The sequence below is a fragment of the Lissotriton vulgaris genome, chromosome 1_1 (genome assembly GCF_964263255.1).
Source record: "Lissotriton vulgaris chromosome 1_1, aLisVul1.2, whole genome shotgun sequence".
Classification (NCBI taxonomy): Eukaryota; Metazoa; Chordata; class Amphibia; order Caudata; family Salamandridae; genus Lissotriton; species Lissotriton vulgaris.
Window position 1 is genome coordinate 15,352,068 of NC_141685.1, and position 72,089 is coordinate 15,424,156.

General features: G+C 47.1%; 1 pseudogene across 1 annotated transcript; it reads right to left on the reverse strand.

Moving 5' to 3' along the window:
* Nucleotides 1–16,876: 16,876 nt before the first annotated feature.
* Nucleotides 16,877–19,347, reverse strand: LOC147736970 (uncharacterized; annotated as a pseudogene). Its single transcript, XR_015308302.1, has one exon. The product of XR_015308302.1 is annotated as an uncharacterized LOC147736970 (transcript).
* Nucleotides 19,348–72,089: the final 52,742 nt, after the last annotated feature.

Here is a 72,089-nt window from a genome sequence, read left to right on the forward strand (position 1 = left end):
CTGGTCTTTTGTAGATCCTGTAAAACATTGCAATGTTCATCTACGTCAAAGGCCGCGGCCTGGGCCTGGCAGTCTGCACCATCGAGGTCAGGGACGTACATCTTGATACCAAAGAGCATTTCGTATGGGGTCCGCCCACCCAGAGACCTTCTAGGGAGATTATTAAGCGCACGCTGCACGCCATAGAGGTGGGTCAGCCAGTTTCTACCAGTGCCTATAACTCGGGCTGTCAAAGATTGCTTTACGTCGCGGTTCATTCGTTCTACTACACTATTGCCCTCAGGCCTGTAGGGACTTGAAAACTTGACTTGGACTCCCAACGAAACCATAGCATCCTTATACGCCTTAGAGGCGAAAGCCGGACCCTGGTCCGAATGGAAAGTACCACAGGCAAAGATTCCCACAAAGACACGCAAATCCTTAATGACAGTCCGCGAATCAGCGCTTCGATGCGGCCATACCCACACAAAGCGTGTGCATGAGTCAACTGCTACTAAGATGTATTTATACGCAGTATCAGAGGAAAAAGGACCGCAGTGATCCAAATAAACGCAACCAAGCGGTTTATTAGAGATGTACAACTGTGTTTGAGGCGGACGCGCAGCAGTAGAAGGCTTAATCTGCTGACAAATGTCACACATAAGGACATAATCGCGCGTCTATTTGTACAGTCCCCGCCACCAGAACCTTTGTTGTAGCTGAGTTACAGTGGCTGAGACGCCCGCATGCGCAGACGCCACACCTTCATGAGCCGCTGTAATCAGAGAAGCTCTGCGATCCGAGTTGGGAATTAGACGTTCACCAACTTCAGGAATTTTCACATAAGGAACCTTATCGGGACTTAAGTGGTATGTGTACTTCGAAGGGAACCCCGCAGGATATTTACCTCCCTTCTCCGTGGCAGCAACAGCCGCCAAGATGTCGTCATCTATTTTGCTTTTGGACCTCGTGACTGCTGCAACTAAGTATTTTGATACCGCAGACTTCGCTGCCTCATCAGCAAGCGAGTTACCAACAGCGTGGACCCCCACGCGCTGGTGGCCGAGAGTATGAATCACAAACACGAGCGGCAGCTTCTCTTTAAGTTCCGCCACTCGGACCCAGATCATTTTATGTTTTATTGTGCTACCTTTGGAATCACGAAAATCATTCTGAATCCAAAAGAACAAGTTCTCATTGTAAGACTGGACACAGTAGTAAGAATCACTTACGATTAAAGTCGTCACACAAGGATCAGCGTACTCCAATGCGAGCATAAGAGCACGAAGCTCTGCCAATTGTGCGGTGCAGTCCCCTAGTGTTTGCGTGTGCACGACACTGGACTTGAACTCATCGTTCACCATGGCACCGACCACAATGGCGCAAGCGGAAACGTAGGCATGTTTAGAGCCATGCGCAACCTGCGCCGAACCATCAGTGTAAATGATACAATGGAAATCCTCCAACGGCCGCATCGCTAAAGGAGCAGGATGAACAAATTCATACTGTAAATACTCCTGCGACCGTAAAGCGGCGTCAAAAATAAACGTGACATCCTGGGACGTCAAGGAAGTAGCCCACTGAATCCACCGAGGGTGCAAAGCTTTAGAATTTGGTACACTGGCTTTCGTGACCGCCTCCAAGGCAGGGCACGGGGTAACAACCAACATGGGCTTTCCCTGCGACAGGGCACGTTCTTTAAGAATTGCCATCTGCACAGCCGTTAAAACTTTCTCCACAGTGGAAAAACGCAGTTCAGCCGAAGTGTACAAGTGTGACTTGTAAGCAATAGGTACAGTATCCCCTTCATTAAAAGTCAGGTACGTGAAACCCACCGTCCCAGGGACAATTCTTATCACCAGGTTGGTCTGGTTATCACGAGTCTGTAAGTAGTCAGAAGCGAGCAAATCAGCCTGCAAAGACTGCAGAATGGCTGAATGCTCAGGCAGCCAGCATGATTTGGAAAAAGATGGTTGTATCAGCGCATACAAAGGCTTGATACGCTGGGCATATTCCGGAATGTATGTTCTACCGAAATTCAAAAAACCCAGTAAAGACTGTAATTTTTTTCAGCGTTGTCGGAGAGCGCAACTGCGCGCACTTCTCCAGGAAGTGAGGAGCCAACCCCTTTCCCTCGTGGTTAAGTTCATAACCCAGAAAAAACACTGTGTACTCCGCAATGTGTGATTTTGCAAAGTTAAACTTGTAACCCATGTCTGCAAAGTTACAAATTATGCTGTTTACTCGACACAGATGCTCCCAAAGTTCGTCATCTGTGAGATATATGTCATCCACATACGAACAAGCAACTGGATCGAAGCTCTCCAAAAGAGAGACTATGCGGGCGGAAAACACTCCAGGACTATTCTTATATCCCATTGGGAGTCGTTTAAACATTTTTTGTACGCCGCCGCACGTAAAACTGGTCCATTGGGAACTAAGACCATCTAATCTGTGTGCATAAAAACCATTGGAAATGTCAAGCGTGGTTTTGAACCGTTTACGCTCAAGACTATTCACTAGGGCAGAGCCGTGAGTATTCTGTACTGCACAGTTACGGCAATGCGAGTTCAAATGCCAGTAATCCAAAACCAGACGATATGAGCCGTCCGGCTTGTTAACAGTAAAAAGGGGATTATTCATAGGTGACACACACGTTTCAATTACACCTTGATATTCCAATTGTTCAAGGATAGCCGCGACTGAAGCTTTAGCTTCACGCCGTATGGGATACTGAGGTTGTGGCTGCGGCTGTGACCGTAAAGGAATCTCATGGCTAGGGGACAATTTATCCCAGCCACACTGATTTCGGTACACAGCCGGCGCAAGCACCAGAGCCCACTCTTCTGCAAAATGCAGCGCTTCCACTCTCGATACAGTGTGCGCGAAACTGGGGAGGATCACCTCCTCCCCTCGCGGAGCTGCGAGAACAAAAGGTGGGGGCCAGTCAGCCTCCGAAAGCAAAATGTCATACGTAGACGAAAGATTTTCCCAAAATACCCCTTTTACAGTTCGCTGCATGTCACCTTCAATTAACAGGACAATTTCAAAAAGTCGTTCAGGGGGAGCAACATGTGTATCAGCCGTTTCAATCACAACATAAGTGTCAGTCGCTGTCACCTTCAACAGTGGACGGAGGGCCTCTCTCACTTTGGTAATCTCCGCCGCGCTGTCCAGCAAGGTCAGAGCCCACGTCAGATTCCGAAGCCGCGTTCTCACTATCTGGGGCATATCGATGCGCCGTTAAGGCTGCGACCTTCTTCTTGGCAAACTGCGGTCTCTTGGGCGTAGAGTCGTCCCGCTGATCCCCTCCACTCCGCGTGCGGGGCTGACCACGTCCTTGCTGGCCACCCCGGCCCCTGCCGCCCCCTCCACCACCGGTTGACGGAGCCGATGAGTCCTGAAAGGAACGAGGAGAGCGTTGGTCAGAAGCCTGAAATCTATCAGGCGATTTAATCGTCGCGCGATCGCGCAAATCATAAACTCGATCTGACTGCGCAGGTTGTGAAGGCGCCGGACTAGAAACCTGTGTCTGCTGTTGTTGTTGCTTACCCTGATTCTGCTTTTTAGGCCAATTTTGTTTTTTGGACTTGGGTTGTCCACCCGTTTCCGAAGACTGTCCCTGGGGCTGCTTCTTCTCTTTTTCAGAAAAAGCCTTTACACCCTTAGAAGTGCGGCCAACCATTTTATAAGCCGCCACAATAATTCTTGCTAGCTGACGGGGTTTCTCGGCATTAATTAATTAATTAATTGCAGGTTTATATAGCGCTAGGATCGACTCCCGGAGGAGTATCTCCGTGCTTCGACCGCTGCGAAACCCTTCCTGGCTTCCCTGAGAGATGGTCCCTTAATGGGTATCTCCAGGGTGAGACCAGGCATCCCCGGCGGTCTGGTGGGGCCGTTAGTGAAGATGAGGCAAGCTAATGCCCAGAGTTGCCGAGTGTGATCGCTGATCAGAGTGGGCACCGAGGCGAGAGAATTATCGAGTCCGCTGACCCTGGTCCAGAAACCTGCCGCGTCGGGAATCGAACCCTGGTCCCGGGCCGTCCTCTGCTCTCGGGTCTGCCGCCTCTAACCAGTGAGCCACACTACTTCGGGAATTAACGCCAGAGCATTGGCCACCTGAAAGTTCACTGCATCCCCCTTGACATTTGCAAGGATAAGACCGCAAACTGTCTCAAACGAGCCGCTCAGGCGCATACCTAATTCAACCGCCGACTCCGGTCCGTGATCATCCTGAACACGTTTAAGGACCGCAGAAAGGTTTGACACAGACGGGGTGCCATAGCACCTCGAGTAAACCGCTGCAAAAGTCTTACCCCATGTTTCACAGTCAGCAAGTTCAGGGGCTAAATCTTTTGGTAAACTAAGCGTAAGAATCCGGTGTTTTTCACCTGGAGTCGTATTAGGAAACACAGCCTCCAGCTGGTCGAATTTCTCGGCAAGCCAGTAAGGAAAATCATCCTTATCCTGGGGCTTCTTGCCCATAACGGAATTCACCAAGACAGGACTGATTTTCAAACCAGCCTGTTCTGCTCGAAGCTGCGCACCTGCGGGGGCTGCGCCATGAACATTACGACCAATGTAATGAACAAGCGCCCTAATCACTCCAACCGCGACTTCATGAAGACGCCGCAGGTCAGCTACACTACAAGTAGCGCGATTAGGGTGAGGAGTAAATCCACCCAAAGCGGGCCAATTTGTGCCCGGAATGGACAAAGGACCTAACCTCGGAGCCGTTAAAGAATGGGGTAGGGTGCCACCAAACCAAACTCCATGCTGCCAAGCATCGATAGGTACTTCCAGTGCCCTGTACGGAGCATAAGCCGCCGGTACAGCTGAGGCCGTGTATGAATGGAAGACACCCGAATTAGCGTCCACTTCCGGAAATGTCACCCAGGAATAAAACAATTCGTACGGGTACGCATGTTCCGCACTCACCACTAGAACCACAGCCAAGCCTTCCACAGGGACATTATATGCCCGCAAGTGGTCGCGAACCGCGACGCGGCTATGCTGCAGTATGTCCACGGCCATGGTAGCACAGGAAGAGAAAAAAGACAAAGAACACTTTGTAGCACAACTGGGTAGTAATTCAAAGAAACCGTTTTTAGAAGAATTCAAGCTTGAAAAGACCTATTTAAAAAATAGGTAGGTTTTTCCGACACCACCGTTTACCGGAAACGGGAATGAAGGTGTCAAGGTTTGAATGATATACTACTCGAGTGTCATGATATAAGGCCAACAACGTACGGGAGCCATGTAGCAGGGTTTCCGTTCTCCCACAGAACTGTGCATAGAGATCTAGAACCTTAGTGAGTTAGGATGATCCAAAACTCATCTCAGTGTCAGAAATCCCCTTACCTAGCTAGCTACAGTGTCTCATGGATCATTATGAAATGATCCATGTCTTAGACAAACCAGAACATGATCTTTAGAATACCTCAGGAATCGTGGAACACATGAACACTCTTTCGTTATATAATCATTTCAAACCAAAACTGAGAGTCAAAGAACACAAGTGCAAGTTTGAAATATTTATTATTCAATGCAAAGTTCTCAAACGCAGTATCTTGTATAATACCAAAATGCAGATTATAAAAATCAGAGTCAGCAGCATAGTCACTAATCCATAGTAAGCAAAAGGTGATAGCATGTTACAATGCAAAATCTATAGAAATCTATATCACCTATATTTCGCGCACCCTATTTAGCATATTATTTTATATCTAAGAAGGTCTCATTCGGGCTTTAGCAGGGCGGCCCCATACCTCTAAATGTCAGTAGGAGTAGATCACATCAACAGCTACCAGCTCTCTTCATGCGCAGCACCAAGTGTCTACGTTCATTCCCTGTAACTCTATCTTAAACCCGCGTAGAGCCCAAAATGTTGGCATCAACATTATTTGTGTTATGTCTAATGTGGTGCGAGGATCAGGCCTCCCAGCAACCTTGTGTTAGGTTATTCTTAGAGTGTGCAGCTCTCAGTGTGCAGACAGTTGTACCAAGTGTACCAGGCAAAGCTGATAGCATAGTAATAACATATTATTCTCAAATAAATCACATCACCGCTTCTAGGGTGAAAGCGACAACAACAAGTAGGTGTCGTGTGCAAAACTGAAGCCGAAGGAAAAATGGCTGTTTAAACATGTAATACACTCATGCTAACTTAACGCAATATATGTAACGACGTATCCATGACACTACATAGAAAAAGCACTGCTGGCAATAGTATCCTCCATGCCAGCAGTGCACATCCACGACATGTAGTAGACAATATTCCCCTAGGCGAGCTACTCAGGATCAAAAGAATATGCAGTACTGAAAAAGATCTTGAAGACTGCACCATGGAAGCCCTGGATAGGTTCAGACAGAGGGGCTATCGTGAATCTGTTCTGAAATTGGCAGTGCAGAAAGCCAAAAGCAGAACCCGTGATTCCCTGCTTGACCTAACCCATAACAAAGAGTCAGTGAGTGTTCTTGATGATAATACCGAGGCACCGAGACTTATAACTGCCTATAGTAGACAAGCCAGACAAATCAGGTCCATTGTAACACGGAGATGGTTGGTTTTGAAAACAGATTTGGTGTTAAAACCAAGATTGCCCAACAGTGCTACTGTGACCTTTCGGAAGGGCCCTTCCCTTAATATCTGTCATGATTTCCCTGAACTTAGGAAAAAAGAGGAGTGGATGAAATCCCGGTTTGGGTTCAAACGCTGTACCTCCTGTAGGGCGTGCAAATTTGGTAAAACAACCACCCAATATTACACACCTTTTAGCCCTGACCCAGCTAACATCAAGGGTCAGTTCACTTGCAAGACTGAATTCGCTATCTATGTCCTGACATGCACATGTGGTCTTAGATATGTCGGAAGCACACGACAGCCGGTGCATGTCAGGATTCTGCAGCACCTTCGAGCCATCGTGAATAACGATTCTTCATATCCGGTGGCCAGGCATTTTAAAACCAATCACAACAAGCATTGGAAATGCAATAGGTCTCGCAGCATTAGAGTTAGTGCTTTTAGAATTGTTTATGGGTTTTTTTGTAAATCTTTAGCATTTTTGTTTCCTGTAGCCAATGCTAAAGAATAAAAATAAAAAAAAGCCATAAACATTTCTAAAAGCTCTAACTCAAATGCTCCGAGACCTATTGCACTGTGTGAGGGTGAGGGGTTGAGGGTGAGTGAGGGTGAGGGTGAGTGAGGGTGAGTGTGAGTTAGGGTGAGGGGTTGAGGGTGGGTGAGGGTGAGGGGTTGAGGGTGAGTGAGAGTGAGGGTGAGTGAGGGTGGGTGAGGGGTTGAGGTTGAGGTGTTGAGGGTGAGTGAGGGTGAGGGCGAGTGAGGTGTTGAGGGTGAGTGAGGGTGAGGGCGAGTGAGGTGTTGAGGGTGAGTGAGGGTGAGGGTGAGGGGTTGAGGGTGAGGGTAGGTGAGGGGTTGAGGGTGAGTGAGGGTGAGGGTGAGTGAGGGTGGGTGAGGGGTTGAGGTTGAGGTGTTGAGGGTGAGTGAGGGTGAGGGCGAGTGAGGTGTTGAGGGTGAGTGAGGGTGAGGGCGAGTGAGGTGTTGAGGGGGAGTGAGGGTGAGGGTGAGGGGTTGAGGGTGAGGGTAGGTGAGGGGTTGAGGGTGAGTGAGGGTGAGGGTGAGTGAGGGTGATGCTGAGGGGTTGAGGGTGAGTGAGGGTGAGAGAGTGAGGGTGAGTGAGGGTGAGAGAGTGAGGGTGAGTGAGGGGTTGAGGGTGAAGGGTTGAGGGTAAGTGAGGGTGAGGGTGAGTGAGGGTGAGGGGTTGAGGGTGAGTGAGGGTGAGGGGTTGAGGGTGAGTGAGGGTGAGGCGTTGAGGGTGAGTGAGGGTGAGTGAGGGTGAGGGTGAGTGAGGGTGAGTGAGGGTGAGTGAGGGTGAGTGTGGGTGAGGGTGAGGGTGAGTGAGAGTGAGGGTGAGTGAGAGTGAGGGTGCTGTATCTCTGGGGTAAAAATAAAGGTACACAAATAGATGTTGACAAATAAACAGTTGTCTGTTCCGCCCATCGTATTTTACTTTCGCTTTCTTCGTGGGGAAACTATTTCTAATTCGGGAACGTATTATGTTAAAAAAAAGCACAGCCGCGTCAGACCGGGAAGGCGGAGATGGATTAAAACAAACACAGTACGGCGATGAGTAAGAGCTTTAAAAAACAAATGTGCAGGAGAATACAAAAAATGCAATGTGCAAAGCAAGCAAGCAGTGAAGTTAAAGCATTTGAGACAGGACTGAGAGGCGAAGTCTGTAGCAAGCGGCAAAAGCAAAGAGGACAGGAGTGACACAAAATAAGACTGCAATACAGCGAGGCAGTTCACAGCACTTACAGTCCCATCATAACACACTTTACTAAACTTAATCTATGGGGAGATTAGTATAATGCACTTTGTCAAACGTCTAGAGCAGCCCATGTATTGAAAAATTTGCAATTGAGATTAGGCAATGTGCAATGATTGTATGGTGGGAAGTGACGTAGGCTTGCTGTGTCTCTGGGGTAAAAATAAAGGTACACAAATAGATGTTGACAAATAAACAGTTGTCTGTTCCGCCCATCGTATTGTACTTTCGCTTTCTTCGTGGGGAAACTATTTCTAATTCGGGAACGTATTATGTTAAAAAAAAGCACAGCCGCGTCAGACCGGGAAGGCGGAGATGGATTAAAACAAACACAGTACGGCGATGAGTAAGAGCTTTAAAAAACAAATGTGCAGGAGAATACAAAAAATGCAATGTGCAAAGCAAGCAAGCAGTGAAGTTAAAGCATTTGAGACAGGACTGAGAGGCGAAGTCTGTAGCAAGCGGCAAAAGCAAAGAGGACAGGAGTGACACAAAATAAGACTGCAATACAGCGAGGCAGTTCACAGCACTTACAGTCCCATCATAACACACTTTACTAAACTTAATCTATGGGGAGATTAGTATAATGCACTTTGTCAAACGTCTAGAGCAGCCCATGTATTGAAAAATTTGCAATTGAGATTAGGCAATGTGCAATGATTGTATGGTGGGAAGTGACGTAGGCTTGCTGTGTCTCTGGGGTAAAAATAAAGGTACACAAATAGATGTTGACAAATAAACAGTTGTCTGTTCCGCCCATCGTATTGTACTTTCGCTTTCTTCGTGGGGAAACTATTTCTAATTCGGGAACGTATTATGTTAAAAAAAAGCACAGCCGCGTCAGACCGGGGAGATTAGTATAATGCACTTTGTCAAACGTCTAGAGCAGCCCATGTATTGAAAAATTTGCAATTGAGATTAGGCAATGTGCAATGATTGTATGGTGGGAAGTGATATCTAGGGTCTAACAAAGGCTCGGGCACTATACACTTAAGTGGGATATTTCAGAATGCACATTATTACCAAAACACTCCAGTCACTTTCTGTTTACAGCGGAAACAGGGTGCTTACCCCAAAGTAAGTTGAGAGAAATGCGCTACAACTTAGGTGAATGAGTGACAACAGTAAAGCGCCTCAGTCGGTGGTAAAAGCGCCGACGGCCGCTGCCTGCACCCGGGCCCTCCAGGGCGGTGTCTGGAGACAACTGTCAACAAGAGGCAGGAGAGAAAGAAAACAAGACGGACGGACGGAAGAGAGGGGAGGGGAGGGGGGAGGAGAAATGCGACACGGCGGGAAGGGGAGGGGGCGGAGCGGGTACAATAAACAAGACGGAGGGAAGAGAGGGGAGGGGGGAGAAGTGCGACAGGAGAAATGCGACACGGCGGGAAGGGGAGGGGGCGGAGCGGGTAAACAAAGACGGACGTGCACGCGCTCGCGCTTTTAAGGTCAATGCGCATGCGCATAAGCTCAATGCGCATGCGCATTGACCTTAAAAGTCACGGGCACTGCAAGGAATCGCCACGATTCCTTGCAGTGTGGATAAAGAGTGGATAACTCGCAATACTCTCGCCTTGCTCGATGCGCATGCGCATCGACAGGCGAGACCTAAAAATGATCTACAATGCCTGAACTACTTTGTCATCGCCTCAGTGGACAAGCCTCTGGGGGGTGGCGATAGAGAGAGGATGCTGAGGAGACTGGAGTCTCAATTTATTTTGGAACTAGATAGCAGATTCCCTAATGGGCTTAACACCACGGATGATTTGCATGTTTTCTTGTACATATTCTTCCTTACTATTTCAGGTTAGATGGAGTGCGAGCCTCCAAGCACCTCCATGTTGATCTTTAAAAAAAATAATTGTGTTTACTTACCATTTCCCTTTTTCCCTATCACCTATGGCTTCATGGTTGTTACCATACAAGCTTCCCCTTATTTAATTATTATTTGGGTAGCACTTTATCTTATTTAAATCTTTGGACATAGACATTGGGTACTATATGTGAATTTCTGTTTCCTTACCCACAACTGCTCTGAGAAAATTCAACAGTGGTCTCTCTCCATATTTAGTCCATTATTCCAATTTGGCTTTTGACTTTTGTCCTTACTTGCATTTTAGGCACATACAATGTTGCTGCTATATTATGTTTGATTACCAAAGAACCTTCCCTTTTTGTTTTGCTGCATTGCATTTAATTGTTTACAATATTGCGTAATTTGCACCAAAATGCATCTGTCACTTTATTTGACTATATATATAGTTGTGTAATTTGCACTTTGCATTGGCACTTTATAAGGATATTTAAAATCAAAACCTAATCTTGCTTATTTTAATTCTATTACTTGGGTTCATCTTTAAGATATTGCCTGTATAATGGCAAGAATTTGCACAAACTACATCAGCACTTTACTGTTAATATGTATATATATTTATACATGATTCTTATTATTTGCTTAAACTTGGTAACCCATATATATTTTATAGATTAGCGCAAATTGCACTTTATTGCGTATTTGCACATGGGTAAGGTTTTATCCACAATATTGTATTGGTTTTATGTTAACGTCAGCAAAGCACAACAGAAATGGACTATTTTAGCATTATATGCAGTCACTTTGCCTGATTTGGAATGTTAAGTGTCCGATTTATTATATTTTGGTTTCACAATGCACTTTATAAGGATGAATATAAGGACCATCAAAATGTGGATTTTAACCATTTTATACTGTTTGAAATAGACCCTCGTTGAATGTAGTATGTCCTCAATCTCTATGATCACATGGTGTAATGCAAGAGAAAGAAAAAAATTTCACTTGAAAAAACTGTGGAGCACCAGGTATTTAACTGTGGTTGTCTTGCGAAGGGGTGATGTCGTTGTTTCCGGCGTTGGGGTTGGAGAGCTCTTTAACGATGTTGAAGAGTTCCTTGCTGTTGTGTGCGTTGTTGTCCAGTCGTTCCTTGAATGCGGTTTTCTTGGTGGCGTGGATGAGTTGGTGGTGTTTTCAGGTGGCGAGCTTGAGGGCAGTCATGTTGTCCGGTGTTGGGTCTCTGCGCCATGTTTTCTCGAGGGCTCGGCAGTTCTTCTTGGAGCTCTTGAGTTCGTCGGTGAACCATGGGGCTTTCTTGCTACTGGGTCTGCTAGGCGGGGTCTTCAGAGGGGCGAGGTCATCTGCGCAGTTGCTGATCCACTTCGCGAGGTGGGTGGCCGCCTTGCTTGGGTTCGTTGCGCTGGTGGGAGGGTTTATACTCAGGGAGGTCGCAATCTGGTCGGCTGTGATCTTGTTCCAGCTTCTGCGTGCAACCTGTTGCTGGTGGTGGTGGATCGTGGTCCTTCTGAAGCTGAAGTGGACGCAGCTGTGGTCCGTCCAGTGGAGTCCGGTGGCGTGGCTGAAGGCGATGTCCTTGCTGGATGAGAAGACGGGGTCGAGTGTGTGTCCGGCGTAGTGGGTGGGGGTGGTGACCAGCTGCTTGAGTCCCAGGTTTGCGAGGTTGTCCAGCAGGGTGGTGGTGTTGCGGTCGTTGTTGTTCTCTAGGTGGAAGTTGAGGTCCCCGAGGAGGATGTAGTCAGCGGAGAGGAGGGCGTGCGGGCTGATGAAGTCGGCGATGTCTTCGCTGAATTGTGTGCGTGGTCCCGGGGGTCTGTAGATGAGGGTGCCTCTGAGGGTGGTCTTGGGGTTGATGTGGACCTGGAAGTGCAGGTGCTCGGCGGGTGCGAGGGTGTCGTCGGTGTTGGTCGTGATGCGGATGGTGTTCCTGTGGATGATGGCGATGCCTCCTCCGGTCTGGTTGATGCGGTCCCTTCAGATGATCTTGTAGCCGTCTGGGATGGCGATGGCGATGTCGGGCGCTGAAGAGGCGTTCATCCAGGTTTCCGTGAGGAAGGCGACGTCTGGTGAGGTTGTGTCGAGCAGGTTCCAGAGCTCAATGGCGTGTCTGTGGACGGAGCAGGTGTTGAGCAGGATGCATTTCAGGTGGCTGCTGCTGTTGCTCGTCTTGGTCTTGGTTGGTGCTGGAGTAGTGCTGGTCCGGATGCAGGTGAACTTGCAGGCATTGCAGCAGAAGGGTCCGTGGGTGCGTCTCAGGGTGGCTCGGTAGCATCCTGGGATTCCGCCGGAGTTGAGTGCATTGAGGGTGGCGGCGTCGTACGTCCGGCGGGTGGGCTGGGGTCTGCGGGGGCCAGGGGTCCTGGCGCTGGGCGCGGACGGGCGCAGACGGGCTTACCTTTGGCGCACCTTTGGCGCTCAGTCGGCGCTCCCGCTGCGCGCGTCCGCTGCGCAGTCGCTCTGGGGGCGTCATAAGAAGGGGGACGAGAGGGCGGGTCAGCTGGGTGGTGGGAGCGGCTCGGCCAATGGGCCGGTGGTGGGCGGGGCCTGTGGCGAGCTGCGGCGGGAAACTGGTGAGCGGGCGGCTCTGCTGAGGCTGGGCCGCTTGGGGGGCGAGGGGGGCGTCTGCGGCGGAAAAAGGCGGCAAGGCTGGCAGGCAGGAGCAGGAGGCGGCAGGAGGAGCAAGGGGGTGACCCGGCCTGGTGAGAGGCACAGCGGTCACTATATATATATATATATATAAGACGATCTTTTTGCTGTCATTGTTGATGTGTGTTTGCTGCCTGTAATTTGAAGCCAAGTAAGACTTCTTTGTTGAACATTCATGGTGTTATGCATATTATGTTAATTAAGGGACAGGTTGAAATGTAATTTAACAACACCCATACACATGGTTGTTTAGCAGCAACAATTCTTGGTTCCACAATATGTTGTTACTTTGAACCTTACTATCTCTGTTTCTTGGGCTTCTCTTTAAGTTATGGAGAAGAGAATCAATATAGTTGCTTGATGCTGCAGTTTCTGTCATAGCCTGAACTTCCTAACCCTATCTGGGTTCTATTTCAGACTTTTGTAGACAGGCAGAAGGCTTTAGTTGTTTTTGTTCTCTTGCAGGCAGTCTCTGTTAGCTCACAGAGGAGCCACAATTATGGTGAGTCACTTGCATCAGTAATCCTTATAAACCCCCTTCCGGGCAGTTTGCTTTTGGTCTCGATTCCTATAATGGTCAGTTTATGATCAGGATCAAGTCATGTACAACAATAGCCTTCACACAGTCTATGTTTGGCCTCCCGTGCAATTAGTCTCTCGATTCTCACTGTGTCTCTTGGGTAAAAGGGCTGGCACTGGCATAGCAACTAGCTTGCAGCAAGTGATGGCTCTGGTAATCCTTAGCAAATCCTTTTTTTGTTTAAAGTTTAAAGCGTGAGCAGGGCCTTTAGGTATCAAGTGACTGTGCCATGTCCTCCAGTTATCACAGGCTCACTGATGTTTGCTAAGTGAGTGCCACCTCAGTACCGAATCGAGTGAAATCAGGCAGACCTATAGCATCATTAAATGTATTAGTCCATAGGGCCCTAACTTGAGTTTGATTAACAGGATACTCACAGACGTGGCTGATGTCCCTACCACTGTATTACAAGTCCATTATAGTCTATGGCACTTGTCACACAGTGGAAACCAAATTTGACAGGCGAGCTAAACTCTAAATAAGGCCTTTAATTTTTTTTATGAACAATCCAGACATTTAGTGCTCCAAATACATTTAGATATAAATGGTCAACCTTGTTTTCATAAAAGGATGGAAATTCCAAATGTAACATTGATAATAAGCTTAGTGGTTGTGGTACAGTAACAATTTACCCGTTGAACTGTACTCCACCAGTGTTGAAACAGGGAAGACCTCCTATCAAAATTTTGTATATTTGGCAATACCACTGGGATTCATTGTGTATTTAATTGTATTGTGAAGATAATGGTTGAATATTTCAGTTGAGACGGAGGCTGTATAAAATCGATACCCTTTAACATGTTTGTAGTAAAAGACATATTCAGGTAATACAATTTCATTTTTTATTGTGTGAAGACACAAACTGAAACTCGGCATACAAAACGAGTGCCAAGACATTTGGAATTATAGTGATAAGATCAATAACGAGCAATAAAAAATCATCAGTGTCTCATTCAATAACACCCATCATCGTGACTTAATTAACATAAGGTTTTTGGTTGCAACAATGTAAAAGTACAGCGGCTAGTAAGGATGCAAAATGAGCCAATAGTCAATACGACTTAGTACCGCTTAAGAAATTTTGCGTCAGCGAATCATCCATCCGTCTTGCTGTAGGTGTAATACAGCCATAAACAATAGTTGGAAAAGCTGTCAAGCTGAAACAAATTGCTTTAAATAAATGCATAGTTAAAATGTTCTGCATCCAGTGCCATAATACTCATAGATGATGAAGAGGAACTAGTCTAGACTTATACATGACAAATGGGTCTAGTGCAGCGTTGCTAAAACTGTGGCTCGGGCTGTGGAGTCTGAGCCGATTCTTGGTGGTTCGCAAAAGTTATTTTCCTCTATGTAAGTCATATTTAAAATGATTAGCCCAGGTTGTGCACTACTGCAAATGGGCAGTACAATGTCCCTAAGATACGTTTTAAAAGAAACCTTTACACGTATTCCCAAGCAAAACTCTGGGTGAACCTTCCAGTATTTGTTGCTGCTGTTTTTTTAACTTCACAGAATCTGATCACTATACATGATAGACAACCATAGCATTTATGTGTGACCAGAGCTGCCGATTTTGGAATTGGGGAACCATGTTTGAATCCTGGCTTTGGCTCAACCTCCTTTGATTCTGAACAAAATACTTAATCTACTATGTTTATAATAAAACTAATGTGACCTTCTGTAATGTAATCTCATGATAACGTAAACTGTTTAAATGCCCTTGGGCCGTGTTCACATTATAAAAAACTAAAATATGCACATATATATTGAGTTCACACTGCATCACTAAGCATCATCTTAACACAAAAATAGATGTGAATTCTTACCCCATACTCTGCGCCATAAGGGGTTTATCATGTTTCCTAAAATCATTGGTATCAACTCCAAGATTTTCAGAATCCTTACGATTTTAGTGTATGGATGCCACAGGCCAGCACCCCGCTTGGAAAAGTGTTCCAGCTTCAGACTCCAGTGCAGTTTACCATCTTCCACTTCTATGGGCAGATCATTATCTTGCCCACAATCCAATACTGAAGGGTGTGGTCAAGGTCATGACATTACAAACAATCCATTAAATCTAGGTGGGTTGCCAAAGTTTGTGGTATAAAAACGTTTGGGAAGCACTGGTGTTACTGGATGATAAGCTAGTCTCTAAATTTAGAATTGATCATAAGGAAAAACTGTCTCAAATCACTTTTAAAAGTGTATGGACCCAATGCACTAAGAGACTGGTCACAATTAGAGGTTGCAAGTTGCTAAACCAACATTTTGTGACCCGTTTCTGATTTTGTATCTTATATTTTTTATGTGTGGGAATACACTAGGGCCCAAGGGAACAACTTTTCAAATCGGTTACTACCCATATTGAGGTTTGGGCAGTTGATCAATGGCTTGAGACTAAAATGGCAGCCATAAACTATTGATACATATCATTTTGATTCAGACTGGATTGCAAACCCCATTTTGAGCATCAAAAAAAACTATTCCAACTCGCAAAATGGGTTTATTATGTTGCACAACTCTTGTGTTGCAAACTGTGTGAATTTGTGATTTCCGGATATGGACATGTTTGGACACTGGGCCCCTATTTGCTAAGATGTTTGTCAATATTGGTCAATTTATCAAAAAGGTCTGAAATTACGTACATGTTTAGGGCCTTTATCTTGTTTAGTTAGGACAATAAATTAGTGCTTCAACAAATGAACTAAAAATAGTATCAGTTCATTAGCATTTAACAAACAATTGTCATAAACATGCAAGTCAGTGAAGAAAAAACATTATAAAGCTAATTTGGAATACCGTTGTGCCCATGAGTTAGCCACTAGCCAATAACACCGAGATGAAAATATCAGTTGTCAGCATGCTAGTTCCTAGAAAAAACAAGCCAATAAGAAGAAAAAAAGTATATGTTCACAAAACAAAACATCTCTAAGTGCACAGTAACCATTTTATGTTCATACAACAATATATTGGGCAAGACGTGACAGCTTAAAGCAAATCCACTCAGTTGTCTGCTTTCTTCAAGCGTTCCTGTTCTCCGAATGTTTATTATGGGAATGCCCCATTTTTTTTTCTCAGCTAACTTACTGAGCTTCAATAAAAACCTTATCTCCACTCGATGAAGCTGCAAGAGAAAACAAAATTGGGCAGACTTTATTACACTGAGGTATGACTTTAATTTCTCCTCGGAGTAGCTATTAAATTGCTCCAAGATGTATCTTCCACTACATTCTTCTGCTCTCTAACAGGCGTTTGTCTTGGGGTTCAGTTTTCTTGTACGTTACATTTACTGTGTTGTTTCTTCTGTTTCTCCTTGGACTGAAAGGTAATTGTTCACATCCTTTGCGTTTTGTGACATGCCTCTGCAAGTGTAGAGCTAAAGTCTGGTCTCTGTTATTGGTACTGCAAAACTTTCTTCATCTTTGGATATTTTAAAGTTGCTGGGTATGTTCATAGGCTTACTTTTAATCAAGGTAAGTTTTGGTGTTTGAAAATTAACTAATGGGGTTACCTAAACTTCCTTGCATCCAAATTGCAAAGCTGGACAACATAACAGGATCAGTGAGACTATTTATTGTTGTATTTTGTAATGCACTTGTAATGATCGCTTTATGATTTGCTCTACTATCCAGTAATATTCATTGCGTTCTTCTGACATTCAGACTGATAAGATTTTTCTTTAATGGGTGATTTTGTATTCTCTGAGATGGGATACAGGACAGGAACATTAATGAGAGTCAGAGCCCTCATACAGTTTGAGTCCAGAGTGGGGTTTGTCATGGGTGAGTGGAATTTATCACTAAAGCTTTCCTGACAGTCAGAGCACTGATGAGGCTTTTGGCCAGTGTAGGCTCTTTTGCAGTACGAAAGAGTGATTTTTTCACAGAAGCATTTCCAGTGTTCAGGGACTGATAAGGTGCTTCCCTCGCGTGGGTTCTTTCGTGTTCAGTCAGGTTCTTTCTATGACTAAAGCTTTTGTGGCAAGCAGAGCAGTAGAAAGGTTTATGCCCAGTACGGCTTCTCTCATGCACAGTGAGAAGGGACTTACCCCAGAAGCTTTTCGGGCGTTCGGACCAGTGATAATGTTTTCACGCAGTGTGTTTTCTGTCTTGTAGAGTGAGTTTGCATTTCTGACTGAAACGTTTCTGGCATTCAGAGCACTTATAAGGTTTTTCCCTAGTGTGAGTTCTCTCATGTCGAGCAAGGCTACCTTTAACACTAACGCTCATCTGGCATTCAGAGCAGTGGTATGGTTTTTCCCACAGTGTGGGTTCTCTCATGTTCTGTGAGACTGGCTTTAAGCCTGAAGCCTTTCTGGTATTCAGGGCACTGATAAGGTTTCTGCCCAGTGTGTTGTCTCTCATGTAGAATGAGAATGCCTTTCTGACTGAAGCTTTTCTGGCACTCAGAGCACTTATATGGTTTTTCCCCACTGTGTTTTCTTTTATGGTAAGTGAGACTGACTTTATGACTGAAGCTTTTCTGGCATTCAGTACATTTATAAGGTTTTTCCCCAGTGTGAGTTCTCTCATGTTGAACAAGGTTACCTTTAACACTGAAACTCAGGTGGCATTCAGAGCATTGGTATGGTTTTTCCCCAGTGTGAATTTTCTCATGTCGCGCAAGGCTACCTCTATGCCTGAAGCTTTTCTGGCATTCAGAGCACTGATAAGGTTTCTGTCCAGTGTGTTTTCTCTCATGTTGAGTTAGATGGCCTTTCTGACGGAAGGTTTTCTGGCATTCAGAGCACTTATAAGGTTTTTCCTCAGTGTGAGTTCTCTCATGTCGAGTAAGGCTCTCTTTAACACTAAAGCTCTTCTGGCATTCAGAGCACCGGTATGGTTTTTCCCCAGTGTGAGTTCTCTCATGTCGAGTGAGATTGTCTTTAAGTCTGAAGCTTTTCTGGCATTCAGGGCACTGATAAGGTTTCTGCACACTGTGTTGTCTCTCATGTCGAGTGAGAGTGCCTTTCTGACTGAAGCTTTTTTGGCATTCAGAGCACTTAAAAGGTTTTTCTCCAGTGTGAATTCTCTCATGGTTAATGAGACTGTGTTTCCAACTGAAACTTTTGTGACATTCAGAGCACCAATAGGGTTTACTCCCGGTGTGGGTTCTCTCATGGTGTGTGAGATATATTTTCTTAATGAATCTTTTCGGGCATTCAGAGCACAGATAAGGTTTTTCCCCAGTGTGAGTTCTCTCATGGATTATTAGACTGGGTTTCTGAATGAAGCTTTTCCGGCATTCAGAGCACTTATAAGGTTTTTCCTCAGTGTGAGTTCTCTCGTGTTCAGTGAGACTGCATTTATACCTGAAATATTTCTTGCATTCAGAACACTGGTAAGGTTTTTGCCCCTCGTGTTTTCCACAATGCTGAGGGAGAGAATTCATGACGAAAACTTTTCTGGTAATTTGAGCACTGAAAAGGTTTCGCCCTATTTGTGTTGTTGCATGTTAAGAAATATTTTTACAAATAAAGCTTTTTTGACATTCAGATTACTTAAAGAGTTTTAGCCAGTCTTTATTCTCGTATGTGAGATCAGATTTCTGTCTAAAGAGTTTCTGACATTTAGAGGAGCTGTAAGGTTTCTCCTCAGTGTACATTATCTTAGTGAAATGGAATTGATAACTAATGCTGTACTCATATGTTGGGCACATAAAAGATTTCTTTCTGGAGTTATTGTCTCCAGGTGTGTTTTTTCGTGTGTACACAGCAGATTAAGACTTTCTCTCATTCCAAAGTCCGGACGTGTTTAAATAATTTTCAGCACAAACCTCTCAAAGGGGCTTCACTTGTTATTCCTAACACTAGCATTGAGCCTATTAAAAATTCTGTCTGGACTTGCAGTGTTGTGACCTCTTTACGCAATTTAAGCTTTACCACTGAACCTTTCCAAATGTCTCTCATTGAGTTATGGTCTCCATGCTATGTCTAAATGAAGTCTGTCCGGCAGGTTCACTTTGTGGTGAAGCTTTACTAACATTTTTTTAGAAGGTTATAAAAGACTGACAAAGGTATAGTCTTGATTTATTGTAGGCTGCACATGTGCAATGGCAGGAATATTATATTACACTTTTAACAGTTGCAAAATATTCTCTTCAATGCCCAGTGTGTGGTCCCCAGAGCAGTGGCTAACACCTGAGCACTGGTGGTGTCACGTTTTAACATTCAGCATAACTGAAACAAACGTTGGCAAACTCCAGTGTTTTTGCTCAAAACTGGAAAGGAGCTTTTGCAATGACTTTCTTTTGTACCAGGTGTGTTCTATACCACTTCAGCAGATGAGTCTTGCGACTAAAGTGTATTCACTACCGTTGAGGTGATAGGTCTTTCTGACACAAATTCTCATGTTCTGTGCACAGGTATGGTTTGGATTATTTACTCATTTATATTTCCGAAGTTGTATAACACTAATAACCCACTTTTTAAAATGTTTGTGATGATTGTATTTAGTTACTGAGCAATGTATAGTAAATATAATGAATTCGCAATATCAATTTCACATTCAGTAGGGTTCTCTACTTCTGTTTCCTCCTCGGCTTCTTGGTACTGTTTACTTAGTGGGGCTCTGAGACATGGTCATCTCTTCAACATAAACCACTTCAGTGTGGTGATTTGTGCTGCATGTTATTAAATTACATTTTTTTCTTTTTTATCCATGCTTCAGTGACCTGCAGAATGAAAATAGGAGTTTGTTACTGATTGTAAATTAGCAAAAATACACAATATTTATGAGCTTATTCAATGCAAAATGGTAGCCTTTCGAGACGTGATTAGAGAAGTACGAATGAGTTGAATGTCTGGTTTGGCTGTAAGGACTGTGCATCAAAGTAAAGATAAGGAGCTTAAGGACACTCAAACACAAGTTTTACAAAAGATTACTCCTAAAGTGGAGGGTTTTGTATGCAGAAACTAAAACTACACATACCTTGTAAAGAAATAACACAAGCTTCCAGAGGCATTTAGTGTGCTCAAAATATCATACAAACTGTTGGGTCTTTACATAAGGATGTAGGCATGTGTATGTTTGAATTGACTAAGAAGTTGCTGATTCACTCGAACACTGCTAATCACATATATAGATGCTCATTAAAATAATTCAAGTTTACCTCGTGTGGACAGCATCCCTTCATATACCACCCAGAACGCATGGAAAATCTCAACTGGCTAATTTTTTAGACAACTGATCTGCCTCGTCCTTGAAGTAAACACATCACCATCAAACCAATAAGCTGGGTTCCACCCTTGGGTAGACATTGATCTGCCCTGATGTCCAAGGTAGATGATCTGACAACCCCATTTTGGAAGAATGATATTCCTACACTTCTTCTACTGGGCTTAATTGCCATTTTTGGCACATTTCACCACAATCTCTTACCTCACTGACAGCATGAACATTACCTGGCTTTATTCATTCATGTCAACATCATATCATCATCAAAGCAGAAGGCATACCTCAATGATCAATCATTGCTCCTTTTTGCTCAAGGCCTACCTAAGCCCACGACCCGACTTCAAACATTATAACCAGGGGCCGTATTATGGTAAATTCTCTTTTTCATTGTTTGCGGCAGGCGCACCTTTAAAAAGGTTCTCGGGCACAAACAGTGAAAAGTTGCCCCATTACCATGAATGCACTGCCCCCAGTACAGCTGCGAACTGGTGCTGCCTGGCGGCAGCCCTTTCCTGTGAAAAACACGGAGAGGCTGCTCTACAGCCGGTCCGTGTTTTTACAGTGCGGGCAACTAGGCTGCACTTTTTAAGGGGTTTTGAGATCTCCTTACCGGCGGGTACAGTGAGTGACTGTATCCGCCTGCAAGGGGATGCCTGCGGGTCCATGGGACTCCCTATCCCCCTCCGGAGGGTTTCCATCGGGCGGGGGGGGGAGGCGCCCTGACAGTGTGCCTCCTTTTAGAAGGTGCAATCTCAGTGAGCCTCATGAGGACTTCTTAGCCTCTGCTCCCGCGCTTGTAATATGGCATAGGCGCAGAGGCAAAGGGATTCCCTCATTTGCATCCAAATGAGGAAATGCCCCCTGTATACATCACTGGCACTTTATGTGCGCAAGTGCTATTGGTATTACAGAAGGCGACACACTTACGTCTGCGGCCCCCTTCTGTAATACCAAGGTGCTCAGAGGGCAGGCAAAGCGGGTGCATCGCCTGTTGCACCCCCGGGGCACTTTATGTAATACGGCCCCTGATGTGCTGCAGCCAGCCAGATGACACACCAATTCCTCTGAAACTGGAGAGTCTGAGCTGTCTGAATAGCTCAAGTCTAGATGACTATGTTCAAGGCGTTGATCAATGGATGTGACTATTGAAGTTAAACTCAACTCATCCACAACAGAGATCCTCACATGCAGACACTGGGAGAACTACCATCCTCTACGTTGCTCAGACCTCAGGAAGCTAGAGTAACTCTCAAAAGATCAACAGAAGTAAGGAACATTGGAGTGCTCATGGATTTCCCAGGCTCAGAGAGTAAACCAAATGATGAGAAGCAAGTTTTATCCTATTCGAACCATAAGACTAATCTACCCTCAGCTAGGATTCCCACAGAAGGTCCAGGTGACCACGCATCATCCTATCACATCCTGATTTTGCGAATAGACTCCACTACGGAGCTTAACTCTCCCTACCAATAATATTACAAAGTTATTAAAACACAGTAGCTACACAAAAGCTACCGGCACATCTATGTGACCACATTTCACCGGACAGAAAATCTCTTCACTGGCTTCACATCCTTAGGGATTGACCTTCGATGATTCTCTGCTTAAAGGACATGGCTTGCAGCTATTATCTGCAGCTATTATCTATTGCACTAGCTCTTTATCACTCTCAATTTGGGTTCCTGCATTGGCACTTTGCTACAACTGAACGTTAGCTCAGTTTATTGTGATGCACTTACCCGTGAGTGTATTTCTAACTGACTTGAGATTTTACCATTGTCAAACCCTTGAAACAGGAAGTGCTTCTCAATATGTGACAGTGACTTTAGACAATATTGCCAGACAGCACTTTTAAATGTACTTTGTGCTGCTATTATTATCCTTAGCACCAGCACTGTCATTGTCACTGTCAATGCAGATTTTTCCAAGTGCACTTTGTTATAACAAAACACCTGTTTTCCATATTGTGATGTTCTTATCGGTGAGTGCATTTCTATTTGACTTGAGATTTCAAACCACTTGTATGTTTTAAATAGCTGTAACCGTTTTAACTAACCATACATAAACTGACATAAAAATTTCACTGGAGCAGTTGTCTGCCCCAGCATTATCGTCAACGGCAAAAGGTAAAGTAGGCGCTTGCCCTAGGTGAGGGCATTAATTAGGCTCTCGTGCCTGTCTCCTGTTGATGAAAGGCTGTTGTTTCTCTATGTATTGCACCTTGCACTTTGCTCTCATTAGGCTCTGCAGCTGTTGCCTACACTAGCAGGTTCGGCAATTGTAATATGCTTGAAAGTCATTTTGACTTGTATTTTAAGATATCTAACTTGATTACTGTTTGGAATGGTACATTGCTTAATGTGAAAATGCTTTGAAAGCCATCTGACTGCGAATTTTAACACTGTACATGTTATTGTTAATTGTAATTGTTTTAGGTAACCAAACAATACAATTATTATTATTAATGCATAGAGCCATCTGTGGTAAAGAATCATCCACTTTACAAGCTCAAAAGATGTGCACAGAACACAACACTCTGGTCTACACTGGCGCCATCACATCATTTACAAGAAGAATGCATGGGGAAAACCTCCGCTTCCCTACAGGCAGCTAAGCTCCGGCTCTCATGTCCAAGAACCATCAACAACCACCTGTAATCCAGAAAGACAGTGAAGACCTGCCACTTCGCAAAGTAAAACCATAAGGGCTCGGCCGAGTCAACTCTCATGAAAAGGATGGAGAATGACAGCGCACATGCTGCACTGGCTAGATCCTGCAGGGCACAAGCCAGGGCTGTACTTTACCCATGAAGCTCACATGAAGCTGGCGTGAAGTCCATATACCTGCTCTGGAGCAAGCAGTTGGTGAGACCCAGGCCATCAACTGTGCTGATTTCTTTCACTTGTATGCTGAACGGTCTATAACTAGCTAAACCTCACTTTTGGGAAAAGTAGAACTGCTGGTGTCTCCATGAACTCGACCACAGGGTAACGTTGTAATTACAGTTGTAATTATTGTACTGTTCTAGAGCTCTGTTGAAATGTAATTAAACTGCTTCCAAGAATGTGACCACTCAAAATGAGAACTGCTCCACTATTAGTTCTTGTTAGTGGTAAAGTATAAGAGAAGCAATAAAACCTATGTTCGTTCCCTACTACTGGCATTGATGTTTTCACTCAAGCATTTAAAAATACGACAATGATAAAGGACTTAATTTATTTGATAAATGCTGGTAAACTGCTATCACTAGAACATGATCCCAAATCACCGATATCATAAATTAATTTAAAACTAATTCAAGGTATTGAGCCAACCGAAACAAAACTTTGAATTGAAATTCCCATAGCTTTGCAAATTATAGAACAAGTTACTTACCTTTGGTAAGAGACATATATTAGTTATAGATTCCTCACCTTAGAATTACCCCCAGGCATCAGACTGGATTCGGAGAATTTTTCTTCAACAGTACCTCTGCGCGTCGGTAGGTGGCGTCGTGATCGCCGGAATGATTTTGCGGTATCTACTTAGACGACACGCCTGTGCACTGATGTCAGTTCTTTACACAACATTCCATGCCAGAAGCGCCGAGCCATGCAAGACACTGACCACTGGTGTACAAAACTAGGGCCCTGAAAGAAAGTCCTTTACCCGGTAAGTCCGTTCGCAGAATAGGGAGGACGGGTGGGGCAGAGAGGAATCTATAACTAATATACGTCTCTTACAGATATATCGTTATCGAGGGTAAGTAACTTGTTGATCTGAAAGAGCTGAAAGAGACTATTAGTTATAGATTCCTTACCTTAGAATAGATACCCCAGCAATACCAACCCCGGCGATGGGTCTGCAAACTAAGTTCATAGCAGAACGTTCTGGAGAACTGAACGTCCAAAGAAGCTGTCTCTCCGGACTTGGCTGTCCAGACAGTAGTATTAAGTGAACGTGTGCAATGAAGCCCACGTGGCTGCCTGGCAGATGTCATGAAGGGAAACTCCAATTCCCAAAGCTATAGTGGCTTCCATTGCCCTGGTGGAATGGCCGTGCATCCCTATTAGAGGTTCCTTTTTCAGCAAGCAAATCAAGAGATGATCTTCTTTCACACGGCCCAACCTTTCTTGGCGCCCACATAGCCAACAAAGAGCTGATCATCCACCCGGAATAGTCTTGTGCGATCCAGTTAAAAGGAATGCGCATGTTTTGGATCCAGACGGTGGAGCCTCTCCTCTTCTTTAGAAGGATGCCGGAAGAAGTTGGGCAAAGTGATGGTCTCTCCTATGTGGAAAGAGGTAACCACTTTGGGAAGATAGGAAGGCTTAGTGCGAAGGACAACCTTGTCTGGATGAACAGCCAGGAAAGGAGGTTTAGAAGAAAGAGCCTGAAGCTCACTCACCCTGTAAGCAAAGGTGATAACAACCAGAAAGGCAGGTTTGAGGGTCAAACGTCTGAGAGGAAAAATTATGTAGCAGCTTGAAAAGGGCGCACATAAGGTAATTCTAAATAAGGTTCAAGTCCCACTGGGGCATTACAAAAGGAATAGAAGGAAACAAGTGAGTAATGCCCTTAAGGAAGTGATTTACAATAGGAACTTGAAAAGAGAAGGCTGAACAGGAAGGCGAAGAAAGACGAAATTGGACGAAAGATTGCTTTTAAGAGTGCCCAGAGCAGAGCCCTGCAGGGTCAAAGAAAGAATGAAGCGAAGAACCTCTGAAAGAGGGGCAGAAAGGGGATCCACAGCCTTTGCTACATCATGCCACAAAGTTGTTCCATCTACAGGCATATACCGTTTTGGTGGAGGGACGCCTGGCTGCCAAGATAACGTTACAGACTTCAGGCGGAAGGTCGAAAGCTGTCAATTGCTGCCGCTCAATCTCGACGCAAGGAGGCGGAGGCTGGACACGTTCAGGTGGAGGACTGTCACTGTGCTGCTGCGAGAGAAGATCCTCGCAAAGAGGCAGTCGGATCGGAGGATCGATGGCCATGTTCAAAGGCTTAGGATACCAGACTCTTCGTGCCCAGTCTGGAGCTATAAGAATAACTTGGGCCGGGTCACGCTTGATCTTCTTCACCACTCTGGGCAGAAATGGTATAGGCAGAAAGTCATATAGAAAAACGCAACACCATTGACGACGAAAAGCGCCGCCTAGCGAGTTGACGCCTTGAAAATTCCAGCACCCAGAACTGCTGACATTGCGCGTTCTCTTCAGTGGCGAATAGCTCTAACCAAGGCTCTCCCCACTGCTGAAAGAGACTTTGCACCACCTCTGAGTGAAGACGCCAATCGTGATCCATCATGCACCTGGGGCTGAGCTCTTCAGCCCTGGCTTTCAGTGAACCTGCTAGGTGTTGAACCACCAGGGATATGCCCTGATGTTCCAGCCATGTCCAAAAGCAGAGAGCTTCCTGACATAGGGTCCACAACCCCATCCCGCCCTGTTTGTTGCAGTACCACAGTGGTGTTGTCTGTGAACACCTGCACTACCCTTCCTTTGACAGAAGGAAGGAATGTCAGTCAGTCAGTCAAAGATACTTTGTTCGGTAGCCAAGAGCCATAAAAGTTAACATTTTAAAAAGTCATAATTCATTGAAAGACATTAATACATACCAACTTAGGTCACAATAAAAGTTTTAAAAACGCCTGAACAGAGCAATAAAAGGGCATCCGGCTTTACTATTTCATCAATCATGTATAAATCTACACAGTGCACCAATATAAAGTGCAAAAGCGCTAAATATAAAACCAAAGGTTATAAGGACTATCTCATAAAGTGCACATTAGGTGAGAAAACAGACTCAGAGAGAACGGAGTCTGGGGCGGCTATCAGCTGCCAGCATTCGTCTCTGTTCTCCAGGCCCTTCCAACTTGACTGCTGCCGGGGTTGAACCATGGCCTGTGTTGCGGAGTGTGCGAGGGCCTGAGTGTTGGGGCTGAGGTGCCCCCAGAGTTTGCCTGTGACCTTGCACTGCGGCCTTGTGCAGCTGATAAGGGCCTGTCCTGCAGACCTTTCTCTTCCCCCTCTGCCGCCATTGGTGCATGACCGTGGTGCGCACCCCATGCGGCCTGAAGCACAAGCCGGTGGCTGGAAGATCGCTCTAGTGCATACCAGTGATTGTGCCCCGGCCCCCCAAAGACTTTCTAGAACTAAGTGCAGCTACTGGTGCTTTTACTCCTGTTATTACAACCTGGCCATTACATCCTGCACTGGGGGGCTCTGCAAGGGAGTTCTACATCCACCATTGCGGGGGGCCGCGGCTCAAAGGCAGCCCTCCATGCCAAACTAACGAGATTTGCCTGGGACAGGGGTTCTGGTTAGAGCCCTAAAGGCAGATCCACTGCTCCTGACAAACCTGAATCCGGCAGAAAGAAGACAGACCCGACGTTGCAGGACATCCTTGACACAATTACCACCGTCCGCACGTCTCTGGAATCACGGATAGATACGGTCTCCACAGAGGTGTCTCTCATCAGGGAGGATATGCGCACTATGAACTCCCGCCTCAAGGATGTTGAAGTAAAGGCAACCTCCTTGGTATAGGACACGTCTGAGCTGCAGAAGAAGGTGGAAGACCTACAATGACACGTCGCTAACCTGGAAGCGCAGTTGGACGATTATGAAGAGCGCTCCAGGCGAATCAACGTCCGTATAATTGGTGTGCCTGAATGCGCAGAGGGGCCGTCTGCAGACCTCTTCGTGGAAGAGTTGATCACCAACTACCTCAAACCACGTGGACTTTCTAACTTCTTCTCGGTGGAGCGGGCACACCGGGTGCCTGGTGGCTGACTGTGGCCTGGGGCCCCTCCACGGCAGCTCCTCGCACGTATCTTTAACTTCTGCGACCGAGAAGTCATCCTGCAGTGTAGTGTGCCTGCTCCGCCCCGCCAGTGGAATTTCGATACAGTCGCATAACCTTTTTCCCAGACTTCACCCTCAAGGCACAACAACAACAACAAAGTTTCCTGGAGGTTAAGAAGGCGCTTGGCGACAAGGGTGTGAAGTATGCAATGATGTTCCCAGCCAAGTTGAGAGTGGAATCGGAGGGGAAATCCTGGTTTTTCACCACTCTGGAGGGGGCCTGGGACTGGCTGGAGGGATGGCGAATGGCCGGCCGGCCGGCCGACGTAACCACCATGCCCGGGGTGCGAGGATGGACGATGATACCCCAGCTTCCAGTGGAGGCTCGCCACATATGGACTTGTCTGAGGCGGCGGGTGGTGCCGACTAACTGTTCTGTATAATTTCTTTGGGTGGCAGGCGTCACACTCTGGTTGGACAGTGAAGGTCGGGGTTTGATCTCAATGCTCATGTTGCATCAGATACGCGTCCTCAGAAGGTAGACGGTCCTAGCTGTTCTTATGGTCTGGAACTCAGGCCTGCTCCCCAGTACACCATGTGTGAGGATGTGGAGCATGTGCTCAGCCCTTGACAGTGTTTTTTGCTGCAAATACGTTTGGCTGCTTTGGTTCAATATTGAGACATATTCTATTTTCCTGGGGTTGTGTGCTTGGTTTGGCCCTACGGTCCCGCAAGTTCTAGCAAGGGTAGGCGATAGGCACACAACTCTGCTAGTTGGGGGGCGGGATGTTGTGTTACCGACAAGCAGGGAGGCAGGGTGGGGATTCAGGGACTGCAAGTTGGGGTTGGGGGGAGAGTGGGGGCAGATTGGTTTGGGGTGTTCTTTTTGGCAATGTTTTTATTTGGTCATGTTTTCTCCATAGGACCTCGAAACCAAGATGACGGACGGGCGGTTAGTTTTATCCCTTTTGGTCGCAGTATTATTGGGATTGTTGGAATCTCATGTATGCCATTTGTCTTTGTTTGTGTTTTGTTTCACACCGGTACAAGATGAAGTCCACCTCTTCATTGCTCTCATCCATTCACTGGCCATTGGCGTTTGGGGCACCCACCCCAGTTGCACACACCCCTGCTTAATTATCCACCATTACTTATTCCCGACTAGTTGGACGTGATGGCGTGTGGTCTAACACTTAATTTGTCCACTTGGCATGTTAACGGATTGGGTGATAAAATCAAATGGGGAATTGTGTTACAATACACTAAGCACAACAAGCTTGACCTGGTGTTGTTATTGGAGACACACTTGATTGGCAACTCCTGTGGCGCCCTGAACAGGAAATTATTCAAAATGGTGGTCCACTCTGGTTTTACCTCGGGCTCCAGGGGGGTGGGATTTTGCTTCAGAAGGGCTGCCCCTACATCATTCATAACTCTAGGACTGACCCTCAAAGCAGATATGCCGCGGTCTTGGGCAACTGGGAAGGGCGTGTTATTAATGCTGTTTCTGTCTATGAGAGACTACAGAGCTTGATGCTACCTGATGTAGGGACCCATTTGCTGGACTTGCCGCTTGGGGTGTTGGTCTTGAGCGGGGACTTCAATCTCACCTTGGATGGTTCTTTGGACCGTCTTCCACCCTGGGGAGATCCATCAAGGGGTTCACAATTGTCCGAGTTCGCGAATGCTCTGGGGGTGATGGATATTTGGCAGTGGTTTAACCCATCATATACCCGCTTTATGTTCCAATCCGGGGAACATGGCAGTCAGTCGAGAATAGACTATTTATTCACTCATGCCCATGATGTTCAACTTTTCACTAGGTCCGGTTGCCTGGTCTCGAGTTTGGAGGAGTCGGCCACCCGAGACCTTGACCCTGCTATACATCAAGGTCTGGCGCTCAAGAGACAGGATTACCGACAGCTTCTCTTTGAAGATGGGGCGGTGCGCTTGCTGACCTCTCGACATAGGATTTATGAGCAGGGGGAGCGGACGGGCAAACTCTTGGCGTGGCTCGAAAGGCAGTGAACAGGCGACTCGAATGCTCCGTGCGTTAGCAAACTCGGAGGGTATCCTGATTACTGACCCCTAACTTATAGCTGACGTATTTGCTAAGCATTACGAGGAGGTATATACTAGCTCTCCCACGTCTCAGGCCTCCCTGTCTCCAGACCTCTGGTTACGCTCGCTGCGCCTACTATTTCGTTGCAAGACAGGGAAACCTTGGAGGCTGACATCACAGTAACGGAGGTTCAAAAGGCCATACAAGATGTCAGTTCGGGAAGGCCATGGGCCCTAACGGACTTCCCATTGAACTATTCAAGCCCATGTCAACGCTTTTGGCTCCCCATCTTCTCAATGTATATACTGAATGCTTTCAGTCAGGTGTTCTATCCGCAGAGCTCTGCACTGCTGCCATAGTGGTCATTCATAAACCGAACAAACCTCTTGAGAAGTGCAAATCCTATCGTCCCTTATCCCTTTTGACAGTTGAGGCTAATATCCTGGCCAAACTTCTCGCAAATAGCCTTCTCCACTTTATCGCTGATTTGGTCCATCCAGACCAATCCGGGTTTATGACGGGGAGAAACACCGCCAGAAACTTGCGGAAAGTGCATGGAGTCCTTGGCAGGCTGCATACCATCGAAGAAGACGCAATTCTTTAGCCTTTGGATGCCTCAATGGTTTTCGATAATATTGAGTGGGATTTCCTCTTCGCCATTCTGGTCCAACTGGGGCTTGGACCTAAATTCATCCGTTGGATTCGGCTATTGTATACCCACCTCACGGCACATGTCCGCCGTTCCGCCACTTTCTCACTTCATCTGGGCACGAGACAAGGCTGCCCCCTGTCACCGCTGCTTTTTGCCCTTGCCTTGGAGCCTCTCACAGTACATTGTGGGTCTGAGGCGATCCGGGGCTACGGGGGAATAAGTGGACGGCATCTCACGAGGACCGTATCTCCTTATATGCCGACCATATCCTCTTATACTTGGCTTCACCTGCGCAGTCGCTGCGACGGGTGCTCCACATTTTTCATATTTTCGGCGCCCACTCTGGATATCAGATCAATTGGTCTAAGTCCCAGATGTTTGTCTTATGGGGCTCCTCCCCGGCGAGCCCTCTGGGTTTTGATATCCCGGTGGCACCTCAGGGTTTTCGTTACCTGGGTATTTTCGTTACTCCTGACACTGATCTCTTCTTCGAGCGCAACTTGCTTGGACCTCTTCAGTGTTTCAAATCTGACACCGTGCATTGGCGCTCTCTCCCTCTCACTCTACTCAGATGTGCGTCCCTTTTCAAAATGTCAGCACTACCGTGCTTTCCGCCTATCCGGATTGCTGATTCTTATTTTTCCCACATTGATGGAATATTGCGGGGACTGCTATGGGAGGGCCGCACGCCGTGCATCGCAATGAACAAGCTTACCATGGGTTGGTATGATGGGGCATTGCTTTACCAGATCTCCGACTCTATTACCAGGCATCCCAAATGGTCAATCGCTGGGTGTTTGAGCCTCATGACGAGCCTAATTTCCGCACTGATCACTGGCTCCTGGGTCAGGGCGGTTACAATAGGGCACTTTATACTAATCCCCGCAAACTTTACTTAATGGACGCGCAGGGTCGAGATTTGGCATGAAGTCACCCGAAAATTAGGATGGCACTGACGCCTGATGAAGGCCACTCCCCTGTGGGAGTCCGATATTCTAGGTCATCTTAGCAGCTGTCCAGAGTTCGACAAGTGGGATTTGATTGGAATCTCCACGGTCAGAGATATCTGGGTTAAGGGGAGGCTGGCATTGTTCCCGGAGCTCAAAGCTAAGTATCAGTTGGCTCCGACAGAGACGTTCAGGCACGTACAGATCACTCATGCGGTTTCCTCCGCCCTACCTATGGACAGTCCTCTTCCCTATTCTTCTCCCCTGGAGGACCGCTTGTTGTTGGATCCCATGGACCGAAAGGCCATTTTGCTCACCTACAAGAAGTTGATCAATAATCGCTCCGACCCGATGTTGAAACTTAGAGAGGGATGGGAGAGAGATTTGGGAGAAATGGAGGAGGACAAGTGGCGGGACACTCTAGCTTTACCCCGAGAAATAGCCATCCCGATGTGCCTGCGTCTGCTCCAACTAAAGATCCTCCACTGTGCATATTTCGATGCCAAACTCCTATTCCGGCTTGGTAGACGCCCTGATCCACTTTGCCTTCGACACTGCAACCAGATGGGCACCTTTTTTGATATTATATGGGATTGCCCACATATTCAGGACTACTGGGCGAGAATCACCCATCAACTCGAGAGGGCGGGGGTAAATCCCTTGAGTTGTCTCCCCAACTATGCTTACTAAACATTTGGGGGGCGTCCGCTCTCACGCAGGCCGAGCAGTCATGGGCCTCCATTGGCTTCATCATAGCGAAATGGAACATTGCACAACACTGGGGGGTGGCTTCGGTTCCGTGCCTGGTTGACTGGGCAAATGACATGGATAGCGCAATGGTGGATGAAAAGTCACTATTTAAGGGTCGAGGTTGCCCCAAAAAGTGGGACGAGAAGTGGGGGAAATGGAATAGGTATAGAGGTGGCATCTGCATTTCTCCAACGGTAGAACTCCAGAGAGACAAATGGGCGCTGATGGCCCAGTTGACGGCGGAGGTGCTGGCTTCTCACCTATAGGGGGGGGCGGTCTAAATCTCTCCATCGCCCGCTCCCTGATGCCATCTGTTTGCAGCTGATGTATAATAAGGTCTTTCATTACTACTAGGAAATGTATAACGAATGCCGCTTTGCATGTACCCCCATTCCGCCATGGGATGAATGGCACTATGTAGAATGCATGTATGTACTGGAGAGGGTATTTTGTACGGTGACTATATTCTGTATGTACCGGTCTTTGGTTGGTGTGTTTTCATTAAAAATAAAAAATTAATTATAAAAATCCCCTAAGATTAGTTTGTCATGATAGACTTGACTTCCTTCCCCAAAGCTTTCTTTTTTAGGATGATATAGCGCACAACGTGGGCGGCGTGCTCACCGATTGGTGGTGCTGGGAGATGTAGTTCCACTCCCCTGTCAGGCACCGGTTTATGGCAGGCAAGCAGGCAGGCAAACAAAGATTAACAGACTCCCGTGCTGCGGGGGCCCTGGCCGATGATGAAGCGCCTCTCGGTGCGGAACGTGGGTGGCTCACCGCTTGGTGGTGCCAGGAGATGTAGTTCCTCTCTCCTGTCAGGCACAGGTTTATAGCAGGCAAGTAGGCAGGCAAACAAAGATTAACAGGCTCTGATTTCCGCCTCTTCCATGTAGCCACCCCACCCCAGAAGTGATGCATCTGTCACCACTGTGACACCGAGGGGGAGCTAGTAAGCCAAAGGGGAGCACGGTAAACTGAAAATGCTTGTGGCCTACCGTGAACCATAGGTAGTGCCTCTGGGCCGGCCAGACGGGGACGGGGATGTCGAAATAGGCGTCTTGCAAGTCCAATGCTACCATCCACTCTCCAGGGTCTGAAGCAGACTGAACTTAAGCCAATTTCAACATCTTGAACTTCTACTTCTGGAGGAAGAGGTTGACGTCCCTGAGATCTAAGATAGAAGGCAGGCCTTTGTCCTTCTTGGGTACCAGAAAGTAGTGTCAGTAAGAACCGCAACCTACCTCTGGCACAGGGACGTGCTCAATGGTGCCTTTTAACAAGAGAGCGTAACTTCCTGGAGGAGAAGTGCCGAGTGATCCTCCGTCATGCGCTGGATTGTAGGTGGCATTGATGGAGGAGTAGTCTCAAAGGGGAGGGGGTAGCCCCTTCGGACTATCTGCAAAACCCACCTATTTGACATGATGTTCTACCAGTGGAGGAGGTGATGGCGAATCCTGCCACCCACTGGCAACTGGTGGCCCTGGAAGGTCGGATTAGGAAGGTTTAGAGGCTGCTGTACAGGGGGGACTGGTGGACTGGCCCACCCGCTGGCCCTCTGACCACAACGCTGGGTCCCAGGTCTCCGACTGCGCAGAGGCTGAACAGTTTGTGCAGGCCTGTGGCTCTGGGCGGAACGTGGTGGGGCACCCCTTCCGTAGTCACGAAAAGAGCTTAAAAGCAGACAGAGCTGGGCGAAAGGTGGTAGCAAGGCCCAAGGAACTGGCCTTAGCCCTAGAATCATTAAGGCGCTCGTGCGTGTTGTCCGCTTTGCCGCTAAACAAACGACGGCCATCAAAGCGCATGTCCAAAAGAGTTGATTGCACATCGCCCGAGAAGCCAGTGGACCTCAGCCAGGCGAAGCGTCGTAGGGCTACTGACGTTAAAATCGTCCTGCATAGTGAATCAGCGATGTCCAGCCCACATCGTATGGCGAACTTTGCTGCATCTCTCCCCTCGGTAACTGCATGGGCAGGCACGGCCCGTGCCTCTTCCGGGCAGTGAGGCAGCACCTACAGGACCGTGTCCCACACAGAGTGGGTGTAGCGGCCCAAGAGACATGCAGTGTTCACAGACTGCAGTCCTAAGCTGGCGGAAGAAAACATCTTCTTCCCAGGTGATCCAGCTTATTGGATTCCCTATCAGGTGGAGTAGTAGGGAATGCGCCCTTGGAAGGAGAGGCTCGGACCACCAAACTTTCGGGGATAGGGTATTGGGAAAGGAAAATGGGGTCGCCTGGGGCCGAGCAGTGGGGCAATCATCCTATCCACAGGAGCACCTGTGCTGGGCTTGGACCAAGTGCCCAGAAGGATGTCTTTGAGGACCTCATTCAACAGCAGCAGGGGCTCCGAAGAGGCCGCTGGCGGTTGAAGCACCTCGGTCAGGAGGTTAGTACTGACCGCCACAGTAGGAAGCTCAAGGTTTAAGGCCTCAGCCACCCTAAGCTACACCACTGCGTATGATGCACCCTCCTTCGTAGCCACAGAAGGGGGAGAAAGCATACCAAGGTCTGGAGAAGTGTCCAGACCACTGGCCTCACCAAACTCCTCTCTCCAGTACGGTTCTTCCAACTGCTCTGCTAGAGGGTCCACAGACCCCTCCCAGTCCTCCTCAATTTCCTCTGGTTGCCACGCAGGGCGATAGTGAACACCAGTGTAGAACAAGGGTACAAAAGTACCGGTCGGTGCCGGTATCGGAGTCAGTCCTACTCCTTGTCCATGTCAAGGGGGGAGGCCGGGGTCAACGCCGGTTGGTGACACAACCGGCATTGGAAGGGGCTGAGCTGTCGTCAATGGATTCGAAGCCGGAGGAGGTGTCGTAAGGTCGACCGGCGCCGATCCGAATCCAGGCGTAGATTCGGCACGGGAGCTGCCAGAATCGAAGGCCAAGATCCCCAGCCGAGTCTGCGGGGTCTGAAGGCGCACTGGCAGAGTCGGGCATCTCAAAAACAGAGTGGAGGGCTTTGTAAATGCTAAGAAGTTTGGCTGGGGTGGCTCCGGCTCCCGTGAAGGGAGGGAGGCTAGGAGCCAACCCAAGAGGCTCCGCATACGGAGCCGGATCATAACCTTCCCCATCCCACGTCGTATCAGCCGATGGTGCTTCTTTGCCTTCTTTTTATGTTTTGACTTACCTGAAGATAAAGACTTCGGTGAGGAATGGTGGTGATAGCTCCACGAACGGTCCAGTGACCTCCCTCTCGACCGTGACCTCGAGTGGAGCAGCGCCAACTGCCGAGCCTCCAGAAGCTTTCAGGACCGCTCCTGCAAAGACTTTGGGGCCATGAATCAACAGTCGGAGCACAACTTTGGGTTGTGGTTGAGCTCCAGACACCAGAATCACACTAGATATGGGTCCGTCACTGACATGAGCTTGTGGCAGGAGCCAGAAGGCTTGAAGCTGGTCCGCCGAGATGACAACCCTGTGCCCAGGAGTCGAACGACTCGAAAAAGATATTGACAAAAGTCAAATAAGCATTGGCATAGCCAATAGGTCTCGCCTTTGGGACCTTATAAGTGTTTAACCATGCAACAGTTAATGCTGTTGCACCAAGGATATTGTGCTGCATAACTAAATACTTATAAGGTCCCAAAAGCGAGACCTATTGGCTATGCCAATGCTTGTTTTTTTATCGTAGTGCACCGAGACAGGGAGTGAAGGGACGTGAGATCAGGCAGGAGAGAGGCACACTGGTCTGGGAGGGAAGATGTGACAGAGAGGGAGAGAGGAGTAACTTGAGGGAAGGGGCGGGATGAAGAGGGAGAGAGACAAAGAGTAGGAGGGAAGAAGTTGTCATGAGGAGGAAGAAAGGATTCAGCTGAGGGCAGGGAGCGGGCTGAGGCGAAAGAGAGGTGAAGGGACGGATATGTGGTAAGGAGGGGACAGGATGCATAGGGAGAGATACTGTGAATGAGAGGAAAAGAGTATGGGGAGAACGCCACTGGTGGGAAGGGAATTAATATAAAGCACAAGGAGAGCATGGGGAGACAGAGGGCATGGAAGGAACGATAGGTGGGCAATGAAGGGTGAATTAAAAGACGTTTTGGGGCAGGGAGTTAGTGAGAGACGCGTAAGACGGAGACTGCGCAGCACATCCCACTGCTCGGCTGCGTGTGAAGTCATTAGCTATTTATTGATAGCACACGCTGCCAATGGTATAATCTTTGTTAATACTGGGCGTTTAATCACAGCAGTAAAGAGGGCTTATTGAAAACTAAAGTTGTATTAATACCGTGTGAGGGGGTGCAGGGAGGGCAGAGGCAGCTAGAAGGGGGCACAGAGGGAAAAAATGAGGGGAAGTAGACGGAGAGGAGAGAAAAATTTAACCAACTGACAAACAGACAGGGAGGAGAGAGGGAGAGAGGCAACCGGAGACACACTGAGAAGAAACAGGAGGGGGAAAGGCGGGAACGAGGAGGAGACGCAGAGGAAATGGACACATTATGGATGACTGGGTGAATGCTTTTTTTATTGTGAGGCACACAAGCCCTATACTGACGGTTATAATAACTTTCAGGACCCTGTAAGGGCTTTTCCAACACATGATAGAATCACACAACAACCAGCACTTGTACCACCAGAGTTGCACCGGGTGCAGGAGATATTATATGTTTTTTGGGATATGACGTTTCCAAACGAGGCTCCCAAGTAAATTGAAGCCAGGCAAGACGTCACAGTGCTCCTGGGGAGTGAGGGCCGGCTAGGGCAGCTGAAAGTTGTTAAGACTGGCACTCTGGGTGCTAATATTTGTACTGCTCGGTGCATTTCATCTGTGTTGTGAATAATCCACGCATGAGAAATGTGAGCCAAGTAGGGGGGGGAGGGGATGGGGTTGTTGTGCCAGACCCTATGAAGGCAGGGGGTGAATCCCAGTGTTTTTTTTTATTCACAGCCATGAATACAGAGGGATGTGCACTCTAAAAGTGGTAAGATTTACGCTTATATTGAACACTGAGGGTGACGATTTGATCTAGGGGTGAATTTTGCAGGGGCTACTTTGCCTTGTAGAAGAGGTGCCCCAGACGCAGAATCGATGCCCTACTATATATCTATAACTATCAGCGAGAACCGATGTAAACCACACAGCGAAGCGTCATTTCCTCTGCCGCAAGATTAGCCGGACCTGCCAGATCAGACAGCTGTTCGAGGGCTTAGCGTGGAGGTGTGGCAATAAGGCAATAAGGCACAAAGGTGCAAACACCTACAGTGGCAGTGCCCTCCAGCGCCATGTTTCAGGTCTGGCACGGAATACGTCATCCAAGTCCCTGCCCGTTGGAAAGGTTTCCCGCCACAGATCTTCGCTGGAGGGCTGGGCCTCACCTTGCTGTCCTCTGACCCCTCACTAAGCATGTTAAAGTTGTCCTAAGAACACAGGAGATAACCTGCATGGTGTTAATGCAAAGCATCGCCCGCATGTTGGGTGATTTGTGGCGAGAGGCAGCCGGCGCCTGCTGCTGTCCATGAGCAGCCACAAATTGCATGTACAGTTACAGAAGTCCTGGGTGTTTGTAAAGTCAGATATTTCATGTCGGAGGGAGACAAATAGCTGCATTTTCATTAATAAGTGGCTCTGCCTTCTTGAAGGGCTGACAAGCAGGGCGGTCGGAAGCAGTGTTTGATGTGCAGGGGGAGAGGAGATATCGCAAGGAGACGTCCTGGGGGCGATGCTGGGGGCTCAGTTCATGTACAGCGTTTACATTGCGGGAGCGAGCGTGATAATTGCAAACAGATGGCGCCGCTGCTCGCTCCCGCAAGGTAAATGCCGTACATGCATGAGTGCCCATTGGAAACTGTGCAGAACATGCACGAGTTTCCACAAAAGCCCAGAGTGATTCCAAGAGGTCACTTCAATGCAGCGCTTGTGCGCTGTGTAGGCGAGACCTAAAAAAGACAGTCAAAAAATGACTAGAGGTACCGCTCTCTCCGGATCTGCGCTGGCTGGTGCGGAAAAAGAAAGACCTGACGTCAGCGTTTGACCGACACCACCTACCGACATGCAGGGGTACTTCTGAAGAAAAATTCTCCGGATCTAGTCTGAAGCCTGGGGGTAATTCTAAGGTGAGGAATCTATTACTATTAGTCTCTTCCAGATCAAACATTGCTTAAAAACATCAAACAAAATAAATGTCCGGGGTTAGACTGGCCCTGTAGTACACAAAGCACAAAACGGTGAATAGCGATGCTGCAGATAGACCTTAAAGCACAGTTCTGCAAACTGTGGGGCGCGCCCCCCTGGGGGGCGTGGATGGGTTCCCAGGGGGGCGCAAAAGCCTCTGCCAACACATGTAAATGAAGACGCCTGGAAGTGCAGCAATGTTTATTTGCTGCATTTCCAGGCTGTCTTCATTTTCTCTGAAGGCCTCAGAGTGCCCCGGGGCCAGAGATCAGTGGGTGTGCTGCTGGGGGCTCGGCTGGGCAGTGTCTGGAGTCTTATTAAGACTCCAGCAAAGTCGAGTTTTTCACGGGTCTTTAAAGACCATTTCCATACATTTGGAAACTGGTTACCTAAGCGTAGTTTTTTTTCTTTTTCCAGTACCCCTTGGGCCACGACTCTGCCTAGTCCTTAAATTTGAACTTTAAACTTACTGCTGTAGTGTGAAAATGCATTTCATGAAAAGCAATACAAAAAAGTGTTGCCAATAGAAAAAATGCTAGCCATGTATGTTTAAAGAGCCTGCAAAGACCTTGCTTTGACACTAAATAGGGTCTTAAATAAAAAAGTATGTATTCATTTGCAATGTGACTTTCTGTCTGTTCCTTTTATTTTCAGTCATGAATCATTCAGGCAGCCCTAGAACACATTTAAAAGTACTTTATATTTGCTTTTCAAAGTACGCACAGATAAGTGCTGTAAATAGGGCTTTAGGTTACTATTTATTTTTGTGCCGTCTGCAACATCAAAATAATGAGCTGGCAACCCTAATCATAAGACTGGAAGTTTGTTGCAGGATCAGCACATTATTTATTTCCTTCACCCTCGATTCCCTGATTAATTCCATAATAGCAATAGTTTAACTTATATCTGAAACCCTGCGCCCCGCCAATAACATGCTGATTAACTTCAAGTGTCTGGGAATTCACCCTGCATTCAGACAACTCAGTCCTCATTCTCACCCCTCACTTTCACGCTCACCCTGAACTTACAGCGCATAGTTATGGTTGTCCCGCATTTGCCACATAATCCATCGTCTGCTGCATAATTTGCAGATTAAAAAATGCAGCAAAACATGTTATCTCACAGTGGAAGGCCCTTTCTAAAGGTTGACTGGTCACCTTTCTGTTGTTTATTGCTATATGCAGGTGTTAATGTGGTACTTATGAGGGGTAATAAAGGCCAGCACAATGTTAACAAGTGTAAAAATAGCAAAATAGTGCAGTAATGCTATCACACAATATGCAGCATAATTCGCCTTTGCTTGCTGCAGAATTTAGTCAACCATGCTGCATAATTTGGCCTTCTCCTGCCGCATAATTCCAATGGCCCTGTTTATAGTGCTAAGAAATCCCAGCCTGTGGCAGAAAGCAAAGTGAATATGTAAGTCATTATTTTAAAACAGTATTTACATACTCTAAGCTAGACTGCTGCAAAATGATGCAGTGATTGAGATAAAACAAGTTCTTACAAAATATACTTTTTAGTAGTAAGTAATCAAACTGTATCTAATGCAGACATTTTTGTAAGTGTCTCCACTATTCCAGATCCCAGCTGATAACTCTGTTACATTACATATTAAAAAGAATAGATCTTTGCCACCATAAAGCTTTAAGCAGATCCACTGGAATTATTCAGCAGAAGAGAACACAATTATGCTGCAGGTTTGACTAAATTATCCAGCAAGAAAAGGTAAATTATGCGGCACAATGCGCCACATTTTGTAGTTACCATTACTTCAATATTTTGTCATTTTAACTCACGGTAACGCTGTCAAGGGAAATATTTCACCTCATTAGTACCAGTTTAACACCCAAATACAGCAGTAAGCAACTACAAGATTACCAGTCTTTGCAAAGGGCCTTCCACTGCTCCAGAACACTTTGTCACGCTTTAAGTAACTTTTGTTCCGTTTGAGCTAGAATCAAGTTTTTTGTCATTGAAATCTGGAGATTATGTAGCAAATGCAGTAAACTGATAATTATGTGGAAAGCCTGCTGCTGCAGAAACTCATAATTCCAGTGGCCCTGGCTTTAAATGACTCAATCAATTAATGGCTGGTAAGAAGGCCGGTTTCTTTTTTAACTTTCTGCACTACCACCACCCACTTCAATTTCAGGCACAGGCACAGGCATGTCAAAGGCAGTATTAGCCATTCAGGGGAGGTTTTTTGTGTGAAAGCTGAGTCCATGGGGTGACTGGTAGAAGGCCAGTAGGGTTGCATTCAGATGCAGAGCCCTAATCCTCTCGATCCTTTGGGCCTCACAGAAATGCTCTAGGAAACAGGAAAGGAGCGAGATTCATAGATATTGTCAAAGAGAAGGCCCAGAATAGTGAGCAATCTATGCAAATGTTTACAAATGGCCAGAGACCGCTTCTTTAGAGAGATACCCCAAAGAATGGGACAATTAAGGTTTTTTATTTTAAAGGGACATTAGTGAAGCTGGTACTGCTGCCAAGTGTGTAAGTGGCCACTGCTGGTTATCATAAAGTTCTAGAGTTTGGCCAGTCATATCCCTTCCTATGTGTACGTAATTGTAAAGTTCTAGAGTTTGGCCAGTCATATCCCTTCCTATGTGTACGTAATTGACCCTTATCACTAGTGTTTGCGGTGGACCTATGTATTCTCTACCACCCCTATGTGACCCTTAGAGTGTTTCCAGTCCAAGCGCGGAGAGAAACTTGGAGACAGAGAGCTCACTTGGTTGCTGCTGGGATTGAGATTTCCGTCATGACTTCAAACAAACTAGTTGTAAAGGGGCAGCTGAAATTCCAGGAGCCTAGTCCCGACAGCTCGACGACTTTGGAGGGCTGGAAGAGGTCCCCCGCTACACGGCGGAGGAGGGCACTGGACATCGAAGGCTGTCCTATGTAAAGCGCTTTGATAACCTAATCGGTTCAAGATCCTGAAATGTGCAACGTAACTGATTCTATGTAAACTGCTGTGATAACTTGTAACGGAACTGGTGCTATGTAAAGCGCTCTGATAACCTAATCAATTCAAGTTCGCGCTATAGAAAACTCTAAAAATAAATAAATAATAAAAATAAATAGATGCAGAAGGACTTGGGCCCAGGAATTTGGGGGGCACACTGCATCACAATAATGACTGTCTACCTTTAAAAAAAGGGGCATTCGAGCGTATTGTCCTTTCAAGCATAGGACAGGGGTGATGATCCATCATGGTGGGGAAGAGGTAAAAGAGGCAGAGGAGGTAGCCTGCTACTCAGGACTGCAGTTATCATTAGTGCAGCAAGTATAGTTGCATTGGGGTCAAAGAGTGTGCGGGGCTCACAACTCCCCAATTATGGGAAGCAGTTTCTTTGGGATATCTGTTTTTGTTTGATGCATTTGCTGTTTTATAAGTCTCATATTTGGTGTGGTTCATAAGCTATAGAAAAAGTATTCCTGAAATCATCTCATAAGCCCCGCTCCCTGCACGCAGCCATGTCCCTCCCGCTTCCCCAATCCTTGCCATAAAGTTTTGGAGGGGGGCCCGACCTCAAAACATTTTGCTTAGGGGGGGCTCAAAGTAAAAATGTTTGAAGACCTCTGCCTTAAAGGATGATAAAATTATGTTGTACAGTTAAACCGAATAATTAATTTAGCACAAATTTAGGCTCAACGCCACAAGGAACCCTTACAGAATGATTGCAAATCTTTGGGACGGCAATGGGCCCGGGGTTTATTCAACAGTGTAGTCATATTGTCACAAAACTTGGACACTTTCGCAAATACTCTGCAATCAACAAGTGCAAAGTACAAATTGTGTCATCAATGCATCCAATATTTATAAATGTGAAAATTGGGTGCAATAAGGGATGTAGGGAGGGGAAACAGCATGTGAAGTGCATGACAATCAGAGATTAAATGAAAAATGTCCTATCTCTCTCTCGCCCTATAATCCACAAAAACTGAAACAATTGCAGTGAAAAGCGGAATTAGGCCATGCCCCATGAACATATGTATAGCATATACGTTCAAGTAAAAATACACATTTTTATCGCGGTTATACAGAAATTGTGCCGTAATGACAAGTCTCATGTGTTACACTAACGTTTTTCAATTCATTCTCACTTTAACACAAGATTAGAATGAGCTGAGTGAAAATGTTCTGCTGTCATTGCGCTTCCAGCCAATGTGAAGAGAGATTACTGTTAATGGCTTACCCCTAGCGGGTGCCTGGATCCCAATGGCACGGTTAGAACATTTGGCCGCTCTCTACCTGTTATGAATAGGTCGGCATGGCAACAATCTGCTTCCCACTTGAACTTGGTTCTGCTTGCGTCTTTTTAGAAGAGGAAATAACAATTCTAATACATGTCATATGGCAGTGGGTTTGTCTGAATCTGCTCTGTTCTAGCGAGAACTATCAATCTCATAGGAACAAACGAAACCAGAGCCAGTGAGACAGGTGGCAATTTCGGACATGGCTTAGTATTTGAGAAACAGCAATAGTCAAATCTGTGTCAGACTTTGCAGATGCTCATGGAGAAGAGACATCTTCGGTGAATCTCCCGATTCCGACTGAGAACCCTCGCCTTGTGGTAACCAGTCAGCAATCATTACCTCCTGAAAACAATCTTTGGCACTAACAGCTTGTGAGTCACCAACTGAGAAGTTGTGATTCAGTGATCCTTAGCATCTGAAGGCTTGTAAGTCAGTGATCCCTCACACAGTAGAACATACGTGAAAAAAGAAAACCCAAATCATTTCAGTGATCCTTGTTATGCCATTTCCACTTCCCCATTAGATGCTACTTACCTTAGTTGGAATCCTGCAAGTATATATTAGCTGACACTTCCAATATCAGGCATACCAATCTGCAGAAGAACAATACCAGAGATTTTAGCCAGCACTCACACATGGATGACAGTGAATTAACTGATGGACCTAAAACCATCAAGAAGTAATCAATACAGTTTTCTACCATTAAAAGAGCTATGAGCGAACTAAAGTTACATCATCATGCCTGCAGCAACAAACTAAAGTTACATCACACAATGCAAGAATGACAGGTGTAAAGGTCATAAGATTGCGCAAACATGTGTGTACCTAATTTATCTGAAAGAACTAATTCATAGAGGTGCTCCAAGAAGATGTGGCTGCCATACACTCCAATAGGGAGCCAACTCTTCTGACACTAAAATATAAGATCCCCTGAAAACCAAAATTAAGAGTTATTCCCTATACAATAGTCCAGTTTAATCAGCAGTGCTTTATTTCCTATCTCTACATGCATCCAGCAGTATTGATAACCTTTGCAGCCAACATATGTTTCGTCAATAGGGTATATCTACCATCGACTTTATAAAGCTACAAATAAACAGAAAACCAAAAATAAACTACATAGTCTCATGCTTATGTAGTAATCAACCAGGGTATCCCTGCTGTACGATCTTTTGTGTTACACTGCTTTCCAAAAGGTTATTTCTTGAGATTAAAATTATAGTTAGGAACCGTGAAACCACAAACAAGACAATGCATCCAAAGGAAAGTGATTGAGTAGTGCGTCTTCAATACCAAAGAGAAGAAACCTAGTGACACCTCAAAAGAACACCTGTGTTAGGAGGACAGTTGTCCAGAAACAGACTGCAAAAAGAATACCTGGTGAATATTTAATACAAATAGGAAATCCACATAACCACTCATATTACCCAAAACAGTGATAAAACTGGCTGCATTAAGGGCTAAGGCTGGCTGCCTCCCTCTTAAAGAGCGCAAGGGAAATGTTAGTGGATGAGGGAGACCCAGCAAAGTATAGGCAGGGAAGCACGAGACATCTGTCTCGAAGGCTTCATTTATGTCCTGGAGTATCAGGTCCCAGTATCTAACCAATTTGAGGCAAGGCCAAAGTAGATGTACTAATGAGCCTGTCTGCCCGCAGACACGCCAGCAGTAAGCCGGGATCGGTCTTTGTTCCAGTGGTTCTGTCGGGCCGCAGTTAAGTACCAGTATGAGGCAACTTTATAAGCTGCTTCGGTACCCGGGATGTTGTGTGCAGTGTGATGTGTTCTAAATAATATGTCCTGCCACTCGTTGTCTGTGAGGGATCTGCCTATTTCCTCCTCCCACCTTAACTGTCCCTCAGAGTTTGTTGGTGTGGTGTCTACTGAGAGGAAAGAATACAGTTCTGATATAAGGCGCTTGCCGTCGCTTTTAATAATAGGCCACTTTTCATACTGGGTTAATGGACGAGAAGCTCCTGGTCTCATCTCCGGGTAGGTTACCCAGTGACGAATATACCTTTAAATCCTGCATTCTTTTTCCCCGCAGGGAATCACAACGCGGTCGTTACAACGAGCGCGTTGTGATTCCGCATACCATTACTGCGCAAGTCGGAACAACGACTTACGGAGGGGAGGCGCTGGAAGCTGGAATAGTATAATTTACTATTCCAACTCCAGTCTGTGCGGACACTAGGGAAGGTGATAGATTTTAAATCCAACACCCCCCCCCCCCCCCGGCAAGGCGTTGTTCCGACTTGCTGAGTAATGGTATGCGGAATCACAACGCGGTCCTTGCAATGACCGCGTTGTGATTCCCTACGGGGTAAAAAACTTGTTGTAAATGCTGTTTACCCCCAGTGACACGCTTATAAGCGTACTAGTAAGTGGCGGGGATTTCGTAGTCTTTCTGAAGCTGATCAAAGGGAATGGCCCTGTCTTGATTAAATAGGAAACCCACTCTTTTACACCCCTTCTCACGCCACCGCTGGAATGTTTTTGATTTGCACCCAGGCGGGAAGTCAGGGTTGTCCACCAATGGAGTTAGCGGGGAGGGGAATGAAGTAGAGCCATGGCGGATTGCAGTTGCGTCCCATACTTTTAGGGTAGTTGCGAACACCAAGGAGGGGTAAAGCCCCCATGCGCTATGCCTACGCGAGAGCCAAATCTATTGCCAAGTTTTCGCTCCTGCAATTATTTGGTCCCTACACGATCAATGTTTCTCTGAAAGGGGGTGGTTCTTCTCAAGAATGAAGCGTAGTTGCGATGCTTGAAAATACCTGGACACCACTGGGGACCCCCCCTCCTAACTTGGGTTTTGTGATCTGCGCAAAGCTGAGTCGCGGTTGCTTCCCACCCCAGATGAAGAGGTTGATGGACCACTGTAGGTTCCGCAATTTAACCGCAGGTGGGGAAAGGGGAATAGTTTGAAAGATGTACAATATGCGCAGCATTATCGTCATTTTAACTGCTGCAACATGACCCGCCGAAGAGAGACCTGATCGTGACCATGTGGAGAGGGTTTCAGTAGTCTGTTCTAGAACTGGCCCGTAGTTAGTTGTTAGTGTCTTATTAGGGATTCATGCTAAGGAAATACCCTGGAATGGTATGTGATTGCTGGTCCAAGTGAATGGGAAATGCATGGACAGGGCGTCTACCGTGTCAGGGGTAGTAGACAGATTCAGTATTTGTAACTTGGGAAGGTTTACCTTGAAGCCCGTCACCTCACTGAACCACGAGAGTTCATCCACTAGGGCCACGAGCGAGGTCTCAGGATTTGTCAAGGACAGGACCACGTTAAAGTGTAGAGGCTTATAGTATGTATGTCAGCCCCCAGGCGGACCCCGGAGATCAACGGATTGTCTCTCACCCTCTGGGCCATTGGCTCCATATACAGGGCAAAGAGCAGAGGGGAAAGAGGACACCCCTGTCGTGTGCCTCTGTGTATGGGGAAAAGCCTGAGGAGAATCCGTTGACAATGACGGATGCCCTAGGTGAGTTATAGATGCATCTCGCCATCCGAGAAATCTTTTGCCGAAACCGAAGCGGTAGAGCGTCTCAAATAGGAAAGGCCAGCGAACCCTCGCAAAGGCCTTTTCTGCGTAGACAGATAGCAGGAAGGCCTCCTTTCAGGAGCAGTCGATAAGGTCGGTGAGATGTATAAGGCGTTTAGTATTGTCCCTGCATTGTCTCGTCAGTATAAATCGGGCTTGGTCTGGGTCAATGAGACCAGCCATGTATGGATGAATGCGGGCAGCCAGAATGCCCGTGAATATATTTGGCCTCGACTTTGAGCAATGAGATTGGACGATAGGAGGCACCTTCAAGGGAATCTTCAGATGGTTTTGTGATTGCTGAGATGGAGGCCTCCGAGAGGGAATCAGGGAGTGCTCCGATGTCAATAAAGGAGTTAAAAAGCTGTGTCAGAACAGGGGCTAGTGTCTGACAGAATTTGTTATAGAACAGGGGGGTGTAAAGCCATCCAGGCTCGAGGCCTTAGAGGTTTTGAGACTGGCTATTGCTGTTACTACCTTGTCAACCTGGAAAGAGCGATCAATGTGAGACGCAGTATCAGTAGGCAGCGCAGCCAGGTGCGCGCCATGGAGATAACTAGCTACGTCTCCATGTGTAGAGTCTTCCTCCGCACTAAGTTTGGTGTAGAAGGCTCGGAAAGCTTCTGCAATTTTGCGTAAACTAGAGTCCCGGACGGGTCTTTGATTGCCGGTATCGTTCCGGTAAACTCTCTTTGGTGTAGCTTATGGGCTAGCATGCCGCCAGAAGGATTTCCGTTAAGGAAGAATTTGTGCCGTAGATGCACTAAGGCATATTCCGCTCTATCTAGGCCCAATCGGTGGAAAATGAAGCATTTCTTCTCCAATTCCCTCCAGAAGTGGGGGACACCGGTGAGTTTGTTATGGATTCTAGTTCTGCTACTGATGCCTCTATTTGCTTCCTCTGTTCCTTCCGTAGCTTGTTTTTGCTTGCTGATGTGGTTATTAGTTCCCCTTGTATAACTAGTTGTAACGCTTCCCACAAGGACGCCGGGCGAACCTAGTCTCGGTAATGGGTGGTGAGATAGTCTTTGATTGCCTTGCTAATAGCTTTAGTTATCTGGTGGAGTGAAGCATGGCGTCACGAAGAAGCCATCGTGATGGGCATGTTGGAGAGGCACCTAGGTTCAGCGATAGCGTGATCAGGGCATGATCAGAGAGGGAACAGGATTCAATTGTTGCTTCAGCTACGCACCCCAAAAGTGCATCTGTGATGAGAAAATGATCAATAGGGGCATAGGATCTATGGGCAGCAGAGAAGTATGTGTAGTCTTTGGCGGAGGGGTGCGTCTGACTCCATACATCATTAAGGAAGCTATTTATAGGCCATTGATGTCCAGTCTGTGTGAGGGTCCCAGCTTGTGTAGCGTGATGCCCAGAGCGATCTAAGTCTGTATTCATTACCAGGTTCAGGCCCCCCCCCTATCACCACCTCTCGGTCTGGCATGGCTAAGACTTGTGTATGGTAGGTAATCAAGAAGCATTCCTGGTGTTCGTTCGGTGCATAAATAGATGCCAGTATGAACCATTTATGACCCCACTGGAGCCTAATCCGTAATGCTCTGTCTTTGTGTTCAGCTATCACATCAGTGACCTTTCCCTGGAAGCTCTGGGCAAGCAGTATTGCAACCCCATTTTTTTTAGTTGTGTCAGAGGTCCAGTATGGTCAGGGAAACCTGGGTGAGCGCATGCGGTGGGTATCCCTGACAAGTAAGTGGGTTTCTTGCAATAAGCACATGTCCCCCCCGGAGTGTTCTAGATAAGATAAAATCGCTTTGCACTTTACTGGACTATTGAGGCCTTGAACATTGAGGTTCACCAGACGTATATTATGCATTGCACGAGTTTAGGAAGCCCCTATGCAGCTTGCTCACTGCGCCCTTCTCACGCCTGTGAGGTAGCGATGGGGCGCCATACCATGAAATTCGTAGAACTCTTAGAGTCCTGCTGGAGACTTGGCTGGTGCGGAGGAGAAGAAGTGAAAGAAGATAGAAAGGACCCATAAACAACAAAAGGATATACTGAAGTAATCAACAGGAGCCAAAAGTATGTCAAGACCCACAAGTCGGTATGAGGCGATGACAGCCAAGGGAGGACTGTTCCAGAGGACCACCCTCCAAGAGATCCTGTGTGGGACCTCTGAGAGATCAGCGGACGGTACAGTTCTGGGAGCATCCTACCAACAGCCCCTCCACAGCCTCCTTCAGTGCCTCACAAGTACCTCCGTACCCCAGGGAGCAGGGTCTTCTTCAGCTCATGATGCAGTTGAAAGAGTGGATTCCGCCGATAGGACCTGAAGCACCGCCTGTCTCTTTTTACTAATGGTGGCCAAGTCGGGGCCGGGCCCGCAGTGGTTGCTCGTTACCTTCTGCCATGCAGTTCGTATACGCTTAGGAGGGGTGGGCTGCTCCTCAGAATCATCCTGCGTGGTGATGTGCAGGAGGGCACAGGCTTCCTTGAGTGACCTGATCTGATAGAGAGATCCTTCATACTTGAAGATGATGCGGAAGGGGTGGCCCCATGCATAGGGTATATTAGCCTTCCATAGGTGTTCTGTTACGGGGCGGAACGTCCTATGTTTCTGCAAGTTGTTCCTGGAGAGCTCCTGGTAAAAGGTTAGAGAATGGCCTTTGAAGTGGGCCGGTGGGAGTCTCTGGCTTTTCTAAGAATGTCCTCTTTGATCTGAAAGTCGCGAACGCAAACCAGTATATCGGCCGGGGGACCTTTCCTCAGGCGTTCAGATCCCATTCTGTGAACCCGGTCTAGCTGTAGTGCAGAGGTTTCAGGAAGTCCGGAGACATGTCGTGGGAGGTCTGTAACAAACTCGCATAGGTTGGAGCCCTCTGCTTTGGATGGCACACCTCTAATTCTAATATTGTTCCTCCTAGATCTTCAAGCTTGGCGACTTTCTTGCCCATCTCGCATGTCACCTCTTGGATTTCCGATGCAAATTCGAGTTTTCATCATCTGCAGGTCTGCAAGTAGTGAGGATAAGAATTTTTCAAGGAATGCCTTAGTGACCGGACCCTCTCCGTCATCTGCGTCTAGCCAAGCCTCAGGCACTTGGCTTGTAGCCTTATCTTCCATCCCGGAACTGCCTGCCTTTCCGAACATGTCTTTAAGCAAGCGCTCTTTTTTGTTCCTATTCCCTGCCATGGCGTCGAGGCTGGGGGCAACAGCTATCTTCGTGCCAATTATTCGATGTGGCCCTGTAAAGCGAAAGATGGGCCAAAACCTGGTCAGACTGCTCATCACACGCCACAGGAGCAGGCACGCCCTTAATCCCTACGGTTCAGCGGGACACCTGCACACTCCAGAGATCTCCCACTCTGTGCTCCAGGGCCGAGGAGCAGTCCGCAAGCTCTGTTTGCCTCACCAGTCCAGGTTGTCCACACCGCCCCTGGGGAGAGGGGATCAATCAGCTCCCCTGTCTCCGTGGTCCACGGAGCTCTACCCCATGGAGGATCATCACTCATTCGGTGGACGTCCGTATACTATAGGCCGAAGGTCCCGGTCCAGAGACTGCTGGTCCTCTTAGCCTTTTGTTCTTTCGTGCCCAGGGTTCTATGCTGCTTCCACAAGGATCCGCTTGTACCCCCTTCTCTCAGGAGCTTGTATTTACTCCCAGGGGCACATACTGGGGACCGGCGGGCTCGAATTATATGCTTATTTAGGCGGCGGCACGGAGCGATTTAAAAGCGCGTCCTAGCCATCCGCCATCTTGGCCACGCCTCCAATTCACTTTTATAGAGGCAAAACTGTGTTTGCAGTGTTGGGCAGTGTTACTTGTCTGAGGGTACAGTTTACATTGTCTGGGTAGTGTTGCCCATGAGTGTAGTGTTTACAGTGTCTGGGCAGTGTTACTGTTGTCTGGCGGGAGTGTTTACAGTGTCTGGGCAGTGTTATATGTTATCTGGCGGGAGTGTTTACAGTGTCCGGGCAGTGCTATCTGTTGTCTGGCGGGAGTGTTTACAGTGTCTGGGCAGTGCTACTGTTGTCTTAGGGTGATATTTACAGTGTTTGGGCAGTGCTATCTGTTGTCTGGCGGGAGTGTTTACAGTGTCTGGGCAGTGTTACTGTTGTCTTCGGGTGATATTTACAGTGTTTGGGCAGTGTTATCTGTTGTCTGGCGGGAGTGTTTACAGTGTCTGGGCAGTGTTATATGTTATCTTGCGGGAGTGTTTACAGTGTCTGGGCAGTGCTATCTGTTGTCTGGCGGGAGTGTTTACAGTGTCTGGGCAGTGTTATATGTTATCTGGCGGGAGTGTTTACAGTGTCTGGGCAGTGCTATCTGTTGTCTGGCGGGAGTGTTTACAGTGTCTGGGCAGTGCTGTCTGTTGTCTGGTGGGAGTGTTTACAGTGTCTGGGCAGTGTTATATGTTATCTGGCGGGAGTGTTTACAGTGTCTGGGCAGTGCTATCTGTTGTCTGGCGGGAGTGTTTACAGTGTCTGGACAGTGTTATATGTTATCTGGCGGGAGTGTTTACAGTGTCCGGGCAGTGCTATCTGTTGTCTGGCGGGAGTGTTTACAGTGTCTGGGCAGTGTTACTGTTGTCTTAGGGTGATATTTACATTGTTTAGGCAATGCTATCTGTTGTCTGGCGGGAGTGTTTACAGTGTCTGGGCAGTGCTATCTGTTATCTGGCGGGAGTGTTTACAGTGACTGGGCAGTGCTATCTGTTGTCTGGCGGGAGTGTTTACAGTGTCTGGGCAGGGTTACTGTTGTCTTAGGGTGATATTTACATTGTTTGGGCAATGCTATCTGTTGTCTGGCGGGAGTGTTTACAGTGTCTGGGAAGTGCTATCTGTTATCTGGCGGGAGTGTTTACAGTGACTGGGCAGTGCTATCTGTTGTCTGGCGGGAGTGTTTACAGTGTCTGGGCAGTGCTGTCTGTAATCTGAGAAGGGGTTTACAGTGTCTGTTCAGTGTTACCTCTGTGGGTAGTGTTTCCAATGTCTGGGCAGTGCTACCTGTTGTCTGCTTTTAGTGTTTACAGTGTCAGGCAGTGTTACTTGTCTGAGGGTAGGTTTACAATGTCTGGGCAGTGCTATCCCTTGTTTGCTTTTAGTGTTTACTGTGTGTTGAGCAGTTTTACTGTTGTCTTAGGGGGCTGTTTACAGTGTCTGGGCAGGGTTTCTATTGTCTTAGGGTGGTGTGTACAGCAGAGGTCTTCACACTTTAGTAGGTTGAGCCCCCCATCTGAATTTTTTTATATGTCGGGCCCCCCCACCACCTGACAGAAATTTCTGGAATCTGGCACACTACATATTCGTCAACAAAGGGAGAGACAGGGTTCAAGGGCACTCTTAGTCCCCAATCAGTAGATACATAAACAAAGGAAGAGTGTCCGTCAGTATGGCGTTAATATAATGGAGATAGCACGTAAAAATATGAGGCCAGCTGTGGTTGGTCAAAAGACTGGACCAACTTTCAAGAAAAAATGCATGATTTTTTCAGGAAACCCTCACTCACCCTAGTGGTGACATGCTTCATCATCGGGTCCACTAGGGAGATCGAGTACCTCCCCAGTGTGCTACGACGCCAGGAGACTGCGGAGCAGGTTTTGTGAGAGTGAAGAGTGAAAAAAGTGTGGTTAAAAATGACAGAGGTTGTCCCAAAAAATCATTTATTCGCTGGTCAACTTGACATATTAAAATTAAAGACTATGTGCAGGGAAACTATCCAAAAGAAATACTGGTGTTTCCCTGTTAGGGGAAGGTCAACATGTTTCTGCCCTTTAAGTGTATGAATTTACAGGGCTTTCGTCAGGACCAGTAAGCGAGTGTTACCTCAACAGGTATAGGCGCGCTAAGGCCTACCCTGCCGTAGGCAGTGAAAGTTAAAAAGTAGCACTATGTGTAAAAATTGGTGCGTTTAAAAATACAAACCAAAAGGCTAGGGGATTTACCTCTATTGCGAGGAGCCCAGAAGTCTGTAGGTAGGTGATAGACAGACAAACAACACACAAAACATAAAAACAAGAACAGACAATCATTATTGATCATGTTTTGTTGCCATTCAACTTATAGTGTGGCGTGATACGTGCTACCAAACCTATCAATGGCCGTGGCCGAGATGGATTGCATTGTAGAATAGAGGTTGTGCCCAAGAACCAGGGTGATGGGCCTCAACTAGAACCAGAGTCGAGTGATCTGGCACAAGGCGTTGCACAATTGGTGAGGTAATGTAAATGGAGGCTTGCAGTGCTAAGTCCATCCGTGTGGGAAGCCAGGCGGCTGCCCGTAATTGTAACATTCCCTATGGTAAGGAGGCGGAGAAATGATCCCCGAGGTGTAGCGTAGGAAGCAGAGCTACGTAGTAGTTATGCGCAGCCCTGCTGGCCGTGAATTAGAGAGCTTTAAATAGGCACGCAAAATAATGAAAATATAAGTGAAACAATCCTCACTTGTACTCAATGTGAGCCACGCCCCATAGATTCAGGGGGGGGGGGGGTGGGAGCGACAATGGCACAACCTATCAAGGTAAAAACAAACAAACAACGGAGAGTTCAAGGAATCTGGCAGAATCTCACACACAAACACTTAGCTTATTAAGATGTCCAAATGGTTGGTCTTACGCCCGCAACGCTCAGCACCCACTCGGCACCTAGCTGTCCCCCGCTGGATCTCGTGGATCACGAGCGAGGGGCAAGCCCGGCGCTAAGAGGGGGAGGCGTTGAGGCGTCTGCCAATGGGAGACGTTTGTTTAAAACGAGGCTTGGAAAGCAAGCCCCGCGCTACCGCGAGCGAAGCGCTCGGGTCTTTCTGATCAAAAACGAGGCTTGAAATACAAGCGTAGTGCGCATGCGCGCACGAGGATAGAGTCATAGATTGTTTTACAGCGATTTTGTAATGCGGACTTTAATAATAAAATACAAGTTCATGGCTCATTGTGGCTGATTATGAGCTCATAGAGGAATTCAGGAACTTTATGCATGCAAATTTCGCGGCACTTCCTGCAATCTCTGCTGCTGTCCCATCATTGGAGGAACGTAAGTGGTGACGTTCCGATCTGCTGATTTACTGCTGCTCCGGAATGCTACAACTTTCGATCGTAGTACAGTACAGGATTAACAAAGGTAGGATTTTACTGTGCAGAGCGCGCCCCCCTGGGATGGTGTCGCGCCCCCCCAGGGGGGCGCGCCCCACAGATTGAAGAACGCTGGTGTACAGTGTATGAAGTATTGCATTTTGTCAGGGGGAGTGTTTACATATCCAATCTATTGTCTGTTTTTAGTGTTTACAGTGTTACCTGTTGTCTGATGGTAGTGTTTATGTTGCCTGGGCAGTGGTATCTCTTGTCTGAGGGTAGAGTTCACAGTGTTTGGGCAGTGTTACCATCGAGGGTAGACTTTACAGTGTGCGGGCATGGTTACCTGTTGTCTGAGGGTAGAGTATGTGGTGTCTGGGCAGTGCTTCATGTTGTCTGAGGGTAGTGTTTACAGTGTCTGGGTAGTGCTATCTGAGGTCTAAGGGTAGTGTTTACAGTGTCTGGGCAGTGCTGCCTGCTGTATGAGGGTAGTGTATACAGTGTCTGGGCAGTGTTGCCTGTTGTCTGATGGTAGTGTTGACCACATTTTCAGTTGCAAGATCCCACAGGTCTCCGAATACTTTAAAGGAGGGGTCGGAGCTATTCTCCAGCCAGAACGCAAACTCTTCTGATTTTAGGAGTGGGTGAAGGTACTCGTCTGTCATCGGGGTGGAGGAATGGTTTATGAAGTTGCCAGCGGCAGTCGCAGGAGAGGATTCTGAGGCTGACATTGGAGCACAGTGTGATTCTGATCTTCACAATCTCCCAGATTTTGTTTTTTTAGCGTGAAGTGGGTCATGTAAAGGGTTTCTCCAAGTATTGCTGCTACTACAACCCTATGGTGTTGTTGGTGTATTTCAAGGAGTATGTCTGAAGCATGATATGCTGCAGCTCAAGGCACAGGCAGGAGTCTAAAAGGCAAGTCTCTGGGATGAGGTGGGTGTGCAGTTTGGGGTTTGCGATAAGCTTGTGTATATCTGGCGCATGCCTCACAGCAGATCTTACAATAAAAACATTTCAAGAATTGCACTTTTAAAAAAAATGCTTTCTGTCAGCAATTTACACTTGGTGCTGGATGTTTGTAGGATGCTGCTGGCCTTGAGGATCTCACTCAGTTTAGGGTCCCTGGTCACGGTTTGTCATTCATGCTTTTCCAGCTGGGTCTGGTGCTTTATTGGACGAATGCGCCCACTGTAGGGACCTGTATTTGACCTTATGGTCACAGATTCAAATCCTGGCAGGTCCACTCAGTCTTTCATCCTTCTGAAGTCGATAAAATGTGTACTAGTGACTTGGGTAACAATATACATCTGTTATTCAGCACAATGAGGCCCTTCTGGGTGACCGTGTGTTAGAAATGGGGGTCTCTAGTCGGCAATGGTTTGCACCTTTGTCCAAATAGGAACCCTTCAGGATAAGGGGGTACACTACTGAAATAACCCCAGCTCACTCCCTTGGTAGCTTGGCACGAGCGGTCAGGCTTATATCACAGGCTGTGTGTAAAGCATTTGCACATAACCAACAGTAACAAAGTGAAAACTCCACAAAAGGACACCACACCACTTTAGAAAAATATCCAATACTTTCCATATTCAAAACAAAAACAAAACAATACAAATCCAACATACAGTTCTTCAAAAGATGCACTTTTCCAGAATATCCTAAAAAGGCAGTTCCTTAAAGTCTGTAGCTCCGTCTGGTGCTACAGCGGTGCTGAGAACAACAGAATCCAACAGTACCGTCCGACTGCATCGGTCATGGTGTCGGCAGACTTGTAAACAGTACTTTTTAGTTGCAGCCGATCACGTTGGTGCAGGCCGGTCATTGCAACCATTGTGGTTGCGATGTGAAGCGTAGCGGTGCAGCGTGTGGTGCCCTCAAGACTCATACAGGCAGCAGCTCAGTGGCGGTGGTCGTCAGTAAGACCAGAGTTGCAGTGCGAGATGCAGCTGTGCCCTCTGCGGTGCCTTCAGGACACGGAGTCGGCGACGAAGTCGGCTATTTTCCCCCTCTGTGGCAAATGAAACTGTGGTTCAAAAAGGTGGTACCCAGAGGTAAGTGAAGTCTTTGCTGTCCGGGAGACTTTGTGAACAGGAGGCAAGTTCGGTTTCAAGCTCTAGGAGATAATCAGCACAAGTTTAAGAAAGCTCAGTCCAGTCCTTTTACTGCCCAAGGCAGAAGCAGCAACTGCAGGCCAACCCAACATAGCAACAACACAGCAAAGGGGCAGTGCTCCTCCTGCAGTTCCTATAGCTCTTCTTCTTTGCAGGTTCCTTGATTCCAGCATTGTCCAAGGCAGACCAGGCACATTCAGGTGCAGGGAAATCTTCTCACACTCCACTAAATGCAGCCCAGGTCTATTCATCCCAGCCCTGACTCATCCATTGAAGGCAGGGCACACCTCAACCCCCCAGTGGCTGTCTGAAGAGAATGCACATCCCCAGCCCCTGTCACTCCAAAGCCAGCTAGTCAAACCATAAACTCAGCAGAGGCACACAGGATGGCTAAGCAAGAAAATACCTACTTTCTAATAGTGATATTTTCAAACACAGAGCATAAAACTCATCTTTACTAAAAAGATGCCTTTTTATATTCTGAGTGCAGGCATACTAAACTCCCTTTCTCTATTTTGTCCCAATGGGAAGATATACTCGTAAAATCTTACAGATTATTCCCCATTCTATCCTATGGGACAGATGGACTTTTTCAAAAGTGAAAAACGAATGACACTGTAGTTCATCATCAGGGCTTTTCACACACACCAGGACATGTACTACTTTTCAAATACACTGCATCCTGCCCGTAGGGGTACCTTGGGCCTACCTTAGGGGTGCCTTACATGCAATAAAAGGGAAGGTTAGGGCTTGGCAAGTGGGTGCCCTTGCCAAGTCGGTCTGGCAGTCACAACTGAGTGCATACACTGCAGTGGAAGGTCTGCGACACCTTTAAAAGGCTGCTGGTGCTGCAGGCCCACCCGCATCATTTGATTTACAGGCCCTGGAAACACATAGTGTACTGTACTATGGACTTACTAGTAATTCAAATATGATATTCATGCAAACACCTATCCATAACACAATTTTTCTTCTGTTCTGCTCCCTACTATGTTTTTATCACTGTGTTGTGTTATTCTGCTGTAGGTCTCATTATCAAAAAGCGCCGGGACACTCTTTTTGAGTAGCCGTGCGCTATATAAGAATAAATATAACATAACATAACATAACAATTTACAATAGTAGCACTTGCACTTTAACACTGGACAGCAGTGAGAATGTGTGCAGAGACACTAAACCAGCAAAAAAAGAGAAAAAAACAGGATGTCAGAACGCAAAAAAACAGGGGAAACATGCCAAATGATGCCAGGTCTAACACTGTGCACTTTACATATACACATATTATGCTTTTCACTACTTCAACAGATTGGCACATAGAATGACAGGGGGTAAGAAAAGCCATCAGTGTTGGAATTCGTCAAAATCTACAACAACCAATCACATTGAGGCCCAACATAGCGATAAGGGTTGACGATGTTATCAACAGCACCGGGGTCACCTCTTTGATAGTCTTCACAGAAAACTTCGTACATTTAAGCAGAAGGGCTGGTCGGGGTCAGTAATGGGGGCAGTAGGGCTGGTGGGGGGTCAGTTATGGGGGCAGTAGGGCTGGTGGGGGGTCAGTTATGGGGGCAGCAGGGCTGGTTGGGGTCAGTAATGGGGCAGCATGGCTGGTGAGGGGTTAGTGGATGGGGCAGCAGGGCTGGGCGGGGTCAGTGGATGGGGCAGCAGGGCTGGTCGAGGTCAGTGGGGGGTCAGTAGTGGGGTCAGTAGTGGGGGGTCAGCAGTGGGGGTCAATAGTGGGGTTAGCAGTGGGCGTCAGCGGTGGGGGGTCAGCAGTGGGGGATCAGTAGTGGGGGGTCAGTAGTGGGGGGTCAGTAGTGGGGGTCAGTAGTGGGGGTCAGTAGTGGGGGGTCAGTATTGGGGGGTCAGTAGTGGGGGACAGTGGTGGGGGACAGTAATGGGGGACAGTAGTGACGTCAGCAGGGTGGGGGGTCAGTAATGGGGGTCAGTAGTGACATCAGGGATGGGGGGTCAGTAGTGGGGGTCAGTAGTGAAGTCAGTAGGGTGGGGGGTCAGTAGTGGGGTCAGCAGGGCTGGTGGCGGGTCAGTAGTGAGGTCAGTAGTGAGGGTTAGTGGTGGGTGTATCAGTAGTGGGGTCTGTAGTGGGGGTCAGGGGTCGGTAGTGGGGTCAGTAGTGGGGGGTCAGTAGTGAAGGTCAGTAGTGAGGGTCAGTAGACAGGTCAGTAGTGGGGGCAGTAGTGCGGGTCAGTAGTGGGGGTCAGCAGAGCTGGTTGGGGTCAGTAGTGGGGTCAGCAGGGCTGGTCGGGGGTCAGTAGTGGGGGTCAGGTTCAGTAGTGGGGTCAGCAGGGCTGGTGGGGGGTCAGTGAGAGGTCAGTAGTGGGGGTTAGGGATCAGTAGGGGGGGTCAGTAGTGAGGGTCTGAAGTGAGGGTCAGTAGTGGGTCAGTAGTGGGGGTCAGTAGTTGGTCAGCAGTGGGGGTCAGTGAGGGGTCAGTAGTGCGGTCAGTAGTGCGTGTCAGTAGAAGGGTCAGCAGGGGTCAGTAGTGGGGGGTCAGTAATGGGGTGTCAGTCGTGGGGGGTCAGTAGTGGGGTCAAGGTCAGTAGTGATGTCATCAGGGTTGGTGGGGGTCAGTAGTGACGTCAGCAGGGCTGGGGATCAGTACTTACGTCAGCAGGGTTGGGGAGTCAGTAGTGACGTCAGCAGGGCTGGTGGGGGGTCAGTAGTGACGTCAGCAGGGCGGGTGGGGGTCAGTAGTGGGGGTCAGCAGGGCGGGTGGGGGTCAGTAGTGACGTCAGCATGGCTGGGGGGGTCAGTAGTGATGTCAGCAGGGCGGGTGGGGGTCAGCAGGGCTGGTGGGGGTCAGTAGAGACGTCAGCAGGGCTGGGGGGTCAATAGGGACGTCAGCAGGGCTAGGGGGGCAGTAGTGATGTCAGCCGGGTGGGGGTCAGTGGTGACGTCAGCAGGGTGGGGGGGTCAGTGATGGGCCCTGGCCTCTCTCTGGCTCAGACTCACCTGCTCGGTCCTTCCTCTCCGGGGGGGTCAGTAATGGGGTCAGTGGTGACGTCAGCAGGGCGGGTGGGTCAGTGGTGACGTCAGCAGGGTGGGGGTCAGTGATGGCCCTGGTCTCGCTCAGACTCACCTCCTCGGTCCCTCCTCTCCAGGGGGGTCAGTGATGGGGTCAGTGGTGACGTTAGCAGGGCGGGTGGGTCAGTAGTGACGTCAGTGTTGGGGTCAGTGATGGCCCTAGTCTCTGTCAGACTCACCTCCTCGGTCCCTCCTCTCCCGGGGGGTCAGTAATGGGGTCAGTGGTGACGTCAGCAGGGCGGGTGGGTCAGTGGTGACGTCAGCAGGGCTGGGGGGTCAGTAGTGACGTCAGCAGGGCTGGGGGTCAGTGATGGCCCTGGTCTCTCTCGGACTCACCTCCTCGGTCCCTGCTCTCCAGGGGGGGGCGGTGGATCCCTCCTCTCGGGGACCTCTTACGGGGTCCGGTTCTGAGAGCAGAGGAGGCCGCGGGGGCTCCAGGCGACATTAACCTCCAGAAGGGCATGAGCGGAGTCAGTTGCTTCTGTACTGCGCACGCGCACAGCGCGCTATACGAATCACTCATGGGGCCTGTCCACAGCAGGAATGGAGATCCGCGATGGCTCAACTGCGCATGTCTACAATACAGCATACTAATCCCTCGCAGATGCACTGCGCATGTGCACAATACGGCATACTAATCACTCACGGTTGTAGTGCATGTGTGCAGATCTCACGATCCACGGTATTACTGCGCATGCGTAGATGCCTGTTGTCCTATTTATTTATTTTTATTGACACCGCGCGGACATCCATTGAGAGGTGTTGTCAGGTGGAAGGTGCAGTTGTTTGGATGTTGTCCGCACAGCTGCAGGGAATGACAGAGGTTGAAAGGGCATCAGATACAAACAGAAACTCCAGCAGGGGTCAAAGGTCGAGGCGGTGTCCAGGGTGAGCTGCACTGGACTCCAGAGGCGTGGGGCGCTCAGATGAGCTCCAGTGACAGCACACAAGCTCACAGACATGAGCTGACTGTGCCCAGGATCACAGGGTGCTGAGCCACAGCTGGGCCCAGAGGCAGAGCCTGCAGCTCCACCCACAGCACAGAGCAGCTGCCAGGGAGGGGAGAGAAGCAGGAACAAACACAAAAATCAGGATCCACTAAGACATGTCTCCTACAGTATCATTCTACTTCATGTACAAGATAAATCTAGTACTCTAATTATTTAGTTTTATTATTTAATTATTATTTTTTCCAGAGTTTCATATTGTGCAAACTCGACCCGAAGGTATCGGGCTCTGTCCATGAGCACCAGCTGCGTTACAGATGGGTACATTCATTTTTGTTAGGCACGGGGAGATAAAGTGATGTGCTCAGAATCACAGGATGTTGAGCGTCAATGCCCAGACTCGAACCCGGTTACTCAGATTCATGGTGACTGCTCTAGCCGTTAGGCCACATCCTCTCCCCTTCAATAATGTATCAATGTTTATAATTTAGTCTAAGCACAGTGTATAAGAGAGGACACACTTGGAGCACTAATCTTGACTGCCAAGAAGTTAAGAAAGAGGCAGCAAGATAGTTATGGTGACCCTGGAGCCCGTAGGATGCAGGGCTAGCACACAAGACTGGGCCTTGCGCTCCGCCGCAGTTGTTTAAACAGGACGCACACACTGGTTGGGGCTCTAGCGCGGGACTGCCTCTGCGCAGCCCCGCCAATTTATTTATAGAGGCAGTCACATGACCGTGGGCACAAACAAATGGGTGCGGTCCAGCCAGGTGTCAACTAGAACACCCCTACATGGCCGACCCCATTACATTCCTCCTTTATTATAACAAACGTAAATCATAAACCACAAACAGCTAATCGCCAGAACGGTAAGGTTCATTTCAACATTTGTAGTAACTGGGTCCCCACAAGACAGGGCGGCCCTACTCAAAGCCTGAGTAGACGGGTATACTAGATATAAAAGGCACAGAAAGAGAGCAAAGAAGATACCAACAGTTTGCTTCTCTGCTCCCACAGCCTTGCCAAGTTCCACGCATCAGGCGTTCAACTAACGCATTTCATGAGGTGGTCCCCATCACTGCACTGAAATGTGAAGTCGCGCATTATAGCGCCTCCTCAGATAAAAATCCGAGCGCTGTTATAATGCCCCATGACTGAGCGTCAGTGCGCGTTCGTGTTAGGTTTCAGTGGCGTGCTCATGATCTGCTCGCTGGTCATCTCTGTTACAATGTATTGACTAACACAAGACTGGACACACCCCAGGCCGACACCACGCGGCATTACTGCAGAGTCACTGCCCAATGGCCTGGCTTCTAAAACACTTACAATGTAATTATGAAGACACAAGACATTTTAATGGGTGAGGGGTGAGTCATGTGCTCAGTCCTGCAGCTGGTGTTCTGCCCTTTTTTGAGCTTCCTGTCTATTTCTACTGCAACAGACAGGCCCCATGCTAGGCCACTCTGCAAGAACTTTCATGGACTCCTGGGCCTGCGGTGCAACCAGCTCCACCCTTGCATGATTCATGGTCATTTGCCACACACTGGTGGTGACAGTACTCACTATTTTTAGGCAGACGTAGGTATGCAGTTTGCGCGTACTGATAACACGGTTTCCTGCTGCTGAGGGTGCTGGGAGCAGAGCTTCCCCGCATTGCGTCACGGGTGGTATAAGACAGACTTGATGTCGCTGGCCCTCGAGGCCGAAAAGACAGCCAGAGAGATTGATCCTGAAGTCTTTGTCGGCCGGTCCTATTGAGCAGTTTGTCTCCTAGTCAATGCTAACTGTGCTATTGCCACAGAAGACCGCAAATCGGTTCTCATGAGAATTGGCCTAAAACTTGTTGACTGGGCAACGTCAGAAACTGGCCTCATGGCCGAAAACTCTTTAGGTACCGGTTTGTGAAAGACATTGGAACATTCGTGAATACTTTTACAGCGCTCAACAAAGTGCAGACCTACTTCAAGAAGGTATTCCAACTTCACCTTTCCAGGTGTGCTTATCAAGGTTCAGGATGCTTGTCCGGCCGCTCATACTCAAAAGGTCCTCAGAGAGGCTTTGGATTCTGTAGGTGCGGAAGGTGGCATGACGACTCTAGAGGTGGCTTATTCCCCACCATAGCAAGAGGCTTCATGGAGGAGTTCAATAGATTCTCATACAGAGGAAGCCAAGCCAATGCCAACACACTGTTTACAGGTAACAATTATTCCTTCCTCTCTTATATTCTTGAGGGGAAAAATTGGCCATTTTGTACACAACTAGGCCAAAATTTCCAACAACACTTGGTTGCTCAATACTGTTCACGGGTCAGAATAGAACTCACTCAAGTTACCTCCCAGACCAGAGTACCTACCCAGCTCCATTTTTCCCACCAAGAGACAAGTTTTAAAGAGTCTGAATTTCAAGATTTGCTACAGAAGCAGGCTATCTACCCCTCTCTTCCTCACCCCTGGGGATTTTGCAGCAGTGTCTTCCTGGTATAGAAGAAGGATTGGGGACAGTCAAGTCAAGTCAAGTCAAAACATTTATATAGCGCACTACATACCCAGAGGGTTTCAAGGCGCTTAGGAAGGGGAGGTGGATTATTTGTCAAATATCCACGTTTTAAGCTGCTTTCTGAACGCTAGGTGATTCTGGGTGAGGCGAAGGTAAGCGGGGAGTGAGTTCCATGTTTTGGCAGCCAGGTATGAGAAGGATCTGCCTCCCATGGTGGTCTTGTTGATGCGAGGTACAGTGGCGAAGGCTTGGCTGGAAGAGCGGAGTTGGCGGGAGGGGGTGTAGAAGGACAGTCGAGAGTTGAGGCAATCTGGTCCGATGTCGTAGAGTGATTTGTGTGCGTGGGTAAGCAGACGGAAAGTGATCCTCTTATTGACGGGTAGCCAGTGGAGGTCTTTAAGGTGACCGGAGATGTGTTCGTTGCGTGGGATGTCTAATATGAGCCTGGCTGAGGCGTTTTGGATTCGTTGTAGTTTCTTCTGGAGTTTCGCGGTGGTACCTGCGTAGAGGGTGTTTCCGTAGTCCAGTCGGCTCGTGACTAGAGCGTGGGTGACTGTTTTCCTTGTTTCGGGGGGGATCCAGCGAAATGTTTTTCTGAGCATGCGAAGAATGTTAAAGCAGGAAGAGGATACGGCGCTGACTTGTCTGTTCATTGAGAGTGAAGAATCCAGGATGACGCCAAGGTTCCGTGCGTGGTCTGTCGGGATGGGTGCATTTCCGAGGGCTTCCGGCCACCAGGAGTTGTCCCATGCAGAGGGGGATTTACCTAAGATGAGGACTTCTGTTTTGTCTGAGTTCAGTTTCAGACGGCTTTGTTTCATCCATTCGGCGACTTCTTTCATTCCTTCGTGTAGGTTAGTTTTAGCGGTGCTGGGGTCCTTGGTGAGAGATAGGATCAGTTGAGTGTCATCCGCGTAAGAGATGATGTTGAGGTTGTGTTGTCGGGCGATGGCCGCGAGGGGGCTCATGTATACGTTGAAGAGGGTGGGACTGAGTGAGGATCCTTGTGGTACGCCGCAGATGATTTCGGAGGCCTCGGACTTGAATGGTGGGAGGCGGACTCTCTGGGTTCTTCTGGTGAGGAACGAGGTGATCCATTCCAGTGCTTTTCCTTGGATTCCGATGTTTCTGAGGCGTTGTAAAAGGGTTAGTCCTCAATCTACAACACTTCAACCAATGGGTGGTCTATTGCCACTTGAAGGTGGAAGGTATACACCTTTGAAGAGATATGCTTCAGGAAGGGAATTGGGTGGTCATGCTGGACCTCAAGAACACCTGCCTTACGGTCTCAACTCTGTCACCCACGGCACTTCCTGCAACTTCAATGTAATTCCTAATGGCTTGAAAACCTAGCCCTGCCCTTCGATTGGTCCTGAGCTCCTTGGGCCATCACCAAGTCAGTGATCGAAATGCTGAGGGAGAAGGGTGTGAGAATGATCTCGACAATATGATCATTATGGCTCAGACTCAAAAGGTTCTGCTCCAGCATCTTGCCGGGACAATCAAGTTGTTTCAAGAACTGGGCGTTATCCTTAGTCAGAAGTTAGTTCTGACCACTTTGCAGCAAATGGAGTTGCTGGGATTCCAGGTGGAGTATGTTAAGACTCAGCTATCTCTTCCCTTCCAAAACCTGAAGACAATCATGTGTTGAGCAAACAGACTGTCTCGTTGAGATCTGTTGCCAGGCTGGTGGGATTTTTGGCCTCCTCAATTCAAGCGATATTCCTGGGTCCTCTGCAATACAGAGCCTTCCAACATCTTCGTCATGGACTGTCTTACAACTCACGTCATCTCAGGAAGTGAGAGCAGAAGAAACCCAGAGGTTGCAACACACGGAGGCTTGAAGCCATTCTCTGGCCTTCTTGGATCTGATGATCGAATCCGATGCAAGCAGATGGGGTTGGGGAGCCAGATCTGGAGTGTCTGGCAGGTTCCTTTACTTTAAAGATGCTGTACCCCGAAAAACCAAATATTGCTTTCTTCTGAGAATGGACAACATATCAGCTGTATGCTATATAAACAAGCTGAGTAGAACCAGATCTTGGATGCTGTCAGAAACCGCCTAAGACTTTTGCTTTGATTGTAGTGGTAATGGAATATTTTCCGGGTCGGAATAACGCAGTAGCAGACTGGAACTCCAAGTTTCTTTTGGATCCCTGCAATTGATGCTAAATCCCCAGGTCTGACCAGGGGTCCTTGCAGGGTGGACCTGTTCGCTTCCAGCGGCACTGTCAGTTTTTATTAAACTGTCAGTTTTTATGGCTTAGGGATTAGTATTGCATAAGGGTAGTAAGGAGGTTTAAGGCTCAGGTATGGTTAGTGTATATGTGTTGTGAAAGGTCATTAGGGGCAGGTATTTAATTCAAAGGAAATTACATTATATGTGTATATATGAAAGCAGCACCGATTCTCACAAAGCCGGGACCCAAACCAGCACGGGTGTGTGTAAGGGTTGAGGAACCCGTATTTTGCCAAGTCACCCACTCCTATCCAGCAGTAATAAAGTCCAGAGCCACTCCAATGCAGTTCATGTGGAATTTGTTCTTCCAAAGTGCCGAAAATAAACCAAAGCGCTTCGGCGTCTGCTACGCCTTTCTCACAGCTGGTTACATTTTGTTACCGACTATATTTAAAGTGATTTAACGGTGAGATAGAAAATGGGTATATTATACACATTCACTTCTGAGGACCATAACAGAGTGGGCCATCTTAGCATATGTTTCAATATAAGGTAATTATGTATACACATACCTGTGCATTAGTATTTCAGATATCAATGGGGAATTTGTATTCCAGAAACTTTACATGAGTTGATAGGGAATTTTTAGGGTTTAGGGTACGTATGGGATTTTGGTGACTAGCACATTTTTAGGGTTTAGGGTGGGTATGGGTTTTGGGTGGTAAGGGATTTCTTTAGGATGTAAGGTAGGTGTGGGTTCTTTGGTGACAATGGAATTTTTAGGGTTTAGGGTGTGTATGGGTTTTTGGGTGGTAAGGGATTTTTTAGGGTGAGTCTTTGTTTTTGGGTGGCAATGGAAATTTTAGAGTTTATGGGTGGCAAGTGAATTTTTAGCGTTTAAGGTGGGTATGGGTTTTTGGGTGGTAATGGAATCTTTAGGGTTTAGGTTGGGTATAGGTGGGTTTTTGTTTGGCAAGGAATAGGGTTTAGGGTGGATATGGGTTTTGAGGTGGTAAGAACGTTTTAGGGGTTAGGGCGGGTGTGAGTGTGGGTTTTTGAGTGGCAAGGGATTTTTGTAGGATTTAGGGTGGGTATGGATTTTTGGGTGGCAAGGAATTTTTCGGGTTTGGGGTGGGTATGGTTTTTATGGTGGTAAGTTATTTTTTAGGGTTTACAGTGGGTATGCACAATTTTCTCATCAATAATTTTACTGCAAATGTTACAGTAATATTATCAATGATGTCATAGAAGATGCCATGAGTGATGTAATATCTGGGGTAATTAGCAGTGCATGGCGAGGGCGCATTTTATAGTTACCTTAGGGCACCAGTTAAAGTTACATGAAATAATTAACTATAACAGCTGCATTTCTATGGTTTTGTGCATGTTAAATCTGAACCTAACTATAACATCCTGGTAACCTTTGTTTTTTTTCAGTGAATTTCTAAGATTTTTTTTGTAATTCTATTTCCTAACTATAACATCCCTGAAACCTTTGTTTTTTTCTGTGAATTTCTTGTTTTTTTGTAACGTTAAGTAAAATGCACGTCGTAGTGCACGGTGGGGGTGGAGGGAGTTGGACGCTGGGCGTGGCCTGACATTGTGCTGCCCCTACCCAAGCTTGCTGCTCCTCGCCTTGCAACCCATTGTCCATGTCCATTCCCGTGCTCCCACATTACAGCTGTGTGAGTCTGTTGTTCTGCCACTGACCTTCCCGCCTGCCATGAACAGTTAACTTGCTGCCCCATCCACGTCCTTGTCCGAGTCCAATCACCAGCCCCCTCCCTCCTGCCCTGCATGGGTCCATGTGCTGCCACTGCCCTCATTTAAGCTCAATGTCCCTGCCCACTCCTCCTGCCCTCCATTGCCCTCTTCTATGCCTCAGCATTGCCATCCTGCTTAGCTTCTGTGCTTAACTTTCTGCCCCTACCCTCCTTCCCCCACCCTCCGATATCTGTGTCCATGCTCCTGCTCCCTCCATTTTGCTCAGTATGTTCCATGGACCTGCCACTGCCTATCTACCCTGAGTGTTCTTTGGAGCTGCCACTGCCCCTCCCACCTGCCTAGAATGGTCAGATGACTGCCGCCTGTCCCTGCCACCTCCACCCTGCCGGTCTGAGTTCCATGCCCCCATCCCCTCCCTCCTGTCCTGCATGGTTCATTTTGTCGCCACTCCCTTCTTCCCTCCATGTTCTGTTTTGATGCAACTGCTCCTCCTGTCTGCCCTGCATGGTCTGTGGTGAAGCCACTTTCCCTGCCTTCCTTTGTCTGCGTCAAGCCCCTACCCCTCCCTTCTGTTCTCCATGGCCCTCTGTGCATTCCATTGCCCCCCTCCATCTTGCCCTCCATGGCCGTGCTGCCACTAACCCTACCACTTGCCATGCATGGCCTTCTGTACTGCCAAAGCTCCTCCCATCTGCCTTGTGGGGTCGGCTTGCTGCCCTGTCCCCTCCCACCCTCTCAGTGGTCTGTGTATATGCCATTAAAGTCTCACTTTTGCCCTCCAAGGTGCGTTTTGCTTTCAGTGCCCATCCCGCCTGCCCTCCATTGCTGATCCAGCCCTGCCCCCTGTCCTCCGTTTTCCATGTGCAGGCCCTATCTTCTCCCTCCTGCCTTGTCTGGTCCGTTCTCATGCCCCTGCCCTCTCACTCCTACCCTTCATGGTCCGTTATGCTGCAACTGTCCCTCCTGTCTGTCCGGTATGGTCAGCTTGCTGCCCTTGCCTCTTCCCCACTGCTTTCTGTTGTCCATGTGCATGGCCCTGTCCCCTCCATATTGCTTTCCATGGTCTGTTGTTCTACAATGCAGTCTTGTTTGCCCTGTGTGGTGTATTGTGCTACTGCAACCCCTGACACCTGCCCTGTAAGGTCAGTTTGGTGCCCTGCCCTGCCCCTCCCCCTCCTGCCTTCTGTTACCTAAGTCCATGTCCCTGCCCCATTCCTCCTGCCCTCAGTCATCCGGTGTACCATGCTTGCCAGAATTTTGAACTTGGTAAGAGGGAGATTTTGTAAAAATAAACCTGAGGAACTGATTTTCTCTTTTGACTTACATTGAAAAAGAGATTTCAGACAGGAGACAGATCAAATACATTCCTTATGGGCTTAAATAAATCGTGAGTCTCTCTGCTGGTTGTGGGAAATCTCGGACCCATATCTTTAACACTTTCGATGTTTTTTATTGTGCACCATGAGATGTAAAGGCCAATACTCCTTTCCACCGGTTCCATAGTCTAGGGTAACCAAACCTCTAAACAAGAATTCAGACCGACAATTAATTCTGGTTAGTTTGTTTAATTCAACATTTGAAACAGTGTAACATACAGCAATCTCAACATATAAGTATAGAAATACAGTATAAATAGGATGAATCCAAATCTGAAACCAATTCACCATATACAACAGAAAGAAAACAACTAGCACAACAATAGCCACACGGGTTATAAGAAGGCAAATGTGTACGTTGGATTGCTTTAAGGCTCCATTCAGAATACAGACAGATCCCTAACTATCCCTACGCTACCCTAAAGTAGAATCCTAGGGTAAGGAAAGTTTCATAAATGATGAAAAAAGGTGTCAACTGTCAGAGCCTTCCAAAGAATTCGCTCCATCCTGGGTCATTTAGCAGAAAACCACACCAGCCAAAGGTGAGGTGTATACCCCTAGATGTCCTAAAGTATCAGCTGTCCCAAAATACTTTATAGCATATGCAATTGTTGAACCAGGCAGCTACCACAACACTACTTGTGTTGTTCCATAATTTCAGCATTCTCCAGCGTCCTTTCTCTGACTCCCTGTTCACACACTGAGATATTCCATATGTCCTTGGTGCCATCTCCTTCTCCCACAAGACTCATCCACCATCTGTTATCGTGTTTCTTCTCAGGCCTTCCTATCTACGAGAACAATGACTCTTTCTCTCAACTAAAGAAGCTTTGTCCACCTGCAGTGGGAACACAATGCATGAAACATTCTATGATGCAAGCAAAAGCGAATTTAAATGTTAGCGGGAGAGTGAATTTAGAAATGCATTTCAAGCCTACAGTTCAGCTAAATTAACAACGCACCGGTTAGATCATGTGCGCCGTTCTACATGCAAATAAACCATACTTCTGGCACATGCTATAATGTTTATGAAGAGTTAATCCCACATTATTATAGTCACAAATATAATATTAAATCAAATTCATAAAAACCTTTAATTTATTAACCTTTCACTAAGCATTAATGCAAAACACCACAAACGTGTCAGTTAAATTTGTACTGTACAGATGTGACTTGCGTTAATCATGAGGATACTTTTTACATCTCATACCCCTCTTTCTTTTGTCATACATTAGTCACACACAGTATATGTGAGTGCAGACAAACCATGATTCTATTGCACCCCTACTGTCATTTAAGAGCAGAGTCAAACTATCTCCTCCAACACCCTTTAAATGATTTCTAAACCGTTGTGGTTGCAATTGTCTTTTTTTTTAACTCTTCCAAATGTTTCAGATTATGATAGTATTCATCTGGTGCCTTTTCCAACCATATCTCTCCCTGTTTCTGACCCTTTCCTTCCCTAATACTTCTTGTACCCTTTAGTAATGTTCTTTATGCATGGTTCTAAAATACGCATACAGCACTACTGACCCTGTAACATCTGACAGACTCTGCTTTCCTTTGCTAGCAGGACGTCTAAAGCAAGGCCATTCTGTAAAACCATTGCTCTGATTGAAACCATCTCAGTCTTCACGAGCAACAAGGATCTAGCAGCACTAGTAGATAACATCGACCACTGTAGGCAATTTTCTAATCTTGATGCCATTTGGTATCACACCAACATTTTGTATGGTAGCTTCAAACCTGTCTCCCACAATCTCTCCAGCACTCAACCCACGTCTATTTCTCGATTTCTCCTCTCAAACAAGAGGATCAAAATCCTCTACATCAGTGGTTCCCAAACTTTTGACTCTTGAGGACCCCCATTGAGCCACCACTGGAAGCCGAGGACCCCCAAGCAATTTGTATGAGTTAAATTTCAAATATTAAAACAGTAATTAGAAAAAAATACACACATGTGCACACAAAACAAATACTCAAAGTACTTACGCACAGATTTACAAGTGACGCATCCATGCATTTCAGCAGGGATGCGCCACTTATTGTGCACCATGCCTCCGCCACCGTTGATGCGCCGCATTTACAATGCTGCGCCTCATGGGGCAAAAAAGCACAGATGCATGACGCATCTGTGCCGTAAAGGTGACGCATTGCTGAAGTTGTGCCGCAAGCGCGACACAGAACCAGCAATGCTCCGGGGGCCCTATCTTGTTAATGCTGCATCAATCCTTACGCCTGCTTCAAGCAGGCGCAGGGTTTTGACGCAGCATGGGCCACAAAGTGACTGAGTGAAATCTTGTAGATTTCACTCAGCCACTTTTAGGAGGCGTTCCTGCGCCGGAACGCCTCCTTCTGGCGCAGGGCTTTACAACGTGGCACATCTCCCAGATGCGTCATGTTGTAAATACCCTGCAACATGGCGCGTCTTTTGCGCCGCCGCTGCATCACGAAAGTGACGCAACAGCAGCGTACATGAGGCGCAAGAGGCTTGTAAATCTGCCCCTAAGGATTTTGGGGGCAGATGTACGACCATTTCATTTAGCTGCTCGCAATTGGCGACACATTGCGAGTGGCACATTGCGAGTCGCTAAAATGAAATGTACAACAGTGTGTTTAACACTGTTTCGGATTCCCAATGGGTTGCAAATTGCGAGGTTCATTAATATTAATGAGCCTCTCGCAATTTTCAAGCCTATTGGGAATGCCAGCCCTCCTAGGTATGGTGGCCTGCTGGGCTCTGCAGGCCACCATGTCTGGGACTGCTTTTAAATAAAGCAGTTTAAAAAAAAATGCAGCCCATTTACAGTGCATTCAAAAAAAAAAAAAAATGAACCGTTTTCGTTTCATTTTCTAAGGGCAGGCGGAGGTCCCTGGGACCACTGCCTGCCCTTAAAAAATAATTTTGCATGCATTTGTAAAGGGGAAGGGGTCCCCTGGGGACCCCTTCCCATTTGCAAATGCATTACCATCTACTTGAAGTAGGTGGTAATTGCGAGTGTTTTGCGACCGCGAAACATTTGTACATGGTTTAAGACTCGCTATTTGGATGGGAATGCCCCTTCTAAATAGCAAGTTGCAAACCCTATTTAGCGAGTCGCAAACAAATTGCGACTTCGCGAAATAGGCAATGTACATGACCCAATACGTTTTTGCATGTGAGAGCGAGTTCACGAACCCGTTCGCACATATAAAAACGGATCGTACATCTGGCCCTTAGTATTTTATATTGAATAATAGCCCCTCTCTCACATGTATTTCATTTGTTTTCTAGCATCTCTCATACCATTGTAGGATGTCAGAGCACTTCACATCACACATATATAGAGATATTGAATCATACATGTAAATCAGTGTGTATATAAAATGTTTAAAGAGTGCTTGGTCTGGAAAAGCACAAGCTCTGGGTTCAAAGCTAAACACAGTGGCTAGCACGGACTTTAACATTAAAAATGTATCTCCACCCAAATAAATCTTTTTAGCAGCATCAGGATAATGAATAACTGGGAAAAAACAAAAGTTACTAACTGGTACCATGCAGTTTGCAAGCAGCTCTTTGATGACAGTTTATAGGTCCCTCTGCTACATTACGTTTGTCACTTATGAAGTGCACAGTAACATAAGAATCTGTGTCAAAAGCAGTAACAACGAACCTATGCCCATAAAATGCTGCTTTTTAAAATGCATGTTACACCTTCTTTGCAGTAGGCAAATTAACCCTCTGTGCTACATTAGTTAAGTCAAAGCTGCCACTAAACAAAACTCTCCTCATGCTCCAGCAGGTACATTAATCACTGGCTTTATCTTGACACTTTTATTGTTGCTAGAAAGCTGCTAATTATACAAGAAACGTTTCTGTGCTTTAAAAACTGTTGCCTGCGGACCCCCTGGGAATGTGTCACGGACCCCTGGGGGTCCGCGGACCACAGTTTGGGAAACACTGCTCTACATGATAAATCTTTGGAAACACTGCACCTAAGTAACACGTGCCTTCAGAAAACTTCAGGAATCACTGTATCTGTTCCATCCACAAATAACTTCGGTGACCCACGCACTACAAATGTGTGATCAAATTCACTTTTCCCTACGAATATGGAACTGTAGTCACTCCGGCTGCGGTGTACACACAATCTCCACTTATGTTGCCAATCTAATGATAATGCTCCGGTGGCCCCTGCTGTCCGATGGTCTTTTTCCTCTTGTCACCTTTTCTGAACACGAAACCCTGTCTCAGCATCAGCTACCACTGCTCTAAATCTAGCTTCTACCTGATCAATGAATTTCTTTTCAATTTCGGTTAGTGCACACGTCAAGTTATGCAGGTGTGCATAGGTCGTATTGATTGTTTGAGATGAAACAAAATACAGGCCAACAACTTCAGCCGTCCTAGCATATGAATGTTTATTCAGGTGCTTGAACATTGGCCTCTCAAAAAAACCAAATCATAATTCGAAAAGTAATACTCAAAATGACCTTTTCTATAAAATATACTGAGAAGTAAACGACAACTAATGCCACATGCCAAAGAAAGGTGGTGGTAGGTAATCCCCTCAGTCACCAAGGCAGGCAGTTACATACAAACATAACAATCTCGCTTCTCCATAGTGTCCGCATACTCATAGAGTAACCTAGTGTAAGCGTTTAGTTTAAAATCCCCCCAAGACAAATCTGTATGTAATACTTCAGATTCAGACCAAGTTAGGCAAATAAACAGTAGCTACAAAGTCTTCTCCGTTGCCTCCACCTGTGCAAAAGCAAAACAGCTTTTCTTTCAGAGTTCAGTTTTTTTTTTATCTTAAGTATTTTTATTGGATCATTTCAGAGATACAAAACAAAAGGATTCAATGTATGTACAATCAACGGGCAGGTATACGTACATCTGAACACAGTCAAGATCAAAAATGTTTAGATCATGGGCAAACAATTGATAGAGCACCTGTGCAGCTGAGATAGGCATTGTCACATTCTGATGAGTCCGAGTATTATTCAAGTACCACATCTATTAACACAAGGCCATGAGAAGGGGAAGGTCAAGGAAGAGGGAGAAGTAGCAGATACGGAGAGAGAGACAAAGGTAAGAGGAAGAATAAGAGTAAGAAGAAGAAAAGGCATCAGGGCTGATTTTGTGTGCATAGAGGCGAGTGGGCGTCCACAAGACTCTGTGCATGAGCCAGAATTTGGTTTGTGATAGTGTAGGGCTTATTTTGTGACTCATGCAAGATTTCCACGCCGCGGACCAATCCGGTTCAGATATAGTAAAGGAGGCGAGAGAGGACCAGAACTGCGTAATGTGTTCGTTTAGTTTGGAGGGCTGTGGGCTTAGAAATTTATAAATCTTTGAGACTTGGTGACCTATTCTATTTAGTCTGGAGAAATACGATGGCATAAAGCGTGGTGTGGAGGACAGATTCGCTTTAGTAATGGCCGATTTTATGTTCAGGAAGGTGTAGAAATCGGAGGCTTTGATCCCAAATTTCGATTGTATTTCTGTA